This window comes from Schistocerca gregaria, chromosome 1 (genome assembly GCF_023897955.1).
Source record: "Schistocerca gregaria isolate iqSchGreg1 chromosome 1, iqSchGreg1.2, whole genome shotgun sequence".
Taxonomy (NCBI): domain Eukaryota; kingdom Metazoa; phylum Arthropoda; class Insecta; order Orthoptera; family Acrididae; genus Schistocerca; species Schistocerca gregaria.
This window is the reverse complement of record NC_064920.1, coordinates 190,670,566-190,742,654: the sequence shown is the minus strand read 5'-3', so window position 1 is coordinate 190,742,654 and position 72,089 is coordinate 190,670,566. Positions and strand designations below refer to the sequence as shown.

General features: G+C 41.7%; 1 protein-coding gene across 1 annotated transcript; it reads left to right on the top strand.

Annotated features, from left to right (window-relative positions):
- The first annotated feature begins 44,875 nt into the window (after positions 1–44,875).
- On the top strand, positions 44,876–60,252 carry LOC126336505 (trypsin-1-like). The gene is made up of 7 exons (XM_050000279.1): positions 44,876–45,040; positions 47,962–48,060; positions 49,774–49,913; positions 53,458–53,555; positions 55,169–55,275; positions 57,848–58,041; positions 60,043–60,252. The coding sequence occupies exons 1-7, from the start codon at positions 44,992–44,994 to the stop codon at positions 60,184–60,186; spliced, it is 831 nt and encodes a 276-aa protein (XP_049856236.1). The 5' UTR covers positions 44,876–44,991; the 3' UTR covers positions 60,187–60,252.
- The last annotated feature ends 11,837 nt before the right edge of the window (positions 60,253–72,089 follow it).

The following is a 72,089-nucleotide window of genomic DNA, read 5'->3' as shown; positions in this document are numbered from 1 at the left end:
AAAAACTTCTGAACCACTGTTTACATAGTCGCGAGTAGGCCTAATTTTTCGTACACGTATTTTCATTGTTTTCCGGTAACTTAATTGTCTTTCTGTCACTAAAATAGATTTGTACCATGAGTGTAAAGTGCCTGACGTGCCGTAGGATCGTTAGCTCCGGGGTCTGGTGTGATGGATGTAGTAACTTTTTTCATTGGGGCGACTGTAGTGGCGTGGGAATTGGGAAAATGAGCGAGACTCATCAGTGGTTCTGTAGGCTATGCAGTAGAGATAGGAAGATTGTGGAACAGGAGGGGAAAATTGCTGCCCTTCAGGCTGAGTTAGATGAGGCTAGGCGAGAACTGGGCAGGTTAAGGGGGGAGAAGGGTAAACAGGGGTGGGAAGTGGCAACAGGCATGAGGAACAGGCCAAGAAATTCTTCTGACCGCTTTGTTATTAATGTACAAAATAGGTTTGACCTGTTGCCTCAGTCAGAAACTGATGAGCCTCTCACAGAAGTAGATGTACACAGGGCTCAACAAGCTTTCAGCAGCAAATTGATTAAGAATGTAGGGAAGTCTGCAAAGAGAAAGAAAGTCTTGTTGCTAGGTAGTTCGCATGCTAGGGGTGTGGGCCAACTTCTGCAGGATGAATTAGGGTTGGATTACCAGGTCACAAGTTTTTTCAAACCTAGTGCTGAACTTGGGCAGGTTACAGAGGATTTAGGTTCACTATGTAAAGGTTTTACTAAGGAAGACACCGTGGTTATTGTGGGTGGGCCGGGCAACAGTATTGACAGAGATCCGGGGTACAGCATAGAGTGTGACCTGGCAAATATTGCATCGGCATCGAATCATACCAGTGTTGGGTTTGTGTCGGTTCTGGAGCGCCACGACCGACCTCATTTGACCTCTTCTGTCAGGAGAGTTAATTTGGAGTTGGAACGGCTACTTGGATCTGATGCGGGGTCACACATTGGTGTGGTTCGTGTTGATTCACTCTGTAGGTGGGACTATACTAGACATGGCCTACACCTCAACAGGAAAGGGAAGGGTAAACTGGCTGGGCTGATAGCAGGAAATTTAAAGGGGGGAGGAACTACATCTCATGGTGGAAACTCTTTTTTAGTGTAAGATCAGTGTCCAGTGGGAAACTCAGCCATGCAAGTACTAAAGATGTCAAAAAAGTTCAAGATAGTTGCAAAAGTAAAATGAAAAATGTTAGTATATTTCATCAAAATATTGGGGGATTGAACAATAAAATTGATGAGCTTCTGCTTTGTTTAGAAGATATAGAAACTGAGAATGTAATAGATGTACTATGCCTGTCTGAGCATCACATTGTCACTGATATGCAAAAGGTTAGCATCAATGGGTACAAATTAGCTGCACATGTAAGTAGAGATAATATGATGAGAGGAGGAGTTGCCATATATGTCAAAAGCTTCCACAGTGCAAAAAATTTAGAAACTAAAAAATTTTGTGTAGAGCAACATATGGAAGCATGTGCCACTGAACTTAAACTAAAGGATGGCACTTTCATAATTGTAACAGTGTATAGGTCCCCCTCAGGGAATTTCCAGCTATTTCTGGAAAACTTGGATGCTTTGTTGTGCTATCTGTCAGACAGGGGGAAGCAAATTATCATTTGTGGGGATTTCAATGTTGATTCCCTGAAAGAGTGTAGTAGGAAGAATGACCTTTTAGTATTACTCAGTTCTTTCAATTTGAGCTCCGTCATTGATTTTCCTACTCGGATAACAAAGAACAGCAGTACATTGATAGATAACTTTTTTATAGACCAAGATAAGTTTAAGGACATAAATGCTTATCCTGTTGAGAATGGTCTTTCAGATCATAGTGCACAGCTTGTTACAGTACATGACATAGCTCCATGCAGTATAATAAATCAGACTTTCAAAGCAGTGCGTTCAATTAACAATATAAATATTGCAAACTTTAGGGAAAGCCTACAGCAGCTAGACTGGGATGAAGTGTATAAGGAACCCGATGCAAACTTGAAATATAACTTATTTCACAATACATTTTTAAGGGTATTTGAAAATTGTTTTCCCAAGAAAATAGTTAAACATAATTCCAAGAAAACATATAAAAAACCTTGGCTAACTAAAGGAATAAAAATATCTTGCAACCGCAAAAGAGAACTGTATCTAACAGCAAGATGGAGTACTGACCCCGAAATTGTTCAATATTATAAAAACTATTGTGCGGTACTAAGAAAAGTTATTAAAAAGTCCAGAAGCATGTGTATCATGTCTGAGATCAGTAACTCTGATAATAAAATTAAAGCAATTAGGAATATTATTGAAAGGGAAACAGGGCAACCAAGAGCACAGGAAGACTTTAGTGCAATAAAATTGAATGACAAGTGCACTAACAAACAATCAGAAATTGAAAATATTTTGAATAATCATTTTTTAAATGTTGTGGAGAAAATAGGATCTAGATCTTCACTAGAAGAGGCAAGGCTATTAATAGAAGAGGCCATACCTGCACAGTTTGAAACAGCTGTAATTCCACCAACCTCTCCCTCTGAAATCAGTAAAATAATAAACTCACTGAAAAGTAAAAGCTCTTACGGAATTGATGGCATTTCCAGCAAAGTACTTAAAGCTTGTTCCCCACAGATAAGTAGAATTCTCAGCCACGTATGTAATAGCTCTTTGGAGCAGGGTGTTTTCCCTGATAGACTGAAATATGCCATTGTAAAACCATTGCATAAAAAGGGGGATATGTCGGATGTCAACAACTACCGCCCAATCTCTCTTCTGACAGCTCTATCAAAAATTTTTGAGAAAGTAATGTATTCAAGAGTAGCCTCCCATATTTGTAAAAATAAAGTACTAACAAAATGTCAGTTTGGTTTTCAGAAAGGCTTTTCAACAGAAAATGCTATATATGCTTTCACTGATCAAATATTAAATGCTCTGAATAACCGGACATCACCCATTGGTATTTTTTGTGATCTCTCAAAGGCCTTTGATTGTGTAAATCATGGAATTCTTTTAGATAAGCTAAATCATTATGGTTTGAGTGGGGCACTGCACAAATGGTTTAATTCATACTTAACTGGAAGAATGCAGAAAGTTGAAATAAGTGGTTCGTGTAATGTTAAAACAGCTGATTCCTCAAACTGGGGTGCTATCAAGCACGGGGTCCCACAGGGTTCGGTCTTAGGTCCTTTACTGTTCTTGATATACATTAATGACTTACCATTCCACATTGATGAAGATGCAAAGTTAGTTCTTTTTGCTGATGATACAAGTATAGTAATAACATCCAAAAACCAAGAACTAAGTGATGTAATTGTAAATGATGTTTTTCACAAAATTATTAAGTGGTTCTCAGCAAACGGACTCTCTTTAAATTTTGATAAAACACAGTATATACAGTTCCGTACAGTAAATGGCAAAACTCCAGTAATAAATATAGAATTTGAACAGAAGTCTGTAGCTAAGGTAGAATTTTCAAAATTTTTAGGTGTGTCCATTGATGAGAGGTTAAACTGGAAGCAACACATTGATGGTCTGCTGAAACGTCTGAGTTCAGCTACGTATGCTATTAGGGTTATTGCAAATTTTGGTGATAAGAATCTCAGTAAATTAGCTTACTATGCCTACTTTCATTCACTGCTTTCGTATGGCATCATATTCTGGGGTAATTCATCGTTGAGTAGAAAAGTATTCATTGCACAAAAACGTGTAATCAGAATAATTGCTGGAGCCCACCCACGGTCATCCTGCAGACATCTATTTAAGGATCTAGGGATCCTCACAGTAACCTCGCAGTATATATATTCCCTTATGAAATTTGTTGATAATAATCCAACCCAATTCAAAAGTAATAGCAGTGTGCATACCTATAACACCAGGAGAAAGGATGATCTTCACTATGCAGGGTTAAATCTGACTTTGGCACAGAAAGGGGTAAATTATGCTGCCACAAAAGTCTTTGGGCACCTACCAAACAGCATCAAAAGCCTGACAGATAGCCAACTAACATTTAAAAATAAATTAAAAGAATTTCTAGATGACAACTCCTTCTACTCATTGGCTGAATTTTTAGATATAAAGTAAAAAAAAAAAAAAAAAAAAAAACTTAATCATTAGTGTCATGCAATATTTTGTGTAATGTAATTTCTTGTACAGACATCTTTTATTAACCTGACACGTTCCACATCATTACGAAGTGTCGTATTCATGATCTATGGAACAAGTATTAATCTAATCTAATCTAATCTAATTGAAGGTGCATCTTCCGTTGATCATTCGCTAACCATCAATTTTTAAACTATTTTTGTGCTTAGCATAAGTAGTGGCAGTATACATTCATTATAAACATTTAGTTAAAGCAAATTGGCAATTTACTGATGAATATAGGATCATTTTTCCAAATGAACTCCGCCTCATTTTTACCTGGATGTTTCTTTTTTTTTTAAGTGTCTTTCCACTTAGTCTTTTCAGTACCCTAAGTATACAAATTCTGTTTTTATGTTCGTAATTAAGTTTCACTATTTTCCAACTATCATATTGCCTGTACATTATTTTCGTCTTAGTATGACTATGACCACAGTGAATCTGCTGTACTGAGCATCCTCTGTTGCCACATCTACCGCTGAATTTGGCCTGTTAAGACGTGTCTCAGAAGCAATTCCCAAGCCGTTTGATTTAATGGCATGTGTGGCCTACTAGTCACTCTTCCAACTTCTACTACTACTGAGGTACTGTGCTTTCTAGTATTGACTGTGGTAGTGCGATTTTATTACTTCTTAAGCGTCTTTTCAACATCACTGCAAAACTGCTGACGAGACGGCTACGTGCTAATAGTCATACTTGGAATTTACTTTATTTGGATATTGACACAAAAGCATTACCATTAAAAATTCTCTATCCACGAACGAGCATCCCGCTGAGTAAAATTTTCTCTGTTCTTTAATCATTATTGACTACTGTCGAGTTTTGTCCTGGCTTAATGTAAAGCTAATCATATGGCAGAATGCCGTGCGTCAGAATTCGTAGTTGAACATCTAAATATAATGCTAACATGCATTGAAGGGAATCTCAAGAAAATGCTCAACAGATATGAAATGACGAAATTGGGCAACCGTATTTTAAGATTTGTTGAATTGGAAGCAGTTTAGTTACGATTAAACATCTTTATTTGAAGATCTTTATGAAGTTAATTGCTCATAGACGTTACATGTTTGAAGTAAAACATCTTGAGCCTTCAGCTGTCGATGTGCAGCTTTATTTCTCGGTCAGTGCCACTTATCACAGGAATCGTTACTGGAGGATTACAATGCTGAATAAGCCCCACTTTCAGATTCTACAATGCTAATGGCGTGAACTGTATTTCTACTAGTAAATCTGGTGCGATACGGTGCTGTAATGGACAGAGTTGGAATACTGGATGCTTTCTTGTTCGGGATAATGACTTCGAAGCTGTAGCTAAATTCCTCTTGAAACGTACGTGTGTGTTTGTATGAAGTACCACTGCAGCTACAACGATGTTTACCCAGATGCTAACATCATGAAGTGCTACTCAAAAGTTCATTACGCAGTGCCAATAAAAATCACTCTTTCACATTTGATCTACATTTGCCTCTATCCAAATGGTAAAGGACTTTATTCACAGAAACATTGTGTTCACACTCTTACACTATTTAAATGTCACTGGCGCTTTGTGCACACACTTTCTTCATGTCTGCCTCAGCCAAGGTTGTGCCGCATTTACCCTCTACGCTTCTGATTAGGCCCTGGCTCTCGTACCGAGCACAGGATACATTTTCCACTGATTGGACGATGGCTTTTCATTTCGAGCACAATAGTTTTATTTTTAATTCTTGTGTTGATCACGATATTCCTTGCATACAAACTCTTACTTAGAAAACTATTTTACAATTTTTACTTTTTTTATTTATAACTCCCTATTTTTTCTTTTCCCGCCGGATATTTAAGATATTCAGAACCCGGATTTTTAAGTGTTTTGACCTGTCATTGCTCGCACATTCCAAATGTTTTTCTTCACATGGCAGTGGAATTTTGCAGTATGTGTGTGACAGAACAGAGAAATAGCTACTACACCGTTGGAACTGTCCTATTGTATGGGCACCAACAACAGCAAAAACTTTGCACACTGTGGTGAACAGTGATTAATTTCTCGACTGTGCCGACACGTTCAACTTCCACAATCTCCGAAAGCGAGGGTATCAAGACACGGTTTTCACTACACATACACAAGCAACGCAGACCGCTGCCCAACATCAGTGCATTGTCGCACTCGAGTGCGCACACCACACCATATGGATTATATGAAACAACATTATTTTGATACTAGGGAAAGCACCAAAGTCAGCACCGAGAACTCAACCAGGAATCTATAATATGGAACTAGAACAAAAATGAATGGTGAATGTTCATAGCAGATGCTGACTGTCCTTGAGCAGTCCATAATCATTTGTCAGACCATTGTAAAACGCATTATACTTCATCTACATATACACTAGCAGATGACTGACAAGTGTAGTGTAGGCAGTCCCTTTAGTAGACCTGTTGCATCTAATAAGGGTTCTGCCAACAAAAGCACAGTCTTCGGTTTGCTTTGCCCACAATATTATCTGTGTGGTTGTTCCAATTTACATTGTTCATAGTTATAGTTTTCAGGCATTTAGTTGAATCAACAGCCTTTTCAAATATGTGTGATGTATCGTGTAACCGAGAATTAACGAATATCTGTTGGTACACATGTGGATTGTAAGGTGTCAGGCAAATCCAACACCTTCCATGAAAACCCTGACATGATAAGAAAATCCTAGCAGGGTCGCCATTCTCTAACATTCATGGTGGTGTCTGTTTGTTCTAAGTCGTGTCTCCCTACCACTTTCGTGCAACGATGCTCTGAGCATGTTTTTTAGGGAATTGACTAGTTTGAACCTAGGACCCGTTGCTGGTAAGGAGACGCCGGACCACATATGACATATAGAGTTCAGTAGAGTTCAGTGAGACTAGCGATGATATAATCAAATACTTAATGATTTCAGCAACAGCTCCACTGCACTCCCTGTAACAGAATCTTAATAATAACTACACTTAGTGGAGGGGGTTCAAGGCTTTCCTATTTTTAGTTAGCTGGTAAAATAACATAGGAAAAGCAGTTAAGTTTAGCACTGGAAATTTTGTTCTACTCACAAAACATTGTTTATAAATTGCTGTATTGATAAAAGGAAATATTTTAATACAGGATGATAAAAACCTACTGTTTTCAACAAATATGTGAACGAATATTCCCTGAGTGGGTTTCCGAGCTCTACAATCGATCGAAGGATGACCTATGCCATATCACATCTGTAATCTAGATTTAAGTTAAGTTTCATAAAAGAGAAAACTATCAAAATGGTCTACAGTGACCCTCAATTATCTTTAATTACTTATCTAACTTGTCATAAATTACAGTCGCTGATGTGGCTTCTCAATAATTATATAACAGACAAATCATCGCGTTTCAGATTTTAACTTCACGTAGCAAATGTGAATACCATGAGCTTTAATTGACGATCGACACTAGTATTACGCAAAAAGGGGGCGTAACGGATGAGACTTCTGCAGTTCTGAGTGAAGCCTTATGCGCTGTTATGCGGTATCTCGTGCGTTGATTACCTTGTCGGTGTTGAGGCAGCGTCAGGGCGGCGGGCAGCACAGCTCCGCTCTCCTCGCCATCTCGGAAGCAACTCTCTTCTAACTTCTCCTTACTACCATTTTACCGAATTTGGTTTTAAAAAACTATCTGGCTAAGTTTTCATCTGACCAATCAGGGTCTCAATGTTAACATTAAGCTCCGCCTACAACAATTCCAATGAGCAACATTATACTTTTCGTGGCGGGGCAATGTTTTTAACTTTTGCAACGTAACAGAGACGTGAAAAAGTCTCAAGCTAAAAATTGCAGCTGGTGTGTCCCTTTTAGTGTTATCGTAAGATCCATTCAGTTCATCACGGCTTTATCTTTTAACATGGGCTGGGGGATGGTTTTGACAGTCAGCTGGCGTCGCGGGTGTCCGTCCCTTATCGTAGGGCCTTCTAGCGTAACACGGTTGTGCTCTCGGCTTCTGTTCTCGTTTCTTCCCTCGGAACTGCGTCTTTTTCACGGTGGGAAGGTATGACATGCATTTAGGTGTTCTTGTGTTAGTCTGTGGTATTCCATTTGCGCACTCGTTGATCATTTTACTTTGGTTAATTTAATGTCACGATTTATTCGGAGCTATGTGACATACTACTGGATTTACGCTTATCATGTTAGGGTTTTCATGGAAGGTGTTGGATTTGCCTGACACCTTACAGGATTACCTCGCAATTATATTATGTAGGGTCAAATGCCACTTTTCGCACCATAAAGATATTTTGCCGAAATCATTTTGCAATCGATTTTGGTCTTCTGATGACATAACTAGACAGTAAATGACAACAACATTTGCAAAGAAACTAAGAGATCTGCTCAGATTGTCACCTATGTCGTTTGTATAGAATAAGGACAGCGGAGAACCTAAACACTTGTTTGCGGAACACCTTTCAGAGATCACAAAATATTCCAATGGGTGAAGTTTGGTTATTAAAAGCAGTTAATATTTGATCGTTGAAAGCACACATAGTATTTTCTGTTAAAAAACCGTTCTGAAAAACAAAATAGATATTTTGTTACTACTTCATTTTTACAAATGTGATGCTACTCTTGGATACATACTTTTTCAAGTCTTGGCTACAGCAGTTGGAAGTGAGATTATGCGGTAATTGTTAGCACCAGACGGGTCCCATTTTTAATGCAATGGTTTAACAGTAGCGTATTTCAGTCTGTTTGAAAAATATGTCCTGTTTCAGTGAGATACTATATATGTGGCTGAGAATGCTGCTTACCTGTTGGGACGAAGATTTTAGTACCCTGTTTGGAAGGTCATCAATTCCAAGTCAGCTTTTGTTTTGAGTGAATTTATTAATTTACAGATTTCAGTAGAAGAGGTGGCTGACTTTCAGTTTTATCAAATTGCATAGATATAGGCAAATGTTTTATACTTCTGACTTTTTGTTAACAAAGTTCTGACTGAATTTGATAGAAATACAGTCTCCCTGTGCTCTCAGTTGACCTGTTTCCCTTTCAACAATGTTCCAAATTGTTTTAATACTTGAGCCTTGTGCAGATCACATTCATGGCGTTTGCTCTTTGGTTATTTGTCACATCGACTTCTTACTGGCACAGCATTGGGAAGTTGCTGGCTTGCCTCCTTGAGTGGCAGCAGCAGCGCTTATCGATACTAGTACTGTCGTACTATCTTGGTGTGACCAGTAGTATTTCCAGGTGATGGTGGTGTGTGTGGTGGTCAGTTGGTTGTGACAGAGCAGCGGTGTGCAGCCACGCAGTCGGATCGTGAGGCACTAGCTGCGAGAGCGACAAAGTTCGTTGCCAAGCGAACATGGACGCTGAAGTTGACTGATCAGTTAACCTGTTATGCAACCCCAACTATTGTGACATCTCTTTGTTGCCGGGATGGTTCCTCTGAAAGGGCACGGCCGACTTCCTTCCCCATCCTTCCCTAATCCGATGAGACTGATGACAACGCTGTCTGGTCCCCTTCCCCAAACAACCAACCAACCAACCAACCAACCAATCTCTTTGTTGATTTGCGGGTTGTTGCTTCCTGGGCCGTTCAGACGAGAAGCAACGTATGCTGTGTTGGAGTCGGCGAAATATTGCAGCTGTCTTCCTATATTGTGATTAATTATTAAATTGGCTGTTGCTTGCCAGTGAACTGCACCAGCGGTATTTTCTGCCCTGTGGCCGTTAACGCCCCAGTTACCTCCTGTGGTCGTTAGCATAGTTTTCTGGCAGTGTGCCTTTCCTCGTCGTGTTGATGCTGTCCGGGACGGTGTGTAGTTCAACAGCTTTTTAGTTGTTTGGTTCATATTTTGCTTATAGTGGTTATTCTTCCCTTGGTTGTTTTTAGACGCCAATTTCTGAAAAAGCAGTGCTGTTCGTATCCTCGTCCTCGGCCGATATTTTCCATCGTTGTGCTGTTGGTCGGATGGAAGGGAGTTGGTTAAATAGTTGTTCGATCCTTGGGCTGTCCCTAGTTTGTGTTGCCATACCAATCGGTCTGTTTGTTTTACACTGTGATTTTCAGTTAAGTTTGAAGTATTCTGCAAGGTCTTCAGCCGCGTATTAATTCAGTTCTTTTCAATTTTACATAAACGCCTTCAGCCACGTTAAATTTAAATTTTTGAGATTGCTTTTATTTAAAATAGAATTCCCTTAATATTTGTTCTATCTGAAATTATTTGTAATCTAGGCCCTAAGCCGTCAGTTGTTCGATATGTTATGACTGGCTTTCAGCCGAGGATTTATGTGAACCTCTTTTAATAAGGCCTTCCTCTGTGTTTTTTCTTTAAATAAAATTTTTGATATGAAGGAAGGGGTTTATTTTAAATTGTTTGTCTGACTTGTTGTTCAAGCTTTCAGCCGTGGTTTCAAATTTGCTTTTGGCTTTTAGCCATGCTATAAGTTAATATTTCTTTAAGTAGGCTTTTGGCCATTCTGTTGTAAGTTTAAAAAGAATTTTCTTGGCTAGAAAAATTGTTTATTAATGTGCATTAATTATTGTTGTCCTTCAGATTCAAAGCGTAGGCTTTCAGCCGCTAATTGTTTTCAATGGCATGTCTATCTAAAAAAATTACCTTCCATTATTAATTGAGTTTGATTTCTAAGGCAGGCCTACAGCCATTCTCGTTTTTAGTGAGGTTTTCGGCCCAGGAAGCGTCTCAAGTTTTCTTTAACTAGGCTTTCAGCCGTATTGTCTAATTGTGATCTTTGAAGGCAATGTGTAAATAAGTGGTTCTTGGAAAAACAAAGTTGTGTGTTTCATTGTGCAACTCACAGTAACTGTTGACATCCCCATCCACAACTGTAACCTTATTCTCTGCACTCTCTGAGTACCTACCAACCAGGTTTCAAATGGTACTACTCTCTGGTGCTACTCTCAGACATAATGTACATACTTCTGTAACTTTTAATAACTTTTCTTAATACAGTGCATTAGTTTTTATAATGTCTCGCTGTTTCCGGATCATTATTACTTCTAGCTATAAGATGCATTTCCCATTTTCTGTTTGAAAGATAATTTTATCCCTTCCGTTTGCCATGGGTTTTTAGACGGTTTCTTACTCATATCTTCACTGTTTTCTTAGGTGGTGGTGGTTAATGTTTAACGTACCGTCGACAACGGGGTCATTAGAGACAGAGCGCAAGCTCGGGTTAGGGAAGGAAATCGGCCGTGCCCTTTCAAAGGAACCATCCTGGCATTTGCCTGAAATGATTTAGGGAAATCACGGAAAACGTAAATCAGGGTGGCTGGAGACGGGGTTGAACCGTCGTCCTCCCGAATGCGAGTCCAGTGTGCTAACCACTGCGCCACCTCGCTCGGTTGTTTTGAAACTATTTTCAAATATACTGACAAAGGTATCATAAAATTGCTTAAATTTTAAATTAGCGTCAGGTTTGCTATACACTTCATCCCAGCCTAACTGTTGCAAGCTTTCCCTAAAATTTTCAATTCTGGAATCGTTAATTGGATGCACTACTTTGGAGGACTATTTTGCGTTACTGAATGGAAATATGCCATATAATGTAACTATCTGTGCACCATGATCAGACAGACCATTCTTAATAGGAAAAGTGTTTATTTGATTAAATTTATCTTTTTCTATAAAAACATTGTCGATCAGTGTGCTGCTTTCCTGTACCACCCGAGTAGGAAAATCAATAACTGACGTCAAATTGAAAGAACCAAGTAACAAGTCAAGGTCAAGGTTTCTGTCAGATTCTTTCAGAAAATCTACATTGGAATCCCGAGACACAATGATTTGCTCCTCTCTGTCTGAAAGATAGCACAACAAGTTTTTGAAAAATATCTGAAAATTTCCCAGTGGGGATCTACACACGGCTGCAAATATGAAAGCACCATTGTTTAGTTATGCTCATACACAGTACGTCTGTATGTTGCTCTACACATAAATTTTTCCAACCTATGACAATTTCAATATAAACTCCTGGAAATTGAAATAAGAACACCGTGAATTCATTGTCCCAGGAAGGGGAAACTTTATTGACACATGCCTGGGGTCAGATACATCACATGATCACACTGACAGAACCACAGGCACATCGACACAGGCAACAGAGCATGCACAATGTCGGCACTAGTACAGTGTATATCCACCTTTCGCAGCAATGCAGGCTGCTATTCTCCCATGGAGACGATCGTAGAGATGCTGGATGTAGTCCTGTGGAACGGCTTGCCATGCTATTTCCACCTGGCGCCTCAGTTGGACCAGCGTTCGTGCTGGACGTGCAGACCGCGTGAGACGACGCTTCATCCAGTCCCAAACATGCTCAATGGGGAACAGATCCGGAGATCTTGCTGGCCAGGGTAGTTGACTTACACCTTCTAGAGTACGTTGGGTGGATCGGGATACATGCGGACGTGCATTGTCCTGTTGGAACAGCAAGTTCCCTTGCCGGTCTAGGAATGGTAGAACGATGGGTTCGATGACGGTTTGGATGTACCGTGCACTATTCAGTGTTCCCTCGACGATCACCAGAGGTGTACGGCCAGTGTAGGAGATCGCACTCCACACCATGATGCCGGGTGTTGGCCCTGTGTTTCTCGGTCGTATGCAGTCCTGATTGTCGCGCTCACCTGCACGGTGCCAAACACGCATACGACCATCATTGGCACCAAGGCAGAAGCGACTCTCATCGCTGAAGGCGACACGTCTCCATTCGTCCCTCCATTCACGCCTGTCGCGACACCACTGGAGGCGGGCTGCACGATGTTGGGGCGTGAGCGGAAGACGGCCTAACGGTGTGCGGGACCGTAGCCCAGCTTCATGGATACGGTTGCGAATTGTCCTCGCCGATACCCCAGGAGCAACAGTGTCCCTAATTTGCTGGGAAGTGGCGGTGCGGTCCCCTACGGCACTGCGTAGGATCCTACGGTCTTGGCGTGCATCTGTGTGTCGCTGCGGTCCGGTCCCAGGTCGACGGGCACGTGCACCTTCCGCCGACCACTGGCGACAACATCGATGTACCGTGGAGACCTCACGCCCCACGTGTTGAGCAATTCGGCGGTACGTCCACCCGGCCTCCCGCATGCCCACTATACGCCCTCGCTCAAAGTCCGTCAACTGCACATACGGTTCACGTCCACGCTATCGCGGCATGCTACCAGTGTTAAAGACTGCGATGGAGCTCCGTATGCCACGGTAAACTGGCTGACACTGACGGCGGCGGTGCACAAATGCTGCGCAGCTAGCGCCATTCGACGGCCAACACCGCGGTTCCTGGTGTGTCCGCAGTGCCGTGCGTGTGATCATTGCTTGTACAGCCCTCTCGCAGTGTCCGGAGCAAGTATGGTGGGTCTGACACACCGGTGTCAATGTGTTCTTTTTTCCATTTCCAGGAGTGTATATGGCAACTCCACCTCTCTCCATAGTGTCTACTTGCAAGTGTTGAAAGCTTATAGCCACCTATATTTATCTTTTCCGTGTCTGTGACTATATGAAGTTCAGACAGACGTAGTACATCTACTCCACTCTCAGTTTCGAAATCTTCTAAACAAACAAGAAGCACATCTACTTTGTTTCTTAATCCCCTGATGTTTTAATGCAGTATACTGACATTACTTTTCACTGTGCTTTTACGAGAATCTTGTGACATACTAACACTATTTTTCACTGTTCTCTTATGAGAATCTTGTGATATTTTAACATCTCTGTTACCTGCCTGTCTAAGCTTCTCATTCAACATTGACCTTAGCATAAAAATGAGGTACTCCCGTGAGTTTCAGTGCCTCCTCTTAAAGATTTTGCTACCATCCCAGCCAGTGTACCCTTCCTTTCCTACTGAGACGGAGATAATGTCTTTTGAAGTTCCAACTGTCAATTCCATCAACAGGAACCAGACCTATGCCAGACAAAACAGCTGCCTGACAGTTGTTCAGTTGGGCCGATCATACCACATGAAGCAAGAACCAACCTGACATTTGTATGGTTCTTTGCAGATGCTATTTTTACCAGCTCACTCTCAATATTGTAGCCCTCATCCCCATCAATCCGATTTCCCGCTCCACCTTCCACCACAACATGATCATGCTTTGTAAAATTCTTGCACAATGATCATGGGCCCAACGCGTTATTGATTTGCTCAGTTCGTGAAGTTTTTTCCTGAATGAATCATTCAATGTTTCTGAAATTATTATCATTTTTTTTGTATGTGCATGGAAATCACATCTACCGATATCCGTCTCATTCGGATAATTCCCTTCGTGGTATGTTCATCGTCATTTTACACTTAAAGTATATGATAACGTATCCATCTTTTTTTCTTTTTCAAAAATATTTTCTTGTTATTCGAAGTCCAGAAGTTACTCCTCTTCGCTTCTGCCAAGGACATTTACTTCGCTCCACAAATAGCAAATCTTATCCATTATTTTTAGTGTCTCACTGCGACACCCACAGAATATTTGAGTGAGCGTAATGAAGTCGTCAGCATATTGCACCAGAAATTAGCGCAGTAGTACGATTGGTTACAGGAAGATTCTTCTCTATAGTACAGATACGTTTCTCCTTATATAACAATCAGTTGCCATCGATCTGATATGACAATGATTACCGAGCGTGATTGGCGTAATGGATCGGACTCGCATTCGAAAAGACTGTATTTCAAATCCCCGTCCGGCAATCCAGATTTAAGTTTTCTGTGGTTTCCCTAAATCGTTTAAGTCAAATGATGGGGTGGTTCCTTTTAAAATAAAAAGGCCAGTTTTCTTCGTAGACTTCTCCGATACAAGTTTGTGCTCTGTCTGCAATAACCTAAACTTTTTTCCTTCTGTCATAACAATGGCCAACAAAACTGAGCAATTTACTTTCTTAATAGCGCACCCAACACATACAATTTCTAACGGAAGGTGCCCTAGTACAGGGATCTGACAGATGACCACTTGAAAGCTAATGTTTGCGCACGTGATACTAGTTAATAGTAAATTAGACACCAACCAGATTCTGAAAGAAACTATGATGAGTCTAAATGACGTGCAAAAAGCAGTTGTAATGAACACCTGCTGAATAACTGGTCGACTCGTCAGAGAAAATACTTACCGTACTGATAACATGTTTCAACCGTAATAAATGCAAATATCCCATAATATGCGATCCACTAAACATAGTATAACGGTTATATTTGATGGTGAATATTTGTGAGACGTTTCAAGCAGTGCGATAGCATCAGCAAACAGAGTAAAATATATCTAAATTTATCAAGTTTCCATTGCTATCTCTACATGTACGATATTCTTTTATCTACATCCTGAAGCATTCTCACTGATAAAGTTGATGGAAGGTTAATAGTTTGCCGTAGAGTAAATAATTCACTTTAGAGACAACGTTTCAAATGATAAAAGCATCCATTTATGAAACTGAGTTCATCAATTACTTCCCACGCGCTAAACGTGGCTTATCTCCTTTGGGTGCAGATACGTGCCACAGTTCACTCACGTATTTCTTCTCAGACTCCCTTTTACTTCAAAACTTGGTGCTGTTAACTTCACTTCATCCATGGAAGGCTTTAGAACTGTTCTTGTACAGACGAATTAGTTTAACAAGTGTATCAAACACTAATATCTCTGAACCCAGAAGAATATGAAAAAGGAAAATCATGTCTGGATGTAACAGCTAGTCTGTTTGGAATTAATTCTCCTCTTCTTTTTCAAATTGCACCAACATCCTCTTTGGCACTGCGCCTGCTGGGAGAAGCTATAAGACTGTTGGCTATTTTTCAGGAAAAATAGTTTATTGGTATGGAGCGCTTGGCACGATGTGTCCACGGAACGGGCAGAATAAAGAGATGTTTAAAATAGATATACGTTCGTTGCTTTTTTTGTGGTTTCTGCAGTTTTATTGTGGAACCCATAAAAGCCAGCATAAGATTATTTATTTGTATAGACAAGACTACACGATTCAGATCCTTATATCTAAGGAAACTACTAATTTAATCTAAAAAATCTGTTTGCTGTATTACAGGAACGGCAGTTTAATTACTAATGCATGTATTCATTTCTGTATTATGTTTTTGTCGCATGTGCGTAAAGACATCTGACAGAAGTGTGTGGTGGCTATACAGATGTGACCAAATCTGCAGTAGGAATTGACTGATCCGGAGAAGAGCGATGAATAATGCGGTGAGGTTAGCAGATGACATAAAGGGAAAAAATCAGAAACAGATAGATATGTGGAGAGCATGGATAGCGTTGACAATGTGACAGAAATACGGTTCATAGAAGATATATGCCGAACGCCGGAAGGGTGGTTACACTTATGACAACAGATAGATCTTGAATAAGATAACGGAGAAAGAGCTGATGAAAGATTTATCGTTACATACAGGTACGGCCAACGCTCTGCATGTATTAATTTGCTTATCGATTAGTTTTGAATTTTAACTCTGAAAGACTTTCACTACAATTTACTTTAACTTTTGAGTTCATATGAATCTGTACATGTAATGCCTTGAAATATTCTCCCTTTATATAAATTATGACGCATATATGAATAGGGCAATCGAATAACTTTATTTTTAAGTTTCGTAGTTGTAAGAAGTTTAGCAACGGGCAATGGAGTAATTAAAGCGTGAAATGACGAGAGTGAACCTCAGACAAAACTGAAACTATAATCCTTACACTAGGCAACATATTCTTACCAAATATAGAAGCTTAAGAACAATATTTTGTATATGTATTTCGTGACAAGTAATTGCTTTTGTTCTCTGTATTCTACAACACGTAGTAAACAGGAAAGACCCAGCCCGTGTAATTGTTAAAATTTGTTTCAGTCTCCGGTCCTCTCCTCCGTTAAAACGTGTAATGAAGTTCGATATCCATGGAAGATTACTTGAAAAAAAATAAATCTTTTTAAATGAAACTCTAATCACAGTTTAAAGATGATAATTCCATGTTGGCTTCAAAGACATTTAAAGATAACTTATTAATTTGAGAACGCAGTTCTTAAGTGAACACATATGGAGGTATAGAACGCGAGGAAGATTATCTTGAGCGAAAGTCAAGGGGATTGAAAATAAGTTCTTAAGGAATTCCTATCATGTTCGCATTAAACGTGTTGTTTAATAACTGAAGACAAACGTCTCAAGCTTGATATACAAATCCCATTCAATTGGCCACGTATCATTACTTGACCATCCATGTACACGAAACAACCAAAATCACCATATAGTAACATTAACACCAGAAATATTATTACACGAGTTAAGGAGCAATGAGATAAGCATATCGTAAGTTTAAATCATTGAATAAAAGCAAGTTAGTCATTCACACATGTTGTAAAAAAGGAGTGATTGCGAAGAAAGACATAGTGGTGAAGTGGTGAAAGAAGGCTGCAAATTATCTCAGGGGAAGAAATCTAATCTGGAAAACCACATAATGTGCAATCACGTAAATGCTTTGCAAGTGTAAAACCCAGCAACGGTCTCACGAAATCAGAACGATATCGCTTCAGTGCATTCGTTTCATTATCGCAAGAGAGTGACTGTGATTAACAGATCAGCTCATCCTCATGGTAGCAGGTAGAAAAAGAGTATCCAGTCAAAAATTCCCATGTTTTCTGCTGATCACGCTACCTCGCAATCTGATTCTGTCACCAAGCTTACGTCAAAGCACAGATGTGCAAATATTCCACCCATTGACGCACTACCACAGCAGACAGAAGTGACTACAGATTCTTTGATGTTTATTGAGTCTCCTGTAAATACATGGCATGAAAGGCGTCCAACAACAGGTTATGTATTGTGTATGAAATCTGGGACCTAGAAACGACGGAGAGGCTTCATCCCGCCATAGCCCTCAGTGGTTCACAACCATACAACAGACCACAGCAGTCCACTCATCCTACCGCCACCCCACACCGAACCCAGAGCTATTGTGCGGTTCAGTACTATCTGAACTATGAACTAGTATTTCTGTCACACTGACAAGACTAATGTGCAGTGTGGTAAGATTATTTAATGTGAAATGAGTAATTATTAACCTTCAGTATACCATTTATGGAAAGGTCAATGTATGTTACCCAAGTGTATTTCTCATTTGTCCCAACAAGAATTATAACAAATATTTTTAATCTCGAACTACAGCGCAATATTTTTACTCGTCAGTTCTTTTTTTTTTAATTTTAACAATCCAGCTGTACGTACACTCCTGGAAATGGAAAAAAGAACACATTGACACCGGTGTGTCAGACCCACCATACTTGCTCCCGACACTGCGAGAGGGCTGTACAAGCAATGATCACACGCACGGCACTGCGGACACACCAGGAACCGCGGTGTTGGCCGTCGAATGGCGCTAGCTGCGCAGCATTTGTGCACCGCCGCCGTCAGTGTCAGCCAGTTTGCCGTGGCATACGGAGCTCCATCGCAGTCTTTAACACTGGTAGCATGCCGCGACAGCGTGGACGTGAACCGTATGTGCAGTTGACGGACTTTGAGCGAGGGCGTATAGTGGGCATGCAGGGGGTCGGGTGGACGTACCGCCGAATTGCTCAACGCGTGGGGCGTGAGGTCTCCACAGTACATCGATGTTGTCGCCAGTGGTCGGCGGAAGGTACACGTGCTCGTCGACCTGGCACCAGACCGCAGCGACGCACAGATGCACGCCAAGACCGTAGGATCCTACGCAGTGCCGTAGGGGACCGCACCGCCACTTCCCAGCAAATTAGGGACACTGTTGCTCCTGGGGTATCGGCGAGGACCATTCGCAACCGTCTCCATGAAGCTGGGCTACGGTCCCGCACACCGTTAGGCCGTCTTCCGCTCACGCCCCAACATCGTGCAGCCCGCCTCCAGTGGTGTCGCGACAGGCGTGAATGGAGGGACGAATGGAGACGTGTCGCCTTCAGCGATGAGAGTCGCTTCTGCCTTGGTGCCAGTGATGGTCGTATGCGTGTTTGGCGCCGTGCAGGTGAGCGCCACAATCAGGACTGCATACGACAGAGGCACACATGGCCAACATCCGGCATCATGGTGTGGGGAGCGATCTCCTACACTGGCCGTACACCTCTGGTGATCGTCGAGGGGACACTGAATAGTGCACGGTACATCCAAATCGTCATCGAACCCATCGTTCTACCATTCCTAGACCGGCAAGGGAAGTTGCTGTTCCAACAGGACAATGCCCGTCCGCATGTATCCCGTGCCACCCAACGTGCTCTAGAAGGTGTAAGTCAACTACCCTGGCCAGCAAGATCTCCGGATCTGTCCCCCATTGAGCATGTTTGGGACTGGATGAAGCGTCGTCTCACGCGGTCTGCACGTCCAACACGAACGCTGGTCCAACTGAGGCGCCAGGTGGAAATGGCATGGTAAGCCGTTCCACAGGACTACATCCAGCATCTCTACGATCGTCTCCATGGGAGAATAGCAGCCTGCATTGCTGCGAAAGGTGGATATACACTGTACTAGTGCCGACATTGTGCATGCTCTGTTGCCTGTGTCTATGTGCCTGTGGTTCTGTCAGTGTGATCATGTGATGTATCTGACCCCAGGAATGTGTCAATAAAGTTTCCCCTTCCTGGGACAATGAATTCACGGTGTTCTTATTTCAATTTCCAGGAGTGTATTTTACCGCTTTTACGATCAAATAAGAAATCAAAGGCCCTACACAGTTACTCAAACAAAAAAGGCTTCTCATTCACTGTAGTTCATATAGCTATGCACACAAAAAATGCTACGATTTGGGTTTTGACGACATGGGCACTTCATCCGTATTTAACTTTAAAATTGAGCACTGACAATTAAATATCCTCATCTGCTCTTACTACATTTAATTTTATTATAGTTTTCTAAGAACGGTGTTACTTAAACCCACACCGAGACGGAAGACAGAGGTCCATTCTAAACCCTGCACGCCTGCTACATCAATAAGCGTAGATACTTTTAGTAGATTGTAATCACTAATAATCTGCAGCCAAACAGAGATATTCGTTCAGTGAGGAGACATCCAGGTGCAATTGGTAACTAACTAATTATTGCATCTCGAGCAACATATTCAAAGCAGATGGAGCTACATTCTAAAATTGTTCTGTGCATTTTTTGTTTTGCCTTCGGTTTCGTGAAATTATAAACAAGAAAGAATAGATCATCTGATAATCTTAAACATTAGATCTTCCATCACTAATCGTATTATGGTATGTTCATGGGGCAAGTCTGTAATGTACTCGTAGAGGACAGGAGTAAACGATGTACAATTCTCTTCTCAGTAGTGATCCTTGACAAAAGATAGGGTACGTAACAACTTGTCCACAGACTGAGGTGGTTATTGTATTCGTACCCCTAAGGCAATGTTGTTGTTGTGGTCTTCAGTCCTGAGACTGGTTTGATGCAGTTCTCCATGCTACTCTATCCTGTGCAAGTTTCTTCATCTCCCAGTACTTACAGCAACCTACATCCTTCTGAATCTGCTTAGTGTATTCATCTCTTGGTCTCCCTCTACGATTTTTTCCTTCCACGCTGCCCTCCAATGCTAAATTTGTGATCCCTTGATGCCTCAGAACATGTCCTACCAACCGGTCTCTTCTTGTGAAGTTGTGCCATAAACTCCTCCCCAATTCTATTCAATACCTCCTCATTAGTTATATGATCTACCCATCTAATCTTCAGCATTCGGCTGTAGCACAGCATTTCAAAAGCTTCTATTCTCTTCTTATCCAAAGTATCTATCGTCCATGTTTCACTTTCATACAAGGCTACACTCCATACAAATACTTTCCGAAACGACTCCCTGACACGTAAATCTATACTCGATGTTATCAACTGCCATTGGCAGTTTACATTTTATATCCTCTCTACTTCGACCATCATCATTTATTTTGCTCCCCAAATAGCAAAACTCCTTTACTACTTTAAGTGTCTCATTTCCTAATCTAATTCCCTCAGCATCACCGGATTTAATTCGACTAAATTCTGTTATCATCGTTTTGCTTTTGTTGATGTTCGTCTTATATCCTCCTTTCAAGACACTGCCCATTCCGGTCAACTGCTCTTCCAAGTCCTTTGCTGTCTCTGGCACAATTACAATGTTATCGGCAAACCTCAAAGTTTTTATTTATTCTCCATGGATTTTAATACCAACTCCGAATTTTTCTTTTGTTTCCTTTACTGCTTACTCAATATACAGATTGAATTACATATGGGAGAGGCTACAACCCTGTCTCACTCCCATCCAAACCACTGCTTCCCTTTCATGTCCCTCGACTCTTATAACTGCCATCTGGTTTCTGCACAAATTGTAAATAGCCTTTCGCTCCCTGTATTTTACCCCTGCCACCTTCAGACTTTGTAAGAGAGTATTCCAGTCAACATTGTCAAAAGCTTTCTCTAAATCTACAAAAGCTAGAAATGTAGGTTTGCCTTTCCTTAATCTTTCTTCTAAGAGATGGAAAATAGCCACCGTGGTACAACCGAGTTAGAAAACTGCTGCGGAAGCATAGGGAACTTCACAGCCAACATAAACATAGCCAAAGCCTTGCAGACAAACAAAAATTACGCCAAGCGAAATGTGGTGTGAGGAGGGCTATGCGAGAGGCGTTCAATGAATGCGAAAGTAAAGTTCTATGTACTAACTTGGCAGAAAATCCTAAGAAATTTTGGTCTTTTGTCAAAGTGGTAGGTGGGTCAAAACAAAATGTCCAGGCACTCTGTGACCAAAATGGTACTGAAACAGAGGATGACAGACTAAAGGCCGAAATACTAAATGTATTTTTCCAAAGCTGTTTCACAGAGGAATACTGCACTGTAGTTCCTTCTCTAGATTGTCGCACATATGACAAAATAGTAGGTATCGAAGTAGACGACAGCGGGATAGAGAAACAATTAAAATCGCTCTAAAGAGGAAAGGCCGCTGGACCTGACGGGATACTAGTTCGATTTTACACAGAGTACGCGAAGGAACTTGCCCACCTTCTTGCAGCGGTGTACCTCGGTCTCTAGAAGAGTGTAGCGTTCCAAAGGATTGGAAAAGGGCACAGGTCATCACCGTCATCAAGAAGCGACATCGAACAGATGTGCAGAACTATAGGCCTATATCTCTAATGTCGATCACTTGTAGAATTTTGGAACACGTATTATGTTCGAGCATCATGACTTTTCTGGAGACTATAAATCTACTCTGTAGGAATAAACATGGGTTTCGAAAAAGACGGTCGTGTGAAACCCAGCTCGCGCTATTCGTCCACGAGACTCAAAGGTCCATAGACACTGGTTCACAGGTAGATGCCGTGTTTCTTGACTTCTGCAAGGCGTTTGATACAGTTCCCCACAGTCGTTTAATGAACAAAGTAAGAGCATATGGACTATCAGACCAATTCTGTGATTGGATTGAGGAGTTCCTAGATAACAGAACGCAGCATGTCAATCTCAATGGAGAGAGGTCTTCCGAAGTAAGAGTGATTTCAGGTGTGCCGCAGGGGAGTGTCATAGGATCGTTGCTATTTACAATATATATAAATAACCTCCTCCCCCCATGAACCATGGACTTTGTCGTTGGTGGGGAGGCTTGCGTGCCTCAGCGATACAGATGGCCGTACCGTAGGTGCAACCACAACGGAGGGGTATCTGTTGAGAGGCCAGACAAACGTGTGGCTCCTGAAGAGGGGCAGCAGCCTTTTCAGTAGTTGCAGGGGCAACAGTCTGGATGATTGACTGATCTGGCCTTGCAACATTAACCGAAACGGCCTTGCTGTGCTGGTAGTGCGAACGGCTGAAAGCAAGGGGAAACTACAGCCGTAATTTTTCCCGAGGACATGCAGCTTTACTTTATGATTAAATGATGATGGCATCCTCTTGGGTAAAATATTCCGGGGGTAAAATAGTCCCCCATTCGGATCTCCGGGCGGGGACTACTCAGGAGGATGTCGTTATCAGGAGAAAGAAAACTGGCGTTCTACGGATCGGAGCGTGGAATGTCAGATCCCTTAATCGGGCAGGTAGGTTAGAAAATTTAAAAAGGGAAATGGATAGGTTAAAGTTAGATATAGTGGGAATTAGTGAAGTTCGGTGGCAGGAGGAACAAGACTTCTGGTCAGGTGAATACAGGGTTATAAACACAAAATCAAATAGGGGTAATGCAGGAGTAGGTTTAATAATGAATAGGAAAATAGGAATGCGGGTAAGCTACTACAAACAGCATAGTGAACGCATTATTGTGGCCAAGATAGATACGAAGCCCACACCTACTACAGTAGTACAAGTTTATATGCCAACTAGCTCTGCAGATGATGAAGAAATTGAAGAAATGTACGATGAAATAAAAGAAATTATTCAGATAGTGAAGGGAGACGAAAATTTAATAGTAATGGGTGACTGGAATTTTAGTGTAGGAAAAGGGAGAGAAGGAAACATAGTAGGTGAATATGGATTGGGGCTAAGAAATGAAAGAGGAAGCCGCCTAGTAGAATTTTGCACAGAGCACAACTTAATCATAGCTAACACTTGGTTTAAGAATCATGAAAGAAGGTTGTATACGTGGAAGAACCCTGGAGATACTAAAGGGTATCAGATAGCTTATATAATGGTAAGACAGAGATTTAGGAACCAGGTTTTAAGTTGTAAGACATTTCCAGGGGCAGATGTGGACTCTGACCACAATCTATTGGTTATGACCTGTAGATTAAAACTGAAGAAACTGCAAAAATGTGGGAAATTAAGGAGATGGGACCTGGATAAACTGAAAGAACCAGAGGTTGTACAGAGTTTCAAAGAGAGCATAAGGGAACAATTGACAGGAATAGGGGAAAGAAATACAGTAGAAGAAGAATGGATAGCTCTGAGGGATGTAGTAGTGAAGGCAGCAGAGGATAAAGTAGGTACAAAGACGAGGGCTGCTAGAAACCCTTGGGTAACAGAAGAAATATTGAATTTAATTGATGAAAGGAGAAAATATAAAAATGGAGTAAATGAAGCAGGCAAAAAGGAATACAAACGTCTCAAAAATGAGATCGACAGGAAGTGCAAAATGGCTAAACAGGGATGGCTAGAGGACAAATGTAAGGATGTAGAAGCTTATCTCACTAGGGGTAAGATAGATACTGCCTACAGGAAAATTAAAGAGACCTTTGGAGAGAAGAGAACCACGTGTATGAATATTAAGAGCTCAGATGGCAGCCCAGTTCTAAGCAAAGAAGGGAAGGCAGAAAGGTGGAAGGAGTATATAGAAAGTTTATACAAGGGCGATGTACTTGAGGACAATATTATGGAAATAGAAGAAGATGTAGATGAAGACGAAATGGGAGATACGATACTGCGTGAAGAGTTTGACAGAGCACTGAAAGACCTGAGTCGAAACAAGGCCCCCGGAGTAGACAACATTCCATTAGAACTACTGACGGCCTTGGGAGAGCCAGTCATGACAAAACTCTACCAGCTGGTGAGCAAGATGTATGAGACAGGCGAAATACCCTCAGACTTCAAGAAGAATATAATAATTCCAATCCCAAAGAAAGCAGGTGCTGACAGATGTGAAAATTACCGAACTATCAGTTTAATAAGCCACGGCTGCAAAATACTAACGCGAATTCTTTACAGACGAATGGAAAAACTGGTAGATGCAGACCTCGGGGAGGATCAGTTTGGATTCCGTCGAAATGTTGAAACACGTGAGGCAATACTGACCTTACGACTTATCTTAGAAGAAAGATTAAGGAAAGGCAAACCTACGTTTCTAGCATTTGTAGACTTAGAGAAAGCTTTTGACAATGTTGACTGGAATACTCTCTTTCAAATTCTAAAGGTGGCAGGGGTAAAATACAGAGAGCGAAAGGCTATTTATAATTTGTACAGAAACCAGATGGCAGTAATAAGAGTCGAGGGGCATGAAAGGGAAGCAGTGGTTGGGAAAGGAGTGAGACAGGATTGTATCCTCACCCGGTGTTATTCAATCTGTATATTGAGCAAGCAGTAAAGGAAACAAAAGAAAAATTTGGAGTAGGTATTAAAATTCATGGAGAAGAAGTAAAAACTTTGAGGTTCGCCGATGACATTGTAATTCTGTCAGAGACAGCAAAGGACTTGGAAGAGCAGTTGAACGGAATGGACAGTGTCTTGAAAGGAGGATATAAGATGAACATTAACAAAAGCAAAACGAGGACAATGGAATGTAGTCAAATTAAATCGGGTGATGCTGAGGGAATTAGATTAGGATATGAGACACTTAAAGTAGTAAAGGAGTTTTGCTATTTAGGAAGTAAAATAACTGATGATGGTCGAAGTAGAGAGGATATAAAATGTAGACTGGCAATGGCAAGGAAAGCGTTTCTGAAGAAGAGAAATTTGTTAACATCGAATATAGATTTATGTATCAGGAAGTCGTTTCTGAAAGTATTTGTTTGGAGTGTAGCCATGCATGGAAGTGAAACATGGACGATAACTAGTTTGGACAAGAAGAGAATAGAAGCTTTCGAAATGTGGTGCTACAGAAGAATACTGAAGATAAGGTGGATAGATCACGTAACTAATGAGGAGGTATTGAATAGGATTGGGGAGAAGAGAAGTTTGTGGCACAACTTGACTAGAAGAAGGGATCGGTTGGTAGGACATGTTTTGAGGCATCAAGGGATCACAAATTTAGCATTGGAGGGCAGTGTGGAGGGTAAAAATCGTAGAGGGAGACCGAGAGATGAGTACACTAAGCAGATTCAGAAGGATGTAGGTTGCAGTAGGTACTGGGAGATGAAGCAGCTTGCACAGGATAGAGTAGCATGGAGAGCTGCATCAAACCAGTCTCAGGACTGAAGACAACAACAACAACAACAACATAAATAACCTGGTGGATGACATCGGAAGTTCACTTAGGCTTTTTGCAGATGATGCTCTGGTGTATCGAGAGGTTGTAACAATGGAAAATTGTACTGAAATGCAGGAGGATCTGCAGCGCATTGACGCATGGTGCAGGGTACGGCAATTGAATCTCAATGTAGACAAGTGAAATGGGTTGCGAATACATTGAAAGATAGATCCCTTATCATTTAGCTACAAAATAGCAGGTCAGCAACTGGAAGCAGTTAATTCCATAAATTATCTGGGAGTACGCATTAGGAACGATTTAAAATGGAATAATCATATAAAGTTGATCGTCGGTAAAGCAGATACCAGACTGAGATTCATTGGAAGAATCCTAGGAAAATGCAATCCGAAAACAAAGGAATTAGGTTACAGTACGCTTATTCGCCCACTGCTTGAATAATGCTCAGCAGTGTGGGATCCGTACCAGATAGGGTTGATAGAAGAGATAGAGAAGATCCAACAGAAAGCAGCGCGCTTCGTTACAGGATCATTTAGTAATCGCGAAAGTGTTACGGAGATGATAGATAAACTCCAGTGGAAGATTCTGCAGGAGAGACGCTCAGTAGCTCGGTACGGGCTTTTGTTAAAGTTTCGAGAATATACCTTTACTGAAGAGTCAAGCAGTATATTGCTCCCTCCTACGTATATCTCGCGAAGAGACGATGAGGATAAAATCAGAGAGATTAGAGCCCACACAGAAGCATACCGACAATCCTTCTTTCCACGAACAATACGAGACTGGAACAGAAGGGAGAACCGATAGAGGTACTCAGGATACCCTCCGCCACACAGCGTCAGGTGGCTTGCGGAGTATGGATGTAGATGTAGATAAGTATTCCCTCACGTGTTCCAATATTTCTACGGAATCCAAACTCATCTTCCCCAAGGTCGGCTTCTACTAGTTTTTCCATTCGTCTGTAAAGAATTCGCATTAGTATTTTGCAGCTGTTGCTTATTAAACTGATTGTTCGGTAATTTTCACATCTGTGAGCACCTGCTTTGTTCGGGATTGGAATTATTATATTCTTCTTCAAGTCTGAGGGTATTTCGCCTGTCTCATACATCTTGCTCACCAGATGGTAGAGTTTTGTCAGGACTGCCTCTCCCAAGGTTATCAGTAGTTCTAATGGAATGTTGTCTACTCCTGGGACCTTGTTTCGACTCAGGTCTTTCAGTGCTCTCTCAAACTCTTCACACACTATTGTATCTCCCATTTCGTCTTGATCTACATTCTCTTCAATTTCCAGAATATTGTCCTCAAGTACGTCGCCCTTGTATAGACCCTCTATATACTCCTTCAACCTTTCTGCTTTCCCTTCTTTGCTTAGAACTGGATTTCCATCTGAGCTCTTGATATTCATACAAGTGGTTCTCTTTTCTCCAAAGGCCTCTTTAATTTTCCTGTAGACAGTATCTATCTTATCCCTAGTGAGAGAAGCCTCTACATCCTTACATTTGTACAACCTCTGGTTTAGTCAGTTTATCCAGGTCCCATCTCCTTAAATTCCAACGTTCTTGCAGCTTCTTCAGTTTTTATCTACAGTTCATAACCGTTAGGTTGTGGTCAGAGTCCACATCTGCCCCTGCAAATGTCTTACAATTTAATACCTGGTTCCTAAATCTCTGTCTTACCATTATATAATCTATCTGATATCTTCTAGTATCTCCAGGGTTCTTCCATGTATACGACCTTCTTTCATGATTCTTCAACCAAGTGTTAGCTATGATTAAGTTATGCGCTGTGCAAAATTATACCAGATGGCTTCCTCTTTTATTTCTTTCGCCCAATCCATATTCACCTACTATGTTTCCTTCTCTCCCTTTTCCTACTCTCGAATTCCAGTCACCCATGACTGTTATATTTTCGTCTCCCTTCACTACCTAAATAATTTCTTTTATCTCATCATACATTTCATCAATTTCTCCGTCATCTGCAGAGCTAGTTGGCATATAAACTTGTACTACTGTAGTAGGTGTGCGCTTCGTGTCTATCTTGACCACAACAATGCGTTCACTATGCTGTTTTTTAGTAGATTACCCGCACTCCTATTTTTTATTCATTATTATTCATACTCCTGCATTACCCCTATTTGATTTTGTATTTATAACCCTGTATTCACCTGACCAAAAGTCTTGTTTCTCCTGCCACCGAACTTCACTAATTCCCACCATATCTAACTTTAACCTATCCATTTCCCTTTTTAAATTTTCTAACCTACCTGCCCGATTAAGAGAACTGACATTCCACGCTCCGATCCGTATAATGCCAGTTTTCTTTCTCCTGTTAACGACGTCCTCTTGAGTAGTCCCCGCCCAGGGATCCGAAGGGGGGACTATTTTACCTCCGGAATATTTTACCCAAGAGGACGCCATCATCATTTAACCATACAGTAAAGAAGACTAAAAGCTGTGGAAATGTATTATTTGTGTAGGAGTCCAAGAGTATCAAGCATGGAAAGAAAAACTAATGATGAAGAAAGAGCTAGAATGAAGGCAAATTATACAGTGGTAGACAGAATTGGAAGAAAATGTAGAAAATGGTTCGGGCATATGATGAGAATGTCAGATCATCAGTGGTCAATGAAGGTTTATGAAAGGAAAGCAACCGGCAGAGGTAAGCGTTGAAGACCACGACGTTCTTGGACAGACCACGTAAATGGAGCAATGGGACATCTCAGCACCAACAAGGAAGATGCGCTGGCTAAAGAAGCCTGGCGAAGGATAACAGGAATACAACAGGATGTTGTTATTGATTAATCTTTGTGTTTAGGTTTTTTTATTGGTAACGCCACGTAGCGCTCTGTATGAAGATCACTGGCTGTGCTGTGTGCAGTCTGTGGCTAGTTGGCATTGTTGTAATACTCGCTATTGTAGCGTTGGGCAGATGGATGTGAACAGCGCGTAGCGTTGCGCAGTTGTAGCTGAGCTGCCAGCGGTGGTGGCTGTAAGGGGAGTGATGGCGGAGTTTTGAAATTTGTGAGACTGGATGTCATGAACTGCTATATACATTATGACTTTTGAACACTATTGAGGTAAATACATTGTTGGTTCTCTACAAAATCTTTCATTTGCTAACTATGCCTATCAGTAGTTAGTACCTTCAGTAGATTGAATCTTTTATTTAGCTGGCAGTAGTGGCGCTTGCTGTATTGCAGTAGTTCGAGTAACCATGATTTTTGTGAGGTAAGTGATTTGTGAAATTCATAGGTTAATGTTAGTCAGGGCCATTCTCTTGTAGGGATTACTGAAAGTCAGATTGCGCTGCGTTAAAAAAAATATTGTGTGTCAGTTTAAGAACAGTCATGTACAATTTTTCTAAGGGGATGTTTCATATGTCGACCCTTAGCCGAGGATACCTCACTGGAATCTTCTGATTTTTCTTTTAGTTTGTGTAATTAGTGTAGCAATTGTTTATAGCTAGCGCGTAATTGTAGAGAGAATCTCCTTAGTAATTGCAGTATTTCATTGTTTTACAGTAAAACAGTTGTGGCATGCATGTAGATTTGCACCAAGTATTTCGCAGCTGCGCTTGCAATTAACTAGATATTATCTTCACTGCTTTGTTAATGTGTTTTCTTATTTTGCTCTTCAAATTGTGCTTTTCTGTGGTATCGTGTGAAATATTGTGTCAATTATGGCGTGTGAAAAACGTAGTACTACGCTCCAAAGTAAACTGAGAAATGACAGTGTGTTAGCGCCACCGAGTAAAGAATTAACTAATGTTCAAAGTAGTAATTTGGTAATCGTGCATAGGGAAATGGAGCGGGCTGCAAATAGTTGTGTAGACAGTAAAACAATTAGTGAACAGGGAAGCATTATCGGTCCATCGGTCGGCAACAGCTCACCTCAGGATTCCGAAATGACAGGACACAATCTTGCAAATACTGTAGATTCAGGTTTTTGCGTCCTCTCCGTTTTCTCCAATAGGCCTAAGTCAAGACACATTTTCTGCTTTTTAAAATGCGAATATTGCCTGTTCAAATGCACTGCCGAATAGAATTGAGGAACACGTTTTAGACACCAGTGCATTGTTATAACAGTTAATGCAACAAATGGGACAAAGGCTACAAAAGTTATACACAATGGTACAAAATTTTCAAAAATTAGACACGATGGAACAAAATCAGAGACAAACACAGCAAAAGCTTCAAAGGTTAGATGCAATGGAACAAAATCTTCGGAAGTTAGACACCACGCTTGAACAAACACGTGAAGATTTAACTAATGAGTTACATAACATTGAATCGAAATGTCAAAAAGTCTTTAATGACGTATAAACACAAATTTGTGAGCATTTTCAACGTATTTTTAGCGGCATAAAAATGCATTACAGAATCACGAAGCAGCCATGAAAGTACTGCAAACTATTGTTCATGAAACTCATGAGACCTTGCAAGCTAAAATTGACTCAGTTGCATCTACCGATTCGGTTACGCAACTTGCAAAAACTCAGGAAAACTTAAAGGACACAGTAAATACGATTTCAACACAAATGGATACTCTGAAACTTGGTTCAGAAAAACACACAGAGGAAATAATTTCACTATCGGATAAAGCAGCCGAACTTTCAGATCAGTTCACTAAATTATCTACAAAGGTAGATGATGATCTGTATGACGCCAAACCTGTAGCCTTCACTGACACTGAAGAGTATGAACAAATTAGAAAATTTAAACAGACTCAAAATCAAATCAATACACAGTACAAAAGAGAAATCCGGGAAGTACAAGATCAGTTGGCACAAGTAATACAAGAATTACATATTTCAGAGGACACTCGCACTCCTGTACGGGAAGAGGGACATAGAAATACGAAACAACCACAAAATAATAACACAGGACACTTCGGAAATTATGAAAGAAATTGGCAAGGCGCATTGAATTTTGAGATGGAACCGCCGAAACGAAGTAACAATGAGCGATGTGCGACTCGCCGACACGATGATTTTGACTATAAGCTGTTCATTACTACACGGAAATTCAAAACATTTAAGAATTCTGGCAACGACATTCATCCACAAGCGTGGCTCCATCAATTCTCTCATTGTTTTCCTCCCAACTGGTCATTAGAGCACAGATTAGAATTTGTGTGGCTATTTAGAGAATGAACCAGCTGTAAGAATGCGATCGGTCGTTCATGTTTGCCACAGTGAAGGAGAATTTTATCATGCCTTCCTCTCAGCATATTGGTCTCAAGCTACGCAAGACCGAGTAGAACATAGCATCATAATGATGAAACATTTCGAACAATCTGAATTGTCCAGGCTTGTGAAATATTTTGAAGACATGTTGAACAATAATCAGTACCTGTCAAACCCATACAGCCCCTCAGAACTCATCCGCATTTGCTTAATCAAATTACCTGAACATTTACGACATACTATTTTGGCATGACGTTGCAAAGACGACATTGAAGCTTTTCAGGGACTCTTACAAGAATTAGAAACTGACACTGACAATCGCGGAACGCGGAAACAGGAACACAACAATTACAGGTCACATCCGTCACAATTCCGCGAGGGAAAGAAATAATAACTGGAAACGACAAGGCTATTCACAACAAAAATCGTGACCAAAACAGACACCACCCGTATGACAACCGTTGGCAGAGCAGTAATAATTACAGGGAAAGATCACCTCTCCGCGGTAGTGACTGTCACAGAGACAATCAGAGAAATAGACAATATGAGAACCAACATAATTATTACCAAGGGAGGCCGAATAACTTCAGACGCAGCAGTCCAGCGCGCAGTTACGATTCCGGGAGAAATTCTCCACCACGTGACCGGCAAGAAAGAAACTATGGAATCTACCGACACGACGACAGACGATATAATAGTAACGACAGACCTCAATTGCATCAGAACTGGCGAGCTTCAAACAGGGCAGGGCCTTCTCGACAAGGTGAATTTGTAGAAGTGAGGTCTCCAAATCCCAATAACGACACACGCCAACAAAGAGATAGCAGACAATGACTCGCACCGCAGGCAGCCACGTGGGCCGGCTGGCTCAGAGAAAAATAATAGAGACGCTAACCTTGAGCAAATTTTAGCATTCCTTACCGACGTATACAACATGATAATTGCTTCGAAGTTGAAATTCAGCGCACTAGAAAGGGTAAAAGACTGCACCACATTGCACAGGTAAAACTGCTTATTGAGAGATAATCTGTTTTTTCTTTTTTTAGCTTGTCGTTGCTATAAAAGTTTTCATTATACATTAGTAGTATGCTTTGTCAGACTTAAGAAACTGTTAACATGCAACAATGTTTGAAGTTAAATATCCAGTCAAGAACCAAGAGAACTTATTTAAACAGAAATTACGAATGCATTGTTATTGTGAACAGATGACACAGTGTTATTGTGTGTGTCCATTCTTGCTTGTTAGTTGCACGATTACGTAACGACTATAAGGCTCACATACTTAGAACGTTTACCAGTACTGCTAATGAGATTTTAATGCAACATTTTGGTTTACTTGAAAATACATTCTGGATTTAAAGTACTTTCTGTGAGATACCAGATGACACAGTGATTTGTTTATGTGACAGCTATACGATTTTATCACGACGCTACTAATGAGTGACAATTTACAATGTTGCTTTTGTGGTGTTTCTATTTTATGTCTGCACAGTTTTATGTATTATTCTGGAAAGTAAAACATGTTTTAGTAGTAACGTTTGTGGTATAGTTACAGTGAGATAGCCTTTCCCGTAGCACAACAATACGTTACATTATAGTACTTTCTTGATCACGGTAAGGTACGTAATAACTACGATATCTATACGCAAAGCATTTCACTTTTGTTTATGATGAGGTGAGTACATTGACTTCAGCAGAACTTTGCTTATAGAGGACGATAACTACGACACTTCCACAGAATTATCTTACAGCAAGACGCACATTTAACGCTACAGGACACACATTTGAGTGATTAATTTTGTACTTGAACCATTTATTTTTCAAGATTTTTGAATTACAAAGAAAGTTTTCCATGATACATTTCATTCCATTGCTGTAATCTGTAACACCTGAGGGTATAATTACATTAATCCTCAGGGGGGTGCACGCTTACTTTGTGTACCATGTGTCTGGCAAACACAAGGAGCCCTAGCTAATATGGTATTTGCTTATACAACTTTACACATCGGTACCATATTTCTCTAACACATAAATTACACAGCTATCTGATCATTTGACTGACAGTGACAAACATATTTTTTACTATATCAATGACAGATTTTTATGCAGTTACACAACTGGATAACTTCACACTTAGGAAATTGTATTTTGTCTGTACTGTGTGAACCCTTCATATTTTTTGGAACCATTATGATACTGTGAGAGCTTTGAATGATGTATCTGGTATGGGATCATGATTTTTAAAGTACGTTTGAGGTAGATGACACAATTGAAATGAGCAGAGAATTTTTTTAGGTTTTGAAATTATTGGTGGAAGCTACGACGATTTTGAGAATTGACTGAGATGTTATGATATTATTACGACAACGATGTGTATTATACTGTTGAGGTATGTTTATGATCTATAAGATGATGCTACCATGTATGAGGAATTTGATTATGCTTCGTATTTCTTATGATGAAATATTGAAGAAGTGTCGACGAGTAGGTATATGTATAATAAGGTAAGGAATAATGAGTAGTGGTTAGGGACTCTGATTTGTGGAAAAGGATGTTGGAAACCAAGAACCGTACTTTAAGAATTATGAAACGTGTGTACATGCGTCAATGTATTACAATGCTGTTGAAAAATTTTTTGGACACCGTTATATTTATACGATTTTACTTTCTACACATTTGTAACGCCAATTCTCAACCTGTGAAAATATTTTTATATGAGACTGTCACTGTAGCGGATGTTGCTGTTGTAAATATTTCAGTAAGAAAGGTAAGTGACCACCTGCACTTAATGCGTTTTGGGCGCCCAGCTGAGAGATAGTGGTCTGACAAAAGAAAGCAATTAGGTAGAGAAAAAAAAGAGGCCATTATCCTCGCTATTGACATTTCTTTGTCAAAAGCATCGCAAATACAACACACTGAAACTTGAAAATATATGATTACACTGTGGAGCTCTTAATTTATGATATTTACTAATATGCCTAATGAAATGATGAGAAACATTTTACATCTATTGTCTTTGCAGTTGAGAGATTGCTTATTTTGTTTAGTATCTAGTTTCTTGTTGCACCACAGCATTGTTTAAATTAAAATTTAATAGATGTACTAATAGAAACGTTTTCTGTCTGCAGACCCAGTAAAGAATAATTTCATGATGAACGTTCTTAGAAAAGAGAGCACAAATAGACATTTCCCTTCACAGGAATTGTATAAATAATTTTTTTTTACGACTTGGTAACTTTCTCGCAGAGTAAGTTTTTCTGATGCATCACCTTAGTGTTAAGATGTGACATAGGTATTTAACATGGCCATTTTACTGTAATATTTTTTCTGCTTGAGCTTTGTCATGTTTAGACATAAGTTACTGCATTGCTGCTGCTGTTTGCCATGCATAATGTTACTGAATTTGACATTGTATTACTCTGTTAAGCCAGTTTTACTACCGATTTATTTTGCTTGTTTGCTGTGCATTGCCTTATATTAGTTGTAATGTTGCATTTGCTGTGCTAATTTAGATTTGCTGCTGATTGCTTTGACAATTTGCATTTTTTTTTGTCATTGCTGTTTGTGATAATTGTTTTGTGCTGCTGCATTGCGTCGTCCCTTAGTTTAGCATCTGAGCTCAGTTAGCTTAAGAGGGGGTAGACTATATAAGAGAATGAGTTGCGATGAATTGGAAGAAATGCATTGAGAAGTTATATGAAAAAAGTACAGATAGCAGGTATAGGTAGGATTTTCTTAGAAATAAATGATGAGGTAAGATAATGGAAAATAAATAATGAGGTAAGAAAAATGTGAACATATAACTACAAAAAGCATGCTTGGATAGGATTTTTTTGGTGGAAACAAATGTTGAAATAAGAGGAAAGATCTATGCAATGAAGTTTTGGGTTGGACTGCAGTACCAAATGTTACACTGAACATGAACCCTATCTTTCCATTTGTATTATTCCGCTATGTGTTTATGTACCCTTGTGTATTTGTCTTCTTCCTGTCTTTATGTTGTTAGTTAATAAGATTTATGTTGTAGAATTTTTCAAATACTATGTTATTTTCTTTGTAAAGATGTTTAGACATTACTAATCCTGTTCTGTTTCAATGCTCATGTGTGAAATTAATGTTTCAAAACTATTCTCATTGTTTTATGTATTTACTTATGTCATAATTCCTGTAACACTGATGTATATGTTTATTTCTATTCTTTTGTAAAGCCTGTATTACTGCAAATGTTGTCTGTACTATTATGTTCTTTAATGATATATTTTGTACCTGTGTAATTGTATTCTTATGTTGTAAATTTATAACTGTATAGACACCAGTTCTTCAAATTAAGTTTCATTTCACTGCACACATTTCTGTTGGTCATAGTATATGGACAATATGTGAGAAGTAGAGACTGATAGTGTTTGCACGTGTGTTAATAATTCAGCGAGGGACTGGATAACAGCACTGCTGGTTCTAAGGACATTAAAAAAAATTGTGAGTGCACAAGTGGTGGTTCATGGACTTGCTATTATCTCTACAAGACTCTTCGATGGTGATTGTGCACCTGCACAGTTGCAACAGATGGCTGCTGGCCGTCTCTACAAGCACTACAGTGGGTCTACACCTTTGATGATCCACCAACACCATTATTTGTACAAGGACTGCAGTGGTTCTGCACCTTTGATGGCCCACCAATACCGTAATCTCTACCGGGACTACAGTGGGTCTGTTCTGTGATATCCTACCTACCAATATTCTTCAAATCTTCGACTGACTCTGCTGTGGGTTTGCTCTGTTGTGGCCCACTACCTGTCTGCATGTCAAGAGTCAGCACTGTCTGTCTGTTGGAAGGACAACACTACTTCTTCAAGACAGCATGGAAATCCACTACTTCTGTGTGCATTTTCTTTTACTGCTCAGCCTTTGAGAAAAAAAATCTGAAACTTTACTGTGATGAATGATCAGGACTGTCTTTATGGATGGTGAGAAAATTTTAGCTTTTGACCAACATTGTATCAATAAGTGAGTACATTTGATATCTTTGTTATTGAATTATGAAAAATTTTTTGAAATCTGTATTGGCCACTGCCCAAAACAATTTGTAAAATTTTTTGTGGGGAGCATGGGGGCTATGTAAGTAAGCTGTTTAGCTTTTTTATTGGTAACGCCACGTAGCGCTCTGTATGAAGATCACTGTCTGTGCTGTGTGCAGTCTGTGGCCGGTTGGCATTGTTGTAATACTCGCCATTGTAGCATTGGGCAGATGGATGTGAACAGCGCGTAGCGTTGCGCAATTGTAGGTGAACCGCCAGCAGTGGTGGATGTGGGGAGAGAGATGGCGGAGTTTTTAAATTTGTAAGACGGGATGTCATGAACTACTATATACATTATGACTTTTGAACACTATTGAGGTAAATGCATTGTTTGTTCTCTATCAAAATCTTTCATTTGCTAACTATGCCCATCAGTAGTTAGTGCCTTCTGTAGATTGAATCTTTTATGTAGCTGGCAGTAGTGGCGCTTGCTGTATTGCAGTAGTTTGAGTAATGAAAATTTTTGTGAAACGTATAGGTTAATTTAGTCAGGGCCATAGGGATTACTGAAAGTCAGATTACGTTGCGCTAAAAAAAAAATATTGTGTGTCAGTTTAAGCACAGTCATGTACAATTTTTCTAAGGGGATGTTTCATTTGTATTGATAAATCCCGTAATAATAATAATAATGTTTTTAATTTTTAACTATTGTTAATTATATAAGATTTGTGATAAAACAGTCTATTTTAATATGATTTGAAATCGTTATTCTGTTGTCAATAATTGCTCTGTATATCTCGATGTCACAAAACATATTTATCTCACTCACTCTGCGCAAAGCGATCGAAGGATGACACTTTTGAAAGCCTGTAATTGTTTCCCATTGAGTCTGATATTTGGTTCCAAGATGCCTGCAGCCATCCTCAGTGATGCTGCAAATCCGTGGCGCTCAATGACTTCATCCTTCGGCTGGGTGATGCGTCAGACAGCAGGGTGTCGACGGATGCGAAGAAAGGCAACAGCTCAGAACTTCATATGAACTGTATGGTAGTTTAGTGATGTTACATTGGCACTCAAGTTCACCACAAATATGATGAGCGCCAGACGTAGGCTTGTCGAATGATGGGAAGGTCGTCTCACTCCCTCATATCAGCATTCCACCCGTTCTTATGACGCCTCTGTGAAGGAGGTCAGAACAGCGACACCTAGGGTAGAAATCACGTTTCGGACACACCGCCGATCAGAAGGGGCACAAAAAGGCCTCTTGGGAGACATATAGGGCTTCACTGAAAAGCCTCTTTCCTTGCCGCATTGATTCCCAGACATTTCGCCATCAAATGGCTCTGAGCACTATGGGACTTAACGTCTGAGGTCATAAGTCCCCTAGAACTTAGAACTACTGAAACCTAACTAATCTAAGGACATCACATACATCCATGCCGGAGACAGGATTGGAACCTGCGACCGTAGCGGTTTCGCGGTTCCAGACTGAAGCGCCCAGAACCGCTCGGCCGCAGCGGCCTGCATTTCGCCATCGAAAACTATAGCACGCAATGCGGTGAGCAACAGCACGACTTTTCTTGACAAACGGACCACTGCCTGCCACTGGTCGTTTCAGCGCGACTACAAGGACATCGCAGAGCTGCAAAACCGCTGAACGTGATCTGACCCCTCTGGAGTATAAACGATTTTTGCTGTGCCACAAAGTGTGGAATCATTAGGGACCGTTCGAAACCATTTGATGAACGTGATCGAAAGCAGAAAAGTGTTTGATTGCTTTTTCATCCCTCGCTCGCTTATTTGCGTCTTCTTGCAGCGTGATTACAGGAGGGTTCGGCATTGGCACGTGCGTGAATAAAACGGCAAAGTGTCTCTCTAAGATCACTCAGTTCGACAGTGCTCTTGGCGTTAGGCACGAACCTTTGTTGAGCACGTTGAAATGTAGCTGTCAGAAACATCGAAACGATTTCACTCTCGCAGTTGCATTATCACCTGAAGGTACCAAAACTTCACCTATGCGTGCCGAGCGGGTGGGCTAACAGTTTGGCGCGAGAGCACCTGTGAGACGGAATTTGTGTCGAAGTTTCTGACATGTACATTTCTGTAGCGCTAAACAAAGTTGCGTACGTGTTACCGAGAATGTTGACGGACTTAGTGATCTTCGTTCATTCATGTTCCAATTCCGAGCCCTCCCGTCATCACGCCCAGGAGGGCACTAAGAAGAGGTAAAAAAACACGTATCTACTTTAGATTACCCCTCCCCCCCACCCCATAAACCATGGACCTTGCCATTGGTGGTGAGGCTTGCGTGCCTCAAAGATACAGATAGCCATACCATAGGTGCAACCACAACGGAGGGGTATCTGTTGAGAGGCCAGACAAACGTGTGGTTCCTGAAGAGGGGCAGCAGCCTTTTCAGTAGTTGCAGGGGCAACAGTCTGGATGATTGACTGATCTGGCCTTGCAACATTAACCAAAACGGCCTTGCTGTGCTGGTACTGCGAACGGCTGAAAGCAAGGGGAAACAACAGCGCTAATTTTTCCCGAGGGCATGCAGCTTTACTGTATGATTAAATGATGATGGCGTCCTCTTGGGTAAAATATTCCGGAGGTAAAATAGTCCCCCATTCGGATCTCCGGGCGGGGACTACTCAGGAGGACGTCGTTATCAGGAGAAAGAAAACTGGCGTTCTACGGATCGGAGCGTGGAATGTCGGATCACTTAATCGGGCAGGTAGGTTAGAAAATTTAAAAAGGGAAATGGATAGGTTGAAGTTAGGTATAGTGGGAATTAGTGAAGTTTGGTGGCCGCAGGAACAAGACTTTTGGTCAGGTGAAGTCACAGCTGCAAAATACTAACGCGAACTCTGTACAGACGAATGGAAAAACTGATAGAAGCCAACATCGAGGAAGATCAGTTTGGATTCTGTAGAAATGATGGAACACGTGTGGCAATACTGACCCTACGACTTATCTTAGATGAAAGATTAAGAAAAGGCAAACCTATGTTCCTAGCATTTGCAAACTTAGAGAAAGCTTTTGACAATGTTGATTGGAATACTCTCTTTCCAATTTTGAAGGTGGCAGGGGTAAAATACAGGGAGCGAAAGGCTATTTACCCTTTGTACAGAAACCAGATGGCAGTTGTAAGAGTCGAGGGGTATGAAAGGGAAGCAGTGGTTGGGAAAGGAGTGAGACAGTGTTGTAGCCTATCCCCGATGTTATTCAATCTGTATATTGAACAAGCAATAAAGGAAACAAAAGAAAAGTTTGGAGTAGGTATTCAAATGCATGGAGAATAAATAGAAACCTTGAGGTTCGACGATGACATTGTAATTCTGTCAGAGACAGCAAAGTACTTGGAAGAGCAGTTGAACGGAATGGACAGTGTCTTGAAAGGAGGATATAAGATGAACATCAGCAAAAGCAAAACGAGGATAATGGAATGTAGTCGAATTAAATTGGGTGATGCTGAGGGAATTAGATTAGGAAATGAGTCACTTAAAGTAGTAAAGGAGTTTTGCTATTTGGAGAGTAAACTAACTGATGATGGTCGAAGTAGAGAGGATATAAAATGTAGACTGGCAATGGCAAGGAAAGCGTTTCTTAAGAAGAGAAATTTGTTAACATCGAGTATTGATTTAAGTATCAGGAAGTCGTTTCTCAAAGTATATGTATGGAGTGGAGCCATGTATGGAAGTGAAACGTGGACGATAAATAGCTTAGACAAGAAGAGAATAGAAGCTTTTGAAATGTTGTGCTACAGAAGAATGCTGATGATTAGATGGGTTGATTACATAACTAATGAGGAGGTATTGAATAGAATTGGGGAGAAGAGGATCTCGTGGCACAACTTGACTAGATGAAGGGATCGGTTGGTAGGACATGTTCTGAGACATCGAGGGATCACGAATTTAGTACTGGAGGGCAGCGTGGAGGGTCAAAATCGTAGAGGGAGACCAAGAGATGAATACACTAAGCAGATTCAGAAGGATGTAGGTTGCAGTAGCTACTGGGAGATGAAGAAGCTTGCACAGGATAGAGTAGCGTGGAGATCTGCATCAAACCAGTCTCAGGGCTGAAGACCACAACAAGAACAACTCAGAAGATTCCAGGTTCGTATCCTGGCAGGGTCGCCATATGAAACGTCCTCTTTGAAAAATTTATACAAGGCTGTGCTTAAACTGACACACAATAATTTTTGGCCCAACGCAATCTGACTATCAAAAATCCCTACAAAAGAATGGCCCTGACTAACATTAACCTATACCTTTCACAAATCACTTACCTCACAAAAATCTTCGTTACTCGAGCTACTGCAATACAGTGAGCACCACTACTGCCAGCTAAATAAAATATTCAAACTACTGCAGGCACTAACTACTGACAGGCATAGTTAGCAAATGAAAGATTTTAATACAGAACAGACAATGTATTTACCTTAATAGTCATAATATATAAATCAGTTCGTGACACCAATTCTTACAAATTTTAAAACTCCGCCATCTCTCTCCCCACGTCCACCACTGCTGGCGGCTCACCTCCAACTGCACAACGCTACGCGCTGTTAGCATCCAGCTGCCGCTGCCCAACACTACAATGGCAGACAACAATGCAGACTAGCCACAGACTGCGCACAGCACAGCCAGTGATTTTTCATACAGAGCGCTATGTGATGTTACCAATAAGAAAACCTAAACAGCCTACTTACACAACTACTTCAGATCGAGTTCAAATATCGTTAAGCGGTTTCGAACAGTCCCTAGTGGTTCCACACTTTGTGGCACAGCTAAAAGTGCTTACACTCTAGAGTTGTGAGATTACGTTCAGTGGTTTTGCAGCCCCACAGTGTTCTTATAGTTGGGGTGAAACGACTAGTGGGAGGTAGCAGTGGTTAGACTTGTCAAGAACGTCAGCCTGTTACTCATCGCACTGCAAACTACCGTTTTCTATAGCGAAATATGTAGGATTCAATGCGCCAAGGGAAGGAGTGATTTCAGTGGCGCCCTTTATGCCTTTTATGAGTCCTTTTGGTGCCGATTCTCACCGGTGGTGCGTCTGTAACTTTTCCTCGCGCACCCATAAGAAAAATGCGTGACTTTTACGGTAGGTGTCGCGGTTATGACCTCCTTCACCGAGCCGCCAAAAGGAGGTGTGAAATGTCGCTAAAGAGGGGGGGGGGGGGTGAAGGCTGTGACGTAAATCTCATCGTGCGATACGTCCTTGACGGCGTTCGGCAGGATTAAAAAGAAATTTGGTGCCTGTGTAACATCATTAACCTACCTCACAGCTCATATGAAGTTCTGAACCGCCGCCTTTTTACGCATCTGTCGACACCCTGCTGTCTGAAGCATCGCCCAGCCGAAGGGTGAAGTCACAGGGCGCCACGGTTTTGCAACGTTACAGAGAATGGTTGTGGGCACTTTTGAGCCAAATATCAAACTTACGTGTGTCAGGGGGAGATAATTACGGGATTTCGAGTATGTGATCCTTTAATTATGTCACGCAGTGCAGTTTTAAGATGCGCTGGTGGCCAGATGCAGCCGCGTCATTTTCTCGAAACCTGTCGAGCGTTGGTATCTGAACCGATATACGTGTCCCTCTATTTTCACCCTTCTTTCAGAATATCAAGTTTCGACTCTATCAGACAGCGACTTATGGCGGGTTCCCCATGTCAAATACATGCTACTCAAACATTTATAATAGTATCTCATCCTTGCGCAGAGAACTTACTTCATACGCAGATAGACCGGGTGCACAGCTTCTGAGGAGGGAAGCGATGAACAGGAGACTAATGACCTTAGGTGTTTGGTCTCTTTATAACACTCCACTGTGGACGTTGAAGGAACTTAAAATTGTAAATGGTTAATTGTTTAGTTTTGTTTATTTCTGTGACGTACCATTACGTCACGTTCCACTGTAGTGAATGTTTCAATAAATTTTAGTTAAACATAGATCTGCAAAGTAAACTTATCAATACAAGGAACTGAAATTAAATTACAGTTACTATCAATATTGCTGACCATTAACCTTCAAGTCAAGGTGTGTTTGAAATAATGACACTGCATAATAATAGCATTAGCTCAAAATATGCTACAAAAACGGCTTTAGGCACAGAATTACAGCGTGGTGACTGGTAGCTTAATCAGCCCGAGTTTTAGCTACGTTGATGAGAGTCCCTTCTTAAGACCTCTCGACGTCTGGTTCTCGGTTCAGCACCTCACAGTGTAATGTTGTTGCCTGTTCTAAAACAATGTCTAGGCGCTACTCTAGCTTGACGTATTTACACAATACTCTAATAATGCAGGAACAAGGTGCTTTATGGTCTTCAGATAATATACATATATAATCAACAGTACACCCACGAGGTCTCCTTTATCTTTGAGTGTGGAGAATTTCTCGAACAGCTGGTACCACACCACCGCTAAGCCAATATTCTGCTCTTCGTACTTGAATGATGCCTTCGTAATCTTGTTCCATTATGAAAAATAATTCAAAAACGGTTACTTTATGCTCACCCTGCTAATTTCCGGAGATAAAGCACGTCTGGTCCAAGGTTTCCACCAATACTGTCCACTGGAAAATTACAGCTTATTAACTCACTTATACATTTTCATCCTTTGTGTTGGACATAATTATTTCCACCGTTAAGTATGTGTTAATCACCGGGCAGTTCAGCCGCAGTGCATGTTTACACTTATACGTATATGAAAGTGCCTTTTTTTGTAAAAGCAACGGTTTGAACATTAAAGCCAATTCATGGTTGTTCCTTTATTGGTTTTCGTTTAAATAGGTACTGTCTAAAAAAGATCATACCACATTTAACGGCAATTTTATTTCATTATTATTCATAATCAGTCTAGCACATAAGTGATGAGAAATATTACTCAGTTCGTTACAACACGGCGGCGAACTTCCTTCAGTAAATATATCTGGGGTATTTCGTACTTGTATGTGCGATTATCATACAGTGGCAATGATTCTAATTAGTTACGAGTTTAAGATACAATTACGTTTCTTGGCCAGACCGTCTGTAGATGGGCTATCTTGCGTCTTACCCTCCCGTTATTCCTGACTCTCTCTCTCTCTCTCTCTCTCTCTCTCCCCGCTCCTACGTCTATCTCTCTCTATTTCGTCTCTTTGTTTATCTTCTTTACCCCTTTCTGCCACTCTGTCTCTCTTCCTGCCTCTGCCAGACACCAATGCCTATCATATTAGGCGCATTTCTGAATCTCTCAAATGCAAATTACTGCTAGGTCTAGTTGCACTTTGCGATGAATGTCTGGCTTAATAACTGAATTAAAGCAGGGCAGTGGCCTTACATTGTTTTCTGTCGCGCTGAGGCTCTATGCACGGAAACGGTCTTCTGCAGCTGTCTCTTAGGTCTGTTGAATCGTTGGAATTATATACAACGGTCAAAGGAACAGTAATCGTATGTGTAGCTCGACGACTGAAAACTAAGTGCGTTTAATGAACGAAGGACTGGCAGTTAACTAAGTGGAGGAAGGTGTACTAACTCGGTCACTCCCTATGCGGAAGCAGGAGGTAACATCTCACATAGAAGTACAAGAAATATTGATAACGATTACGTATTTAAAACAAGAGTAAAGGAAACTTCCCGCCAGATTAAAACTGCTTTCCTGACCAAGACTCAATTCAGGACCTTCGCCTTTCGCGGACAAGTGTTCTACCGACTGAGCCACCCAAGCACGACTCATGAGCCGTCCTCACAGCTTTGCTCCCACCAATATCTCATCTCCTACCTTAGCGCGATCTCTACCTTTGCAGGACAAGCACTCCTGGAAAAGTATTAGTCCTCTAATTTCAGCAGGAGAGTTTCTATTAAGACAGAACTGCCTAGGTGCGGTGTTATTCATGTGAAAGTGATCAATATTTTTGCACATGTTTGCGAATCATGGAAGTGAGGCGGGACTTTGGTACCAGCTCAGTATTAACCGTTAATAAGCCAGGTGGGTTCGATCCAGAGTGTCACACCTCACGTGTTCGGAAGCCACACTTTAACACGCACAGCTATCCGGAGGGGTGGAGTGATCGGGATAACCTCAGTGAAAAATGCATAAAAGCAACTAGAATGGATAAGCATCCAGTGAAACCACAAGCCAGAAAATCCCAGTAGTAATACAGAGCAAAAAAAAAAAAAAAAAAAAAAAAAAAAAAAAAAAAAAAAAAAAACACCTATTTTACATTGATGTGCTATTGTCAAGACTACAGTACTCTCAGTTTCACGATAATGTTACATAACACGTAAAATATAATGCCCTATTATTTGGTAGTTACGCCCCCGGTAGCTGAATGGTCAGCGCGACTGAATGTCAATCCTAAGGGCCCGGGTTCGATTCCCGGCTGGGTCGGAGATTTTCTCCGACTAGGGAGTAGGTGTTGCGTTGTTCTAATCATCCCCATCGACGCGCAAGTCGCCAAAGTGGCGTCAAATCGAAACACTTGCATCCGGCAAACGGTCTGCCCGACGGGAGGCCCTAGTCAAACGACAGTTTATTTTATTTTCTAAAAAGAGCTGGCAACAAAGACGGCCGATAACTTCCAGCCAAACACATAACTAACGTGTATTCGGTCAATAACAGGAGCAGGCTATTAGTTTTATCAGTGCAAAGAAATAAAAAAAATGTAAGTATACTATCAAACAGTAATGAAAAATTCTTATCGATAAGAAGTTGATTGCTAAAATTTCAGGTCTCTCCTCTAATCAGACAAATGAGCTTCGTTATCAGACAGTTTGATTAGACGTGCAAAGCATGTGATGTGGCCTTCCCTCTCGTCGAAGGTGCAAAGGACAGCCCCTTGTAATTAGAGAAGTGGGTATATAAGAGGCCGGGAATCCGCTGCGGGGCACCTCGTCTCCAGACTCGCAAAGGTCCATCATGATGAGGCAGACCGTTCTCGTGCTGGCGCTCGCAGCCTGCGTTCTTGGTGAGTATTCGACGCGCTCTGTTTTGCTGTACATTTAGTTGTACGTTAGTAACCTGTTGTCAAGACATGTGGCCCTATTGCTGCTCACTGTATAGTAGCCGCCCTTCTGCTTTCCAGTCCCCATCGTTTCCAGGGACATTGTAACCACTGTATGTCACACTCCACATTATTTAAAAGCAAGGAAGCGAATTGGTTAAAACACAAAATTCATATTCAGGAGGACGATGGTTGAAGCTGTTGTCTGGACATCAGTATTAAAGTTTACAGTGATTTCTCTAAATCGCTAAGGGCAAACGTCGGAACGGTGCCTAGAAAAAGACACAGCTGGCTCTTTTCCGACTCTTCTCCAATCCTACTAGCCTGTGCTCTGTCTCTAAGGGCCTCATCGTTGACGAAATGCAAAACCCTAACATTCTTACCGTTTCAGCCCTAACTTTCAGCGAGAGCAGGTGTGCAGGATAATTGCGGGAACGACGTAGCAGAAGTGAAGTCTGTTAACAATGCCACCCGTCCAAACAATGCAAGCTCTATTGTTACTCTTTCCACTTTCTAACAATTTATCACTTACTGAAGTCATTTTAAGACATTAATGACTGACTGACAAGGGGTCCGATGAGAGATTTAAATGATCCTATGCAGAAAGTTTTTATGGCACTGGTCAAACGAATTGGGGCAGTAACGATGTTATTTCTCGATTGTTTGATGTAAAGAATCAAAAATGTTAAAAAAACGGCAGGGTGGACCACATGCAGTGTAATATGAATGGGCTTTCTGAATTCTTTGTCTAAAAAAAGGTTTTAATGATTGTTCTGAATTGAAAAGATCTAATAGTATCCGATTTTGAAAACTCTTATACAATCGCAAATAAACAGTTCTACACAACATCTTGAAAACTAACGATGTCATCAAACACTTTTATTTCCTTTTTCTCAGAAAAGAAGAGACATACTACCATTAAACAAAGTCTCTAGTTGAACTCGTCTCGAAAGAAAGTTAACATTTTGTGACTAACGATGTACTGGAAAATTTCGTAACTTATAAAGTAGGAATAATTGCTCACATTAAAGTAATTTTGATAATGAAATGTTTATTAGCAGGTCACCGAACTTTAAATCGAATGAGGCAAGCATAGATACGAACTTGTCGATACCTAAGTGGTCTCAAAATTCTACGCTAGACACACATATACTTCTTTAATTAAAGCACGAAAATTACGCCAGCAATTGCACGTAAACGATGATAAAGAACAGCACTCGACGTCCCATTTATGTCTGGTTTGAGTTTTCAGCTTATTTGAAACGGTGCAGAATTTTTAAAAAAAGATTTTGAAATGGTAGATTTTGATGATGTTTACGATCTCTCAAAAAAAAAAAAACTTTAACAATGCTGGGGATGAGATAAAATCTATGTTGTAATTATTGGCAGAGGCAAAATCGGTGGAGACAAAAATGTTGTGAAGGAGTCGTTGGGACTAATTTCGGATATGAAGTTGATAAACTATTGCTAACGTGGGAGATATGACGTGTGGAAAGAATGCATTCTGTAGTGTAACCATCGTCAACTTACTGTAACAAACAGGTAGGCTGCTGATCTGATGATGTCAGGTGGTAGCTTCGTCTCCAATGCATAAGAAAGCTTGTTAAATAGCTTTTATCGAAATTTAAAAGAGATGAAAAAGGGAAAAGGAGGAAAATAATTAAAATAAATAAAAATATACATAAAGTCCATTGTGTCTTCAGAAAATCTTTGTAAAAACTTAAGAGTCTTTAGCCTTACGTCATGAGGGAGCTGCTCAGAACTGACACATTTTTATACGTTTCACGTTAACTATGTCACTGCAAAAATACCTAAGCAACGAAATAATAATGAAACACTATAAGTGTTTTCCTAAGTACATGGGACAAGAGAAACCTACATATCAAATTCCACAGAACGTACATTTGAGGTCACATTATTATGTTCTAGAAGATGAAGGTGTTTAAAATTAAGATCCGCGTGCATGATAAAGGTGGTTAACTCACGCCTGTGCGGCAGCGCTCGAGTTGGGGGTAAGCTGGTTCGAGTGCTGATGCTGGTTGAGATTTCCGGTAAGTATATTTGGCCAGAAAGGGAAAAGAGAGATGCTACTTTAATGATACTGATCATCAGTCTTTGCGCCAGTGTCCTGAATTAAATTACAAACCACTTGGCAGTGTCTGGTGACGTGAGCGAACGTGACTCAGGTGACGGTGTCCATCCGTTGAATGGGGACGTTAATGTCGGCGACCTCTTTGCTGCTGTTCGAGAGTTGGTTGATTTGTGGGGCGCTCAACTGCACGGTCATCAGCGTCTGTACACATTTCCAATTTTTTTCACAGTCGAATTTTTTACACTGTCCAATAGAATCAGTGTCATGAATGATGATGATGATGAAATGATGAAGACAACATGAACACGCAGTCCCCGGGCAGAGAAAATCCCCAACCCGGCCGGGAAACGAACCCGGGACGCCGTGATCGAGAGGCAGCAACGCCAGACACTAGACCGCGAGTTGCGGACACTGCTATTTGAGAGGGATAGGTTATGTGCTGGCATCGGATTTCACCTTCCCCCTTCCCTGATCATCATAATCAACATAGAACACAAACATAACGTTACATTATGCACGGATTCATTACATTCACCTACGCTGTAAAAAATACATTTGCGACACAACTCGCACATATCCGCTAGGAAAGACGCCAAAGTGCACGGGGGCAAAACACATTTTGCGACAGGCGGCTGAAACAACATATTGATTTATGTCAGTCAGCTATGCCACACATCACCTACATTTTTTGAAGTATTAAGATTATTTCTGGCATCAAAGAGAAAGGTTGTTTGCATGTTAATGTTTTGTTTGTGTTAATACCACAATGACAATGGTTTCTATTGTGTTCCAGCGGCTGAGCTGCCCATCCGCCGTTTGCCACACAGCGGCCCCCACAGGAGGTTTGGCCTGAAGCACGGCCGCATCGTCGGTGGTGCAGATGCCACCCTGGGTAAGTCACTCCAATGGCACCTGTCTGTCTTTTGATGTACTGGAACGTGAGCCGTCAACTGCAGCACGTGGAATAGGCTTTTGCGTGTGAACGAACTGTGTTACCATAGCAGCATGTGGTTGACGTACTTTAATAACGGGGAGAAAGAAAAAGAAATCGAGTAAAAGACTTTGTAATACGACGTTTGGAGGACGTAAAAGTCAACGGTATCGAATGTAAATGGAAAATTAAAATTTTTCGAGAGGGGTTCCGAAAAGCGCAGCGGATCCTAAATAAGATCTGTTAAAAGTTCCTTTCATTTCAAGTAGCGATACAAACTGAAACTGGAAAAATATGATTAATTCATATTGACACGAGATTAGGCTGGTGTATTGCATCCGTTGAAGGAAGAGCACACAAGACACTAGTGCGAGCCATTCTAGAGAACAGCCACAACCTTAGGTCTATTAGCAGGCATGGGAGGAGACCATCGGAAGATAACGGTGTAGTCCGTGGGTCAGTGTAAGAGAGGTCTTAAAACTGAATTGTCGACGTGTAACAGCCGTGGTTCTCGGGAAGCTGTGTTAGCTGTACTTCGGTAGACTTTACAACGGTTCAACTATTTCCATGATATATCATGTGTAGGATGAAAAAGAGATTAGTGTGCACGATGTAAGGTGTGTTCTTTTCAGTTTTTGTGGTAATTATTTGCTTGGTGCACACGTGAAACCAGTCTGCTGTCTGTCGCATCAGAGTTGGGCGGAATCTGCTTGATCGCCACTGACTGATTTAACAGGAAAAACCGAATTGTGCGTAGTTTACTCGACTGATTTACAAAGTTGCGAATGAGTACCCTGTGCTGTCCTAACAGGGCCTCCTTGCGTCTATTATGTTCAGAATTTTTAAAATAGCTTCATTTTCACAGGAGACAGGAAACTGAACGCACTTGGTTTAGAATTCCAATCAATAAAACTATGGAAGGTAAATAACTCATGGTATTAGTCAATGAAAACGCCATGGCTCTTGTGCTGAACCATCCTGTGCTGAGTGCAGAAACTACCAGAACACTGTGGGGAAAGTCAGGCGGTCAGTGAGGTACCTCACTAGCTACGGAGTTTCTGAAAACATGCGAAAGTCACTAAGTGAAGTTGTTGCGGAAGAAGTTGGGTGGCAAGCCCGGTCTGTCCTCTTTCTCCCTCGGGGACTTTGTCCCGCTCCAACGCGGGGTCGGCTGTTTATTACGGATTTGGCAGTGTTAATTGCAGAGGGTGGTCGAATGCCCTTCCTGACGCCACCCCGAACCCCGCAGGACGTAACTAGTGTACCCCAGCTGCCTTCGTCTAGTGTAAGTCATGAAATAGCGCGAACGTTTTCAGATGTCTGTGAGTCATGTAACTGAGGAGGAACTTGGGGATCTGCCCGGCATTAACCTAGCGGGATAAGGAAAACCTCCTAAAAACGACATCCAGGCCGGCCGGCATACTGGCCTTCGTCGTTAATCCCCCAGGCGGATTCGATCTGTGGCCGGAGCGCCTACCCGAGTGCAGGAAGCAGCACATTGGCGCTCTCGGCTACTGGCAATCCCGGTCTGTCTGGGGTATCAAAGCAACGTTCATTTCCCCTGCAACTGCACGTGGCGCTTGCAGTTGACATTGCTTGCTGTTATTGGTAGACGTTGTACTTTGTGAGGAGTGTGGCAACAGCAGGCGCTGAGCCGGCGTTTTGTGTGTGCAGGCCAGTTCCCGTACCAGGTGTCGCTGCAGTGGGTGATGCTGGGCATCGCGTCGCACACGTGCGGTGCCTCCGTCGTCAGCGCCAACGCTCTCGTCACCGCAGGCCACTGCGCCGACCCGCTGTTCGTCGGACACTACGAGGTGAGCGGCACACCTAAACACTAACATTCTTACGTGTGAGTCGACTACAACCACAGATACTAATAGCAGTTGATATTTCACCCTAAATGACGAGTTTCTGAACGTCGTTTCGACCAGTGTCGTGTAACTGGTAGCAGCGCGAATGTTTTGTTAGATGACCATGTAGATGACACTGGTCCAAACGAGACAACATTTCATACGGAACATGAGACGTACAAGATAATGAAGATGGACTGGCAGCCTATATTCACTCTCCAGTAAAATAAATAACAGACCAACAACCATTTATGAAGTTTTCTATTTTTAGTTTTAATTATCAATAACAATTATGTAAATTGGAGGTGGAGAGGAGGGGGGAAAGGAAAGGAAATAGAAGAAATTAATGACATCATCGGTACTTTATGGGGAATCAGCGACGAGTGAAATTGTCAGCCATACCGGGACTCGAAACATGGGTATCGTCTTTGCTAAGCGGTTGCGTTAACCACCAGGCACATCAACAATAATAATATAATAATTTCAGTCCCAAAGAAAGCGGGTGTTGACAGACGTGAAAATTACCAAACTATCAGGATAATAAGTCACAGCTGCAAAATACTTACGTCAATTCTTTACCGACGAATGGAAAAACTGGTTGAAGCCGACCTCGTGGAAGATCAGTTTCGATTCCGTAGCAATACTGGAACACGTGAGGCAATGCTGACACTATGCCGTATCTTAGAAGATAGATTAAGGAAAGACAAACCTACGTTTGTAGCGTTTGTAGACTTAGAGAAAGCTTTTGAGAATGTTGACTGGAATACTCTCTTTCAAATTCTATAGGTGGCAGGGGTAAAACACAAGGAGTGAAAGGCTATTTACAATTGGTACAGAAACCATATGTCAGTTATAATAGTCGAGGAACATGAAAGGGAAGCAATGGTTGGGAAGGGATTGAGACAGGACTGTAGCCTCTCCCCGATGTTATTCAATCTGTTTATTGTGCAAGCAGTAAAGGAAACAAAAGAAAAATTCGGGGTAGGTATTAAGATCCACGGAGAAGAAATAAAAACTTGCAGGTTCGCCGATAACATTGTAGTTCTCATGGCTCTGAGCACTATGCGACTTAACTTCTAAGGTCATCAGTTCCTTAGGACTTAGAACTGCTTAAACCTAACCAACCTAAGGACATCACACACATACATGCCCGAGGCGCGATTCGAACCTGAGACCGTAGCGGTGGCGCAGTTCGAGACTGTAGCGCCTAGAACCGCTCGGCCACCTCGGCCGGCTGTCAGAGACAGCAAAGGACTGGAAGATCAGCTGAACGGAATGGACAGTGTCTTGAGAGGAGGATATAAGATGAACACCAACAAAAGCAAAACGAGGATGATGGAATGCAGTCGAATTAAGTCGGGTGATGCTGAGGGAATTAGATTAGGAAATGAGACACTTAAAGTAGTAAATGAGTTTTGCTCTTTGGGGAGCAAAATAACTGATGATGGTCGAAATAGAGAGGATATAAAATGTAGACTGGCAATGGCAAGGAAAGCATTTCTGAAGAAGAAAAAGTTGTTAACATCGAGTATAGATTTAAGTGTCAGGAAGTCGTTTCTGAGAGTATTGGTATGGAGTGTAGCCTTGTATGGAAGTGAAATGTGGATGATAAATAATTTAGATAAGAACAGAAGCTTTCGAAATGTGGTGCTACAGAAGAATGCTGAGTATTAGATGGATAGATCACATAACTAATGAGGAGGTATTGAACAGAATTGGGGAGAAGAGGAGTTTGTGGCACAACTTGACAAGAAGAAGGTACCGGTTGGTAGGACATGTTCTGAGGCATCATGGGATTACATGTTTAGCATTGGAGGGCAGTGTGGACGGTAAAAATCGTAGAGGGAGATCAAGAGATGAATACACTAAGCAGATTCAGAAGGATGGAGGTTGCAGCATGTACTGGAATATGAAGAAGCTTGCAAAGGATAGAGTAGCATGGAGAGCTGTATCAAACCAGTCTCTGGACTGAAGACCACAACAACAACAACAACATGCATGGACGATCTCGATACGCTCCCCGGCTGACTCACATTCCCACCAGGCGCCTCCTATCCGCAGTCCCCATTCATGTCCTCAATGGTCGCAAATCTTGGATTCCCGCTGGAGGTCGAACGTAAGTGAAGGCTGTGAATTCACTGTCCAGTGTGATGAATCAGTTACATGAATGCGCGGTTCCTGTTATTTAGCGTATGTCTGTAAGAACAGACACTATGTATTCTCATAATTACTTAGAACATCACTGTACGCACTTTACGGTAAGGTTTATAACCTGAAAACGTTGCAATTAAGACGAAAACTCAGGCAATAACGAAGAGTCATTTATGGCCTTAAAACTGCAGTACAGTTGGCTTGTGTACGGAAAGTACAATATTTCTACGTTTCTGAAGGTCGTTCGGCACGTTAGTATCCCATCGACTAATATCAAAACATAGGGAGTATCTTCGCAAAATGGAGACGCTTTCAGAAGCCAGTATTTGAGTGTGTGTCCCGAATAAAGGTAACACTCGAAGCATAGTGGCATCGTGAGAAACTTTAGGGAAACATAGAACCACATAGATAGTCTACCGTCTTTGTGTGATAGTGAATAGCAGCTCGCCTTACGTATGGCAAAAGTAGAGGATAATATGAATGAGCAGGAGGCAGATTCCATTACCTTTTGTGTTCTGTGTCAATCTCTAATGATCTCGTTGTAGACGGGAATTTAAACGGTAATTTTCGTTTGTGTACTGTGGTGGCTGTCCGTCCTAAACTCGGTCACTTTGAGGAAAATGGTTAACTCAAACGTTACGATGAGGAATAAAATCGGAGGAGCATATGAGATCGATTGTAAAGAGGACAAATCGAAGATCAAAAGAGAGTTCAGTAGTTACAAGATAAAATGAGTAATACAACTTTTTTTTACGCTGCTGATCTGAGTGAGATCTTCGGCATGTCAGATTACAGAAAGATCAATCAGTAGAAAAGTCTCACGAAGAAGTAATGTGATCACACACAGTAGTCACAGAAGAAAAGCAATATTCGTTACGGAAATTGTATTCAGTAAATGTAAAGAACCGGCCTGCCAGACCGACGATAAAGCTGCCTTCCGTAAGAGTATAATAAAAAGAGTGGAGAAACATTGACTCCCAATTTTGGTTGAATCATGTCGTTAATGGTGAACGGAAGTGACGTACAAACAATGGCAGAAGGGTCGTCTGCCACGCAATGTTCGGTACCTCCTCGTGTATGTCTATAGTGTATGCGCGTGCACAAGGTTGCTAAATAATATGCACAGTTAGTCTACGAGCGGTAGCATGGCTTGTTCATGACGTAATAGTGGAATTAAGTGTTGTCGTTGATGAAAATTCACAAATGCATATTGAGGCAGACAAAGAACATCTCGACATTCAAGACACCTTGACTCATCTCCCAAGACGGTTTCTCTGTAATTTCAGTATATAGTCATGCTGCACTTCTTTCCTAGCAAGGGTTAATAATAAGCCTCAATCGTAATGTCTGGTTCCAGGCCGTCGCTGGTATCAACTCCCTGAGCGGTGACTCGTCCATCGAGCAGAGAAGCCAGGTCTCTGAGCAGATCGTGCACCCGGACTACGAGATGGTGGGGTAAGTCTCAGAGCCGCCGCTCTTTGGAAAGCGTGTGAAACGTGGAGTCCTGACGTGCCTATACAAAAAGTTCCAAAAATAGCGATTCCAAAAATAGTTGTGATATATATCACAACGAATTATGGGAAGTTGCAGCCATTATATGAGTCGACCACCTGGACAAGGTCTGCCACCCAAGGGGTCATTGAAATATTAACTAACTTAAGGCTGTAGCATATGTGACAAGCAAACAGACTGACAAGCTATTTCAGTGTCTGGATGAACATTCATTCTATGGTTTTCCATGGCCATCAGAAGAAGAAGGCACATAAATGAAGAGAGATAAAAAATTAACCTTACCACTTTTTTACTTTATTGATTGCAGGTTAGTACTTACTAAAATGCGCAATAAATTATTCTTGACCGAAACTAACAGGTATCAATGTGCTGGTTCCAGACACGTGAGAAGTAATGAAAACTTTAAATATCACTCCTACAACAAATAATGTCAAAATGTGCCAGAAAATATTACTACCTCCATAACTTCTGAACCTGAAAATCAATTTTGCTAGCCGTCATGTTCGTGACGAACATTGAAGTAATTTTTATCCACAAGCATTGTCCAGGAAAAGGAATGCAAAGCTGATGGTTCCTTTTAAAGGGCACTGTCGATTTCGTTCCACATCCTTCACACCATCCGAGCTTGTGCTCAGTCTCTAATGACCACGATGTTAAATCCAACCCTCCTTCCTTCTGCGCCACTACAGGGTGTTCCTCTTAAAACGTCGTAAATTTCTACTTACAACGTAATTTATCGTGCATTTACAAAGTCCCATCAGACCAATCTGCGTTGCTGAAGGGTGTGAATATGCACGCTTGTCAAAGATGTTATATCACATGAGGTATCTTACGTAATTTATCACAAGAAAATGAATTTCTGCAGCCACTCACCTGATGTTCATTTCCTTACTAGAAATAATCCCATATTCATGCTGAGGTGTTAACTACTACTCGTACCATTTTGTTTTCAGCACAGACAACATTCTTCAACAAACTGTTGAAAATGTTCTGTAGTTCTCATCTATAAACCTCGAAACAAGTAAAGTAAATTAGAAACTGGACACGGAACCATAGTTAACTGGATATGAGTAGAGGGTCGTTCTGAACTGCCGGTCAAACGAAAGCCGTTGCCTGCATGCGCGTACTGCAACTCATTAGCAGGTCGACGAAAGTGTAGTGGCGCCACTCAAACGGAAGACTGGCCTGCATGGTGTGTGGACGACCACTCTGGTGGTAGTACCACCAAACACCCCAAACCCATTAACACCACGATTACGTGTTGCACCTATCTATTGGCAGACGGCCTCTGCAAGCGTACACAATCTCCGAATATTGATTTATTCCTGTTACTCAGTGCTTTAGTGGTCCAAATAGTGAGAATGACAGATGGACTGGTTCTGTGATTTATGCGTAACAGGTTAACTTGGAGAGACGGTAAGTCATTTCTGTGGCACATTCGTTGCCCTACAGTTATGGACCAGGTTGGCCCATGGCACTCAATACACCCGTGTTCACAAACGTGTTGCTGGAATAGGAGGTGGTGTTAAGGTGTTGGGTTGTGCTCTGTGTTGCAGCACTGTCGCCATCAACGACATCGCCGTCTTCCTGCTGCAGTCCAGCCTGTCTCTGAGTGGCAACGTGCAGGCCATCTCCCTGCCCACCGCTGGATCCGTCCCCACCGGTAAGTCCGCAGGCCGTGTCTGCTGTTGTCATCAGTCGCTGCTACTGGAATGTAGTAGCAAGGGACCACATCCACAGTGCAGAAAATACACTAGATTACAGAATATTTTAATGTAAAGCAGCAAAGTAGACATAAAAATTGTAACTGGTTGAGGTTTCCATTAAATATATACCGTATGATGTAACAGCCGTAGGAATGTTGCTCGAGAAAAAAGTAGTCTACTCTTTCTCTTGGATATTATTCTCCCATTGAGTTTAATATTTTATGTCGAGCAACGGCATAGTCTAATCATTTCTTTGCCGTTTGCTGTATAGTGCTTGTTGTAGAATAAACCAAATCGATAAAATATTGCTTACAAGATCAACCACTTGTTTTTTACGTATCTATAAAATGATTCGCTAGTTCAGACTGCCGGTAACTAATTTTTGCTGTTAGATGTAATCGTGCAAGTTCAGTTTGCTTCCCTGTTTACTCTGTCAGAGACGTCTTATTATAATTATCTTATCGCCCGTATACCCGTTCAACTGTGTTAGTGTCAGTCTTGCTATGAAATTGGCAACTGTTGCTTTCCATGTTACCGTTTCATTAACAAGGAACTGTCGAATTGCGCAGATTTTAGATGTGATGCCACACAAAGATATCTGGATGTAAGTCATTGAGCTGGAGTGAAATAGCCACGTGTCACGCAAAATAAGTTGCAATTAGAATATATGGTAAGAACTGATCTGAATTTCTTGAGTCTGTTTGATCAGAAATAAAAATACTGTTCATCCAAAAACGTTTTCCCATACTTGGATGAGGGTAATGTTTTACCGTTGGATGATGTAAAGGAAAGTTAATGATATGCTGTGAGAAAGCTAAACATTTTTGCGGTTTGCACAAACCATGTTTAATACAAACGAGGTTATCTAGCTCTCTATACTATCGATTATATTTTTTTCTTTCTCTTCCTATCTCTGCGTTTCACTGTTAACTGTTTTATTGCCTTACAAATTCATAAAATATTAATTTAAATAAAGCGCTGTGATTCCATCTTGTACATATGTTTGTTCATGATTGTCTCTTAGCGTTCCTTTCCGTTGACCGCTAGATAATTATCACAGTATAGCGGATTATTTTCAGCCTCTTACTGCAGTTTGTATAAAGTGATAGGCACTACGTGGTCCCTTTCGCCTCTACAGATATCTCAATTTTTCTTTGCGTGGCTGCGGTTTCTTTTTAATTCCTGAAAATGATCACAAGTAACAGAACTTAATGTCCACCTTCATCGGACATGGATTGTTTTCTAATTGCAAACAGGATCACGCGCTTTAGGACGTCACTACAGAATCACTGAAAACAAATGGGTACGCTGTCTTAACAAGTGCAAACAAGTTCAAAGAGTACTCCACCATGCAAATCCCACCTATCACCTGTAAACTACTGTAATTTTTTCTACTAATATCAACTTTGTTTATGAACACTCGTATTTCATGAGATTTGAAGTCACTGGTTATACGTTCTTGAACCCTAGGTTATGATGAACGCTGCAGTCGATGGATGGACATTTAGGGAATGTGGCGTCGTTCTGTGTTACCGAAGATTTTACAGCGTCTTCTTCATCTTCATCATACTCTGCAGGCCACCTAATGGTGTGTTGCGGAGGTTACTTTTTGTACCACAAACTGAGCTCTCCAACACTGTTCCACTCGCGAATAGCGCGTGGGGGGGACTGATTGTCGGTAAGGCGCCGTGTTGGCTCCAATTTATCGAATATTCTCCTCTTCGTCTTTACGCCAGACGTATGTAGGGGGAAGTGGTGTGTTGTTTGACTCTTCCCGGAGAGGGCTCTCTCTGTATTTCAATAGTAAATCTCTGCGTGATGCACAACGCCTTTCTTGTAACGTCTGCCAATGGAGTTCGTTGAGTGACTCCGTAACGCTTTCGTGCCGACTAAGTGATTCCGTGACGAAACGTACCGCTCTTCGTTGGATCTTCTCTGTCTCTTCTATCAGTCCGATCCGGTAGGCATCTCAGATAAATAATACTCAAGAATTGGGCGAACAAGTGCCATAGAAGCCACTTCTTGCGTGGATGAGTTACATTTCCTTAAGATTCTTCCTATGAATCTGTCTGGCATGTGCTTTTCCCACTATACGTTTTATATGGTCGTTCCACTTAAAGTCGTTCCGGATCATTACTCGTAGATATTTTACGGCAAATACTGTTTCCAGTGGTTTATCATCAATAGCGCAGCTGTACATCAGTGGATTTCTTTTCCTATGTGTGTCAAATATGTTACATTTTTTTTACGTTCAGGGTCAACTACTAGAGCCTGCACCATTCAGCTATTCTCTTGAAGTCATTCTGCAAATCGCTACTATCTTCTGACGTTGCTACTTTGTTATAGACAACCGCATCATCAACGAACAGCCTTAAACAGCATCCGGCGCTTTTTCCCAGGTCATTTATGTATATTGTAAACAGTAACGGTCCAACCACACTTGTTTGGGATACACCGTAAATTACCTCTATATGATTCGGTTCTGTTTCGTTAAGAGCGACGTGACGAGCTTGACCTTTGGTTTTGCAGCTGGATCGTCTGCGATCCTGTCAGGCTGGGGTAGCACCAGCACTGGAATCCTGCCCCACGTGCCCGACATCCTGCAGTGGGTCGAAGTGAGCATCGTCAGCAACACGGAGTGCGCAGAGCTGCTGGGCGACAGCGAGCTCAACGACGACAACGTCTGCACCGGGCCCGTGACCGGCGGCATCTCCGCCTGCTCGGTAAGTAGCCTGCCGGAGTCTGTACAACCAGGGGGAGGCCGGCATTAGTGAATAATGGGATCTGTACACACACGAAAACTTCAGACGTCTTGCATCAGTTAAACTTTCCCTTCAGGTATGCGAGTGTTGTTCGATTACATACAGGGTGATCAAAAAGTCAGTATAAAATTAATAATAAACCACGTAATAATGTAGATAGAGAGGTAAAAATTGACACACATGCTTGCAATGACATGGGGTTTAGAACAAAAAAAAGTTCACAGAATATCCGACAGACGGCGCTGGACAGCAAAACTGCTACCGTGACGGCGATATGTTACAGAATCGCATTATCCCCCGCATCGCTGATAAACACCTACTGGAACGTACGATGTTTATGCAGGATGGCGCTCCACCCAATAATGCTAGACGCGTGAAAGATCTCTTGCGCGCGTCGTTTGGTGATGATCGTGTGCTCAGCCGCCAATTTCGTAATGCTTGGCCTGCCAGGTCCTCAGACCTCAGTCCGTGCGATTATTGGCTTTGGGGTTACCTGAAGTCGCAAGTGTATCGTGATCGACCGACATCTCTAGGCATGCTGAAAGATAACATCTGACGCCAATGCCTCATCGTAACTCCGGACATGCTTTACAGTGCTGTTCACAACATTATTAATCGAATAAAGCTATTGTTGAGGAATGATGGTGGACATATTGAGCATTTCCTGTAAAGAACGTCATCTTTGCTTTGTCATACTTTGTTATGCTAATTATTGCTGTTCTGATCAGATGAAGCGCCATCTATCGGACAGTTATTGAACGTACGTATTTTTTCGGTTTTAATAAAACCCCATGTCGTTCCAAGCATATGTGTCAATTTGTACCTCTCAATGTACATTATTCCGTGATTTATTCAGTTCTGAATTTTATACTGACTTTCTGATCACCTGATATTTTACCACCACGAAACGTAGAAACTGGAGTTCACTGAAGAGATAGATAGCTGCATCAAGGCTAGTTCTGGAACAGGTAGACAGTATTGGGAACAGTCAACAGCATTCGCAGTTGGGCTACTGGTGGCAGTCAAACTGATTGCAGTTTCTGGATCATTCTGATAATAGGTACTCGAAGTACAGTATCTTGCAAGATAAGCCGTTACGTGAAAAGACATAACGAACAAGACAGTCTGAACTGCTCCAAGCGGTCACACACGCATGACGTAACTGATACATATCTTAGTTCAGATATGCAGAAAAGAAAAGACCAGTCGCAAGGAGAGGCCGCTTGGTTTGAGGCGCCATGTTACCGATTGGGCGCCCCTCCCGCCGGAAGTTCGAGTCTTCCCTCGGGTTGGTGTTTGTGTGTTGCTCATAACAGTAGTTAGTTTAAGTAGTGTGTAAGTCTAGGGACCGATGACTCCAACAGTTTGGTCCCTTAGGAATTCACACACACAAAAGATAAGATCAAGAGGATTAACGGGGTAGTAATAAGTTCAGATGGAATGGCTTATACGAGGTCTATTTCTTAAGTAAGAACTGTCGCCTGGCACTGACTCTTTCTTTTGAAACTCAGGAGCAATTAGTAATCACTGGGTGCTAGATCAGTGCTACACGTTCCCTTGGACTTCTGCATCAACGTTCTACACCGCGTCTTCAATAATGAGTCGTAATCGATCACTTTGCAATTCATTATGAACAATTGTAAAGCCACATCTAAACGTTTGAAGAATTTTGGTAACCATTTCACCTATTCGTGGTGATTTCTGCTTAAACTTCACTAAGCTTTAAATAAATTTCGATCTCTTTGAAGAGTCTTGTGCACGGAGAACGAATTACGACACGTATTTGACGCTATACAGCGAAGTAGGCCATAGTTAAAACGACGATAACTGAAAACAAAAACACGATTTTCATAATGATCACCGACAGAGCTACATAATTACGAGTCCAGAATCTCTCTCCCTGATAGATCCACATGTAACTGGCTGTGCTGCATGCTGACTGCTTGACTTGTTTCTCTGCAGGGAGACTCCGGCGGCCCACTGGCCCAGGACGGCACCCTCATCGGAGTCGTGTCCTGGGGAATCATCCCCTGCGGTTCTGTCGGAGCGCCTTCCGTCTTCACCAGGGTGTCTGCCTTCACAGACTTCGTCAGCCAGTACGTTTAAACCCTTCACGGTGGACCTGTGATCTTGCTTGATTAATGCATAATAAAAATACTTAAAAAAACTGCAGTCTTATTTGTTCCCCATAGTCTGAATCCAAGGCTCTTGGACAACGATGAACCGCACTGCTTCTCACTGAACAATCAAATAACTGCTCACTCCATATGGTGGAGCTACAATGTCTTACTAACACAGAATCGTAAACAAAACTGCGGAACGATAAAGTTCAAATGCTCGCGACGTTCTTCCTAGATGAACGGAACTTTTCGCAAAACAGGAAAATTATTAGGGAATGAAAGGCTTCAACATTATTTCTTAAATCTGCAAAGGTCAAGACTCCTGACGTACTGCTATCAATGTCATTAGCAGCAAGCTCTTCAACACAGATGTTTACGGACGCAGCTTTGCACTCTGCTTATTTCCATCACCACGTTCTGAAGTACACATATGAAGGGATTATTTCAATAGTGGTACAAGTCCATTTTATTCATTCTGAGATACAGAGTCCTAAAGTTAAAAGAGCGCTGAAAAATCTGCAGTTGAGATACCAGAAATAATCAAGCATAGGGCTTCTTGCTAGAGATGAACCTTTCTTTCTGTTTGTTTGCATCATTGATTTCAGAAGAATTATAGGCAGAAAAGTGGAGGTAATGGACTTGTACCACTATTGAAATAAGACCTTCATATCTGGCTTACCACAAACAATTTGAAAGGAAGATTTTAATAGCATCAGTGACTTCTGAAAAGCAAGGATTACAAGGCTCAGCTTTGTTACACACGTGTACCGAAGCTGCAGGAAGGCAACGGGAAATTTAATACTTAAGTGTCCTAGACGAATTGGTGACTAGAAGCAGAAAGCTGACTCAGTTGGGAAAGGATGAGACGTAGTGCAAGATTAGTCTTTTTGAAGGAACTTGCCTGAAGTGATATAGTGAAACAGTGAGTAACTTACCTCTGACTGGACCCTGCTCCACTGAAGTGCATGTCTTATGTCCTAATCGACTTCACTACTTGTAATGAAGCTGAGACACGAGTTAATTTACTGTTTAGTCGACGTTTGGCGCCTAGGAACGTAGTTCATTCAATAAGAATTACCAACATTGCATGCAGACCACTGTTTTCAATGTCTCACGATAAAGCTATAGTTCTCTTTCAGTTTTCGTGTAATGTTGTGCACTGGTAACTACTTCAATAAAAGGAACATTTAGCGTGAGTGAGTATTATTCATGAAAACCCAGTCCTCCAGTCTCATCCACGAAAATGGCAGAAATCTGAAACCAGAGTATGGTTGACAATGATAGGAGATTGGTGAGGCTGCGCTGAACGGGTGTGGAATGGTTTGCTGAAACTCTGTTAAACGTTTCAGAATGGGTACTCTGTGTGGTACCGTCAGTTTCTCAGGCAAGATTAGCTGCGTTATTAAGTGCTTAGCACAGGAGGCAATGATGATGGAACCATAGTTGAACAACTCCAAGTATTAACATAACTGTTGAAGGCACCGATTGTGCCTCCTGACGAGTTCGTCAAAATGTTGAGTGAGGAGCTGGCGCATGTCCAATTGCTCGTGGTAGAAATGCAGCCAGTTAGGGAGATATCTGATAGATTGTCCCCATCAATAATTTCCCTAGTTCCTGATGCATAATTGCCACTGGACGCAAAACTGTCCTTTTCCTACCATCAGTTTTAAATCCTTCACAATATCACTGACCACCTATTCACTACAAGCTACACTGAGTGATGTACCAATCTGTCTAACCTGCTGACGTAATCTGCTATCGTTTCGTTCAAGCCTTGGTCTTTTAAATGTTGGGACCATATTGGTTCTTGCATAGCCCGACCTGGAACCATATCCATAACAACTGGGCAACGTCTCAGCCCCAGTGAATTATCCCTGGCTATTTTTAGTAAACTGAACCAACTCATCTTCATTCTTCATGGCACTTAACACTAAGAAGTGATGAAAACTGAACTCAAGAATCTCACCTTTATCCTGTAGCTACACACGTATAAAAACTTAACAAGAATAGTTCAAATGTTCAAATGTGTGTGAAATCTTATGGGACTTAACTGCTAAGGTCATCAGTCCCTAAGCTTAAACACTACTTAACCTAAATCATCCTAAGGACTAACACACGCACTCATGCCCGAAGGAGGACTCGAACCCCCGCCGGGACTAGCCGCACAGTCCATCACTGCAGCGCCCCGACCGCTCGGCTATTCCCGCGCAGCAACAAGAATAGTAACTGAATCGTCACAAAAGGACTCAGTGGCCTTAAGACGCCTTGCAGAGGGTTTATAAATGTAGTAAAGTTATTAGCTTCTTCAGTCGCAGCTGCTTACCAATGTTCGACATATGTCCTGCCTCATGCGTTTTACCTACAACTTATACTGTACTGATATTTGACCAGTCAGTTATCTCACCCAAGCAACATTACAATTGTTCCTGGTGAGGCACCTCGTCCTTGCCTAACTGACCTGAGCTACTGACGTGGACAGTGTATCATATAGCTCCCTAATTGGCTGCCTGTCCTTGACAGTCTCTTGGGCAGGCACCAGCACATCACTCAACATTTTGACGAACTCGTCAGGAGTCACGATCGGTGCACCAGCACATCACTCACCATTTTGACGAACTCGTCAGGAGTCACGATCGGTGCTTCCATCAGTTTCGTTAATACTTGGAGTTGCTCAACTATGGTTCCGTCATGATTGCCGCCACTGATAAGTACTTCATAACGCAGCTAGTCTTCCCTGAGCAATTGAGGATCACAGACAGACTGAGTACCCACTCTGAAACGTTCAACAGAATTGTGGCAAAGTATTCGACTCCCGTTCAGCTCAGCCTCACCAGTCTCCGTCATCGTCAACCATACTCTCCTATCAAATTTCTGCCATTTAAGTTGATGAGAGTGGAGGGCTGGTTTTAATGAACGATATTCTCTTCCCTGAATGTTTCTTTTACTGAAATAGTAGCTAGGGTACCCGTCTTCACTCAGAAAAGCCGGCTGAGTGGCCGTGCGGTTCTAGGCGCTACAGTCTGGAACCGAGCGACCGCTACGGTCGCAGGTTCGAATCCTGCCTGGGGCATGGATGTGTGTGATGTCCTTAGGTTAGTTAGGTTTAAGTAGTTATAAGTTCTTGGGGACTGATGACCACAGAAGTTAAGTCCCATAGTCCTCAGAGCCAATTGAACCATTTTTTCACTCAGAATGTTGATATGAGAATGTGTGATAGTTGATATAAAATGATAAATTTTAAACTATAAGAGGTAAAAATATATACTGAAAACATGTAACTACACTCCTGGAAATGGAAAAAAGAACACATTGACACCGGTGTGTCAGACCCACCATACTTGCTCCGGACACTGCGAGAGGGCTGTACAAGCAATGATCACACGCATGTCACAGTGGACACACCAGGAACCGCGGTGTTGGTCGTCGAATGGCGCTAGCTGCGCAGCATTTGTGCACTGCCGCCGTCAGTGTCAGCCAGTTTGCCGTGGCATACGGAGCTCCATCGCAGTCTTTAACACTGGTAGCATGCCGCGACAGCGTGGACGTGAACCGTATGTGCAGTTGACGGACTTTGAGCGAGGGCGTATAGTGGGCATGCGGGAGGCCGGGTGGAAGTACCGCCGAATTGCTCAACACGTGGGGCGTGAGGTCTCCACAGTACATCGATGTTGTCGCCAGTGGTCGGCGGAAGGTGCACGTGCCCGTCGACTTGGGAGCGGACCGCACCGACGCACGGATGCACGCCAAGACCGTAGGATCCTACGCAGTGCCGTAGGGGACCGCACCGCCACTTCCCAGCAAATTAGGGACACTGTTGTTCCTGGGGTAACGGCGAGGACCATTTGCAACCGTCTCCATGAAGCTGGGCTACGGTCCCGCACACCGTTAGGCCGTCTTCCGCTCACGCCCCAACATCGTGCAGCCCGCCTCCAGTGGTGTCGCGACAGGCGTGAATGGAGGGACGAATGGAGACGTGTCGTCTTCAGCGATGAGAGTCGCTTCTGCCTTCGTGCCAGTGATGGTCGTATGCATGTTTGGCGCCGTGCAGGTGAGCGCCACAATCAGGACTGCATACGACCGAGGCACAAAGGGCCAACACCCGGCATCATGGAGTGGGGAGCGATCTCCTACACTGGCCGTACACCTCTGGTGATCGTCGAGGGGACACTGAATAGTGCACGGTACATCCAAACCGTCATCGAACCCATCGTTCTACCATTCCTAGACCGGCAAGGGAACTTGCTGTTCCAACAGGACAATGCACATCCGCATGTATCCCGTGCCACCCAACGTGCTCTAGAAGGTGTAAGTGAACTACCCTGGCCAGCAAGATCTTCGGATCTGTCCCCCATTGAGCATGTTTGGGACTGGATGAAGCGTCGTCTCACGCGGTCAGCACGTCCAGCACGAATGCTGGTCCAACTGAGGCGCCAGGTGGAATTGGCATGGCAAGCCGTTCCACAGGACTACATCCAGCATCTCTACGATCGTCTCCATGGGAGAATAGCAGCTTGCACTGCCGCGAAAGGTGGATATACACTGTACTAGTGCCGACATTGTGCATGCTCTGTTGCCTGTGTCTATGTGCCTGTGGTTGTGTCAGTGTGATCATGTGATGTATCTGACCCCAGGAATGTGTCAATAAAGTTTCCCCTTCGTGGGACAATGAATTCACGGTGTTCTTATTTCAATTTCCAGAAGTGTATTAAAATATTTGTTAAAGTATAAGAGGTAAAAAAGAAATTCACTGGGAACATATTCTATTTACAATATTTATCCGTATAAAACATTTTCATTAAAGAATTTCATTTGAAACAATACTTGTTTATAAACAACATTTTTTTAAATTTTTCGAGTGTCCCACTCAAGAGCAGGCTACGTATAGTTGACTGTGAGCGAAGCAGGAGTCTTTGAGGTCGATGCCGCAATATTTTAAAGTTTGCCCTTGTGTTTTGTTAATTGTAAAACTGTAGGCTAATTTTAGTGGAAATTGCAGCTTTTAAATTGGAATGGCAGTTCAGTAGAGGTCAGTGGTATTCTGTGGATAAATAACGTGTGTCCGTTGCGCTTTCTAGTCATAAGTTCGACTTCGATGATGTTATTCAATAGCTGTTTGACGGCCACCCTTCTTCAAAAAGGTTCAAATGGCTCTGAGCACTATGCAACTTAACTTCTGAGGTCATCAGTCGCCTAGAACGTAGAACTAATTAAAGCTAACAAACAGAAGGATATCACACACAGCTCAATTATTTGAAAATCTTGTTGCTAAGAAAACATCTGTAGAAATGTTCTCATACACAAATTAAGTAAATTAGCTCATGGGAGCTATTCTCACGAAACTCGTTTTCCCATTGTCCCAGTCAGTAAGCGTTAGCAACATTGGGCATAACTTAAAAACCTAAACCAATCATGAATACATGAACCATATGGCTACATCCGATTGAACAAATGTGTGTGAAATGTTTCTTACTGAAAGAAATGGGAAAATTAAAGAAATAAAATTAAATTCTTTGATAAAGTGAAAGTGTATTAATACAATGTCAGCACAAACCATTAGTATTGTTAAAAAAAAGATTCGTAGTAATAGTGCCGCAGAATAGTAGCCGTAGTAGTAGTAGAAGTAGTAGTAGTAGTAGTAGTAGTAGTAGTAGTAGGGCTCTTCAAATATTCTCACACATTACTATGACCAGTCAAGTAAATTCTGTTGAAATCTGCACTAACATTCACACTGACACAGGTGTCCGACACTATTAGTCAATATAGTCACAGAGTCTCTGCAAAGAATGGTCGGAATTTTATATCAGTCATTCAATTTGTCGACGATGGAACTCCGACCCTGCGTCACAGAACTATTCGAGATTAGCGGAGTAAACGTATTCATCACCAGAAAATGTCATTCCCTGCTCGTGTTCTTTACGCTTGACGGAAAGATGAAAATCTTATTGTACGAGATCTCAACTACGTACATGGCGGATGCTTCCAAACCTCCCATCGAAAACGTCGAAGCAAAGCTCGTGTTGTGCACACTGTGTAGTTTATTGGACTGTTGTGCAGTACAAAAATACCGTTGCTTAATTTTCCACGTCCTTCATTCTTTACATCATTTTGCCCACAAGAATCGTACTTACTTCTGTTTTGGAGTACATTTCCAGTTGTTGTGCACATTTCGTCGCACACTATGATTTACCTGTTTGTCCGTATCGCAACAGGAATTTACTTCAGAGTTACAGCTTCCGTACTCCCCATATGTTCCCTGAGTGCAGTGCAACCTCGTCTGTCTTATACAATGGTGTTTTGTTTATATATTTTTGCAAAGAACTTATTTTATGGTCTAATAAGCTATTGCTACACTAATCTTTCATTTCTCAGTTCCCGTCACTACCTGTGCTATATATGTTACACATGCTATTTTGGCTGTGTATCACATCTTTGCTTGTGTGAAAACTGAGACCACATCCCGTCTTCAAGAGTGATATGCAACTGATGCTGTCCTCAGAGATAAAAGAAGCTTTAGTTTAATATTCTCAATAAATAAATAAATAAATAAATTGTGAAATGGTACAGAGGTTTTATTAGTATTTACGTGTAGTGCTTTATCAATGAATCTGTACTCTGCGTTATGTGAGTCTTCATTGCAGGCAACAATTGCTTAACAGGAACTTAAAACTGCTGTTTCAAGTAACTTTGTTTTAGTAATATACTTAGGCACTTTTGTATACAATTTTATTCCCTGATAGATAACGATGTTTTGAGGTATTTTGTTGATAATTTCGTGGTAAATCTAAGTTCGACTTACATTGTGTTCAGTGGTCAAGAACAGATTTTTTAAGCAGTCATTGTTAACGTTTTTTATGCCCATAAAGGCTTGTTAAATACAGTCAGATGCTGCAGATAAAATCGCCAATGTATAAACAGTTTTTTAATTAAACCGGTTACGATTTTGGGTTGTTATTTTGATGATCATTTTCTGTTGTTTCAATGCTGTGTTCATATTTTTTGCATTCATTCAAGAAGAAATCTTTGGGTAAGAACTGAGGGTATACACAAACACAATACACATGAAAGCTCGAGGCTGCTACATACTGATGGTTGTGCCCTAAGGGCATTACATGCTGATGACTTTCCAGCTAACATCTTTGTGTGTTCACACTACTTCAGCTATCAATAAATATTTGGCTGTAGAAATGTATGTGTTGCACAAATTAAACAGGTCCACTCTACATTTACCCTTTTGTAACAGAAATTTTTGGAATATGTCTCCTTGCTGTTTGCTGTAACTCTCTTGTAAATTGGCTGATTGTAGTTTTCTTAAGGTTTTAATGTGATTGTTTATTCAGTGGCTACATTGCTGCTATGATCACTGGTGATAATATTTCCACCATGACTAATATAACTTTGAAAGTTATTGATCCTAATTTGTTTCCATGAGGAGTTTCAGTGGGATGCATTGTGGCTCTCATAATTAAGGTTTCCGTTGTTGCACGCGTTGTACTCTGTCTGCTAGATGAACTTATATTAACATGTATTTCATTTAGTAAGTAATCTTTGCGGCTCACTAGCTACTAGAGTTTGTTACGTCACATCACTGAGGGTCTACATTCATCTTTCGTCTGATACGGTGTTACACAAGTGAGTATTCTGTCTGCGCACTGTCTGGCACTTGCATTGACAAAATAGGACGCGGCTGGGACTTCTCTCAGATTAAGACAATTACATTACTTTACTTTACATATTAAAAAGCTGTTTACGATGATCAGGGGCACATCAACTGCAACGTATTTGTGTATGAACAACTTAACTGTATTTCTCAAAAAACATAAAATTATGGCCACACCTTTCTCATTGATAGTGAAATGAAATGTCGTGTGGCTAGGGCCTCCCGTTGGGTAGACCGTTCGCCTGGTGCAAGTCTTTCGATTTGACGCCACTTCGGCGACTTGCGTGTCGATGGGGATGAAATGATGATGATTAGGACAACACAACACCCAGTCTCTGAGAGGAGAAAATCTCCGACCCAGCATGAAATCGAACCCGGGACCTTAGGATTGACATTCTGTCACGCTGATCACTCAGCTACCGGGGGCGGACATTGATAGTTAATCACCTTCTCTTATGTTAAAGAAAACTTTACTCTTGTCGTGACGTTTCGCTCTGTGCCACTGCCATAACGAATACGTCAAGTAAACTGGTGATAGGACAGGCCTCATCGTAATAAAAAACCGCACAGCAACACGATGTTTAAATGAAAGTAACTGCTAAGCATACAGCATAATTCATTCAAATCTCGTATTTATACTTTCTAATAGATATATTTTTTGTAGAGGGCGGGGGGGGGGGGGGGAGGGGGCAGCGGGTAGTGCGTTGTGTATCACCGGACACCACATAAATAGTAGTAAAAGCCTTGGACAGATCTCAATGTGTGACAGTGGCACGCTCATTGTTGTCAAGATTATGAAGTAAAGTTGCTTAAATTTGACTATGAATGAGTCTGTTTCTAGCACTTCAAACTGTAACACACTTTTAAGAACTCTTATTCATTATAGCTATTTGCCACAAAAATGACATTTTTAAATTCTAGGAGAACGTTCTGTAACTTTCTGTTATTTATTTGGTTATGTGGAACGTTGCTTATAACGGTTGAAAATAATGTTTTCAATGATGAGTTAACATTTACTCTGTATAACATAATTAACGCTTTAGAAAGGGATAACAGTGAGAACGAACTTGAAATAACAACTTAAACTTATTTTACAGTCTTTCATCTTTATAAAATGGTTACTGCAGTATTGTCATATCTCTAGTTTCGACAGCAGTTGTCTCTCCTCCATATAAAAAATGTTTTAGACGAGCTTGCAACAAATACACCATGGAAACCGTATTAGTATCATCGGTAAACATCAAAGACATGTAACGGATGTCAAATCCGAAATTAATACAATGCATAACTGCAGTAATGATAACTATATTTTATATCTGCATGAACTTCATCCCAATGTCTTGATAGTTTGCTTAAAAAAATTTGCATTTTGACTTGTAATTAATGACGGCAGTGTATCAACTTTTCCCAGATCTCATTTTTGGCGGAATTGGACCCGAGGTTGCGCTGTTATCTCAGCGTTGGCACTATATCTGTCACATGTGCTGGCTGCTGCTGGACACATGAGATTTCGACACAGTTCATAAGCTTCGTCTCTATTAATGAACTTGTCATGGAGCCTTACTCTTATTGATAATTTTATTATGCTTTCCGAATAGCCGCTGGTTCGGCATAGCAGCCTGGTGTTCTCAGATTGAAGCTATCTCTGATTACTGTGTGGGTCCCATACACACTCACATACTGTGTTCCCTATGGAGACCTGATTGTTGATAACACAACTGTGGGATATTGGACTTTGTTGATTGAGCCACAACCTAACCTTTGGTTGCACTGCTTCATCACTGTCAGTGATGGTCTCGAAGGTATTCATTAAGTTTTGGAGAGAGACGAAAATCGGATGGGGCCCAAGTCGGAACTGTGTGGATGATGACGTATGACAGCGAAGAAAAGGCGTCGGGCTGTTGCAGATGCCGCAGCGCTCGTGTGAGATCTGGCGTTGTCATGTAGAAGGAGAACATGTCCCATGTGTGGACTAATTCCTGGTATTTGAAACTGCATAGCAGATTGTTGTTCTCACACACCGACATAGCTAAGTTACACATCGCCATGTTGCACGGTACAATTCGGATTCCTCTAGCAGCATAGGGTTGTAGATTTGCAGACATGAAGAATAATGATGTAGAATGTTAGTAAATTTTGTTTTATTTATAGAGTTTTAAGGAATTTTACGTTAAGAACTCGAAAGAATTACTTTTCAGCATGTCCTCATAATATAGGCTCTTAAGGACAGAAAAGTTACACAGATATTCTCGTATTAGGTTTTGGACATCAAGTGCCACCCATCAGATTGTACCAATGTTTGATCTACCCTTAATGAAAATGGTTTGTTCTTATTGTCTTGCTACATTTCTGTTATAGTTTTCCCTGTCACACAACTGCTTAATTGCAAGTACGCAAAGCAGTCACTATTAATAAACGATTGGAGGAAAACAGTTTTCTGCTACTGTTGATGTTTGGGTAGAATCAATGGTATCATTCAGTCACTATGTTCACCAGAGCCTAGTATGATGATGATGATGATGTTTGGTTTATGGGGTGCTCAACTGGTATAAAATCTCACTTGTTAAACAGTCCAATTTTTTCTCAATCGAATCTAGCCACTCTCACGAATGATGATGATGAAATGATGAGGACAACACTCAGTTCCTGGGCTGAGAAACTCTCCAACCCGGCAGGGAACCGAACCCGGGTCCCCGCGATCCAGAGGCAGCAACGCTAGCCACTAGACCACAAGCTGTGGTGAGAACCCTGTATGCCTTTGTGCCGATTGAGGGCAGCTCGTAGCATGGAGGCACAGGTCTGCGTGAGTCTTTTTCCTATAAACACAACTGCCTACTGGACCAGCAAACTTCTTTCTTATTATGCAGGAAAGGAAGAAAACCTTTTCTTCTAGCTCCATCGTGAATGTAGTGTTTTGATTGACGTCTTCCTTTGTCCCCTCTCCCTTCGGACCATCTCTTTCTTTCCTCTCCTCTTCCCACATCCCACCTGTCCCACACATGGGGCATCTTCTCCTTCAGGATGACAACGCTGGATCACACACGACCGCTGCGGCACCTACAACACCCGACGCCTTGGGTTCGTTGTCGCCCTCAGACTGGCGGGGAGGGTTGCTGTCTCTGTTTGGCAACGCCCACAGAATTTCGACACTTCGCTAGAGATGATGAATATGGCACTCTTTGAAATTTCGCCTATCTTATTACTTGTGCCAGTCTGTAAACCAGAGAGTTTTAAATTTTCATATTAAATAACTGTCTAGATTAGGCTGAGGTTCTCGTTCTTACTCTGTGAGAATGGAACGGCCAATACCACGAACAGCAGAGTGGAACACGTAACGTAGGGGGTTAACCGAATGTAGAACTGTTCATTTTCGTTAAGCAGCCCATATTCATTGCATTCACGGGCTAGCCTGAAAAATATTCTGCCTGTCCCTCTGACAGCAGTTCTCTTAAGAGGCGACGTATGAGAAAATAGAGGGGTTCATATAAGTTAATGTAACTTTTACTTCTTGAGAGATCATTGAACCAAATTTTGCACATGTTATCATTATACACTCCTGGAAATTGAAATAAGAACACCGTGAATTCATTGTCCCAGGAAGGGGAAACTTATTTGACACATTCCTGGGGTCAGATGCATCACATGATCACATTGACAGAACCACAGGCACATAGACACAGGCAACAGAGCATGCACAACGTCGGCACTAGTACAGTGTATATCCACCTTTCGCAGCAATGCAGGCTGCTATTCTCCCATGGAGACGATCATAGAGATGCTGGATGTAGTCCTGTGGAACGGCTTGCCATGCCATTTCCACCTGGCGCCTCAGTTGGACCAGCGTTCGTGCTGGACGTGCAGACCGCGTGAGACGACGCTTCATCCAGTCCCAAACATGCTCAGTGGGGGACAGATCCGGAGATCTTGTTGGCCAGGGTAGTTGACTTACACCTTCTAGAGCACGTTGGGTGGCACGGGATACATGCGGATGTGCACTGTCCTGTTGGAACAGCAAGTTCCCTTGCCGGTCTAGGAATGGTAGAACGATGGGTTCGATGACGGTTTGGATGTACCGTGCACTATTCAGTGTCCCCTCGACGATCACCAGAGGTGTACGGCCAGTGTAGGAGATCGCTCCCCACACCATGACGCCGGGTGTTGGCCCTGTGTGCCTCGGTCGTATGCAGTCCTGATTGTGGCGCTCACCTGCACGGCGCCAAACACGCATACGA

Bases quoted from the DNA above. Each gene is read 5' to 3' on its own strand.
- LOC126336505 (XM_050000279.1), top strand. From the start codon at position 44,992: ATGATGAGGCAGACCGTTCTCGTGCTGGCGCTCGCAGCCTGCGTTCTT. The intron at 48,061-49,773 runs GTAAGTCACTCC...TTGTGTGTGCAG, and splicing joins TGGTGCAGATGCCACCCTGG to GCCAGTTCCCGTACCAGGTG. The intron at 53,556-55,168 runs GTAAGTCTCAGA...TCTGTGTTGCAG, and splicing joins CCGGACTACGAGATGGTGGG to CACTGTCGCCATCAACGACA.